Source organism: Aegilops tauschii, chromosome 3 (genome assembly GCF_002575655.3).
Source record: "Aegilops tauschii subsp. strangulata cultivar AL8/78 chromosome 3, Aet v6.0, whole genome shotgun sequence".
Lineage (NCBI taxonomy): Eukaryota > Viridiplantae > Streptophyta > Magnoliopsida > Poales > Poaceae > Aegilops > Aegilops tauschii.
In genome coordinates, this window is record NC_053037.3 from 142,276,961 (window position 1) to 142,349,049 (window position 72,089).

At 47.1% G+C, this 72,089-nt stretch overlaps 2 protein-coding genes and 2 long non-coding RNA genes across 5 annotated transcripts; all 4 read right to left on the reverse strand.

Moving 5' to 3' along the window:
• Positions 1-18,274: 18,274 nt before the first annotated feature.
• On the reverse strand, positions 18,275-19,333 carry LOC141042781 (uncharacterized). Its single transcript, XM_073511676.1, has one exon. It carries the CDS (start codon positions 19,331-19,333, stop codon positions 18,275-18,277), a length of 1,059 nt encoding a protein of 352 aa, XP_073367777.1.
• A 4,460-nt stretch (positions 19,334-23,793) lies between these two features.
• LOC109739535 (transcription factor MTB1) lies at positions 23,794-27,207 on the reverse strand. 2 transcript variants are annotated; one of them, XM_020298617.4, is made up of 2 exons: positions 26,672-27,207; positions 23,794-25,967 (listed from the first exon to the last, which is right to left on the reverse strand). In XM_020298617.4, the coding sequence occupies exon 2, from the start codon at positions 25,960-25,962 to the stop codon at positions 24,106-24,108; it is 1,857 nt and encodes a 618-aa protein (XP_020154206.1). In that variant the 5' UTR covers positions 25,963-25,967; positions 26,672-27,207; the 3' UTR covers positions 23,794-24,105. The 2 variants fall into 2 exon arrangements, with proteins under 2 accessions (XP_020154206.1, XP_020154207.1); XM_020298618.4 differs by having other exon boundaries at positions 26,821-27,202.
• Positions 27,208-46,633: 19,426 nt separating this feature from the next.
• On the reverse strand, positions 46,634-47,261 carry LOC141042310 (uncharacterized). The gene is made up of 2 exons (XR_012204481.1): positions 46,990-47,261; positions 46,634-46,871 (listed from the first exon to the last, which is right to left on the reverse strand). It is a non-coding gene; the product is annotated as an uncharacterized lncRNA (long non-coding RNA).
• Positions 47,262-47,339: 78 nt separating this feature from the next.
• On the reverse strand, positions 47,340-48,429 carry LOC109774474 (uncharacterized). Its single transcript, XR_012204480.1, has 5 exons — positions 48,179-48,429; positions 47,976-48,057; positions 47,689-47,875; positions 47,563-47,608; positions 47,340-47,475 (listed from the first exon to the last, which is right to left on the reverse strand). It is a non-coding gene; the product is annotated as an uncharacterized lncRNA (long non-coding RNA).
• Positions 48,430-72,089: the final 23,660 nt, after the last annotated feature.

Below are 72,089 nucleotides of genomic sequence, written 5' to 3' on the forward strand. Positions count from 1 at the left end.
GTTTCACTTAGATGACTAGAGGGATGTCTATCTGAGTGGGAGTTCATTGAGTAATTTGATTAGATGAACTTAATTATCATGAACTTAGTCTAAAATCTTTACACTATGTCTTGTAGATCAAATGGCCCACGTTGTCCTCAATTTCAACGCGTTCCTAGAGAAAACCAAGCGGAAAGATGATGGCAGCAACTATACGGACTGGGTCCGAAACCTGAGGATCATCCTCATAGCAGCCAAGAAAGATTATGTCCTAGAAGCACCGCTAGGTGATGCACCAATCCCAGAGAACCAAGATGTTATGAACGCTTGGCAGCAGCGTGCTGATGATTACTCCCTCGTTCAGTGCGGCATGCTTTACAGCTTAGAACCGGGTCTCCAAAAGCGTTTTGAGAAACATGGAGCATATGAGATGTTCGAGGAGCTGAAAATGGTTTTCCAAGCTCATGCCCGGGTCGAGAGATATGAAGTCTCCGACAAGTTATTCAGCTGTAAAATGGAGGAGAATAGTTTTGTTAGTGAGCACATACTCAGAATGTCTGGGTTGCACAACCGCTTGTCTCAGCTGGGAGTTAATCTCCCGGATGATGCGGTCATTGACAGAATCCTTCAGTCACTTCCACCAAGCTACAAGAGCTTTGTGATGAACTTCAATATGCAGGGGATGGAAAAGACCATTCCCGAGGTATATTCAATGCTGAAATCAGCGGAGGTGGAGATCAGAAAAGAACATCAAGTGTTGATGGTGAATAAAACCACTAAGTTCAAGAAGGGCAAGGGTAAGAAGAACTTCAAGAAGGACGGAAAGGGAGTTGCCGCGCCCGGTAAGCCAGTTACTGGGAAGAAGTCAAAGAATGGACCCAAGCCTGAAACTGAGTGCTTTTATTGCAAGGGAAGTGGTCACTGGAAGCGGAACTGCCCCAAATACTTAGCGGACAAGAAGGCCGGCAATGCCAAAGGTATATGTGATATACATGTAATTGATGTGTACCTTACCAGTACTCGTAGTAGCTCCTGGGTATTTGATACCGGTGTGGTTGCTCATATTTGTAACTCAAAACAGGAACTACGGAATAAACGGAGACTGGCGAAGGACGAGGTGACGATGCGCGTCGGGAATGGTTCCAAGGTCGATGTGATCGCCGTCGGCACACTACCTCTGCATCTACCTACGGGATTAGTTTTAAACCTCAATAATTGTTATTTAGTGCCAGCTTTGAGCATGAACATTGTATGTGGATCTCATTTAATTCGAGATGGCTACTCATTTAAATCCGAGAATAATGGTTGTTCTATTTATATGAGAGATATGTTTTATGGTCATGCCCCGCTGGTTAATGGTTTATTCTTGATGAATCTCGAACGTGATGTTACACATATTCATAGTGTGAATACGAAAAGATGTAAAGTTGATAACGATAGTCCCACATACTTGTGGCACTGCCGCCTTGGTCACATTGGTGTCAAGCGCATGAAGAAGCTCCATGCAGATGGACTTTTGGAGTCTCTTGATTACGAATCATTTGACACGTGCGAACCATGCCTCATGGGTAAGATGACCAAGACTCCGTTCTCCGGAACAATGGAGCGAGCAACCAACTTATTGGAAATCATACATACCGATGTGTGCGGTCCAATGAGTGTTGAGGCTCGCGGAGGATATCGTTATGTTCTCACTCTCACTGATGACTTAAGTAGATATGGGTATGTCTACCTAATGAAACACAAGTCTGAAACCTTTGAAAAGTTCAAGGAATTTCAGAGTGAGGTTGAGAATCAACGTCACAGGAAAATAAAATTCTTACGATCAGATCGTGGTGGAGAATATTTAAGTCACGAGTTTGGTACTCACTTAAGGAAATGTGGAATAGTTTCACAACTCACGCCGCCTGGAACACCTCAGAGAAACGGTGTGTCCGAACGTCGTAATCGCATTCTATTGGATATGGTGCGATCTATGATGTCTCTTACCGATTTACCGCTCTCATTTTGGGGCTATGCTTTAGAGACTGCCGCATTCACTTTAAATAGGGCTCCGTCGAAATCCATTGAGACAACACCGTATGAATTATGGTTTGGAAAGAAACCTAAGCTGTCATTTCTAAAAGTTTGGGGATGCGATGCTTATGTCAAGAAACTTCAACCTGAAAAGCTCGAACCCAAGTCGGAGAAATGCGTCTTCATAGGATACCCTAAGGAAACCATTGGGTATACCTTCTACCTCAGATCCGAAGGCAAGATCTTCGTTGCCAAGAACGGGTCCTTTCTGGAGAAGGAGTTTCTCTCGAAAGAATTGAGTGGGATAAAAGTGGAACTTGATGAGGTGATAGTCACCCCTTCCGTGTCGGAAAGTAGCGCAGCGCGGGAACATGTTCCCGTGGTGCCTGCAGCGACTGGGGAGGAAATTAATGATGATGATCATGAAGCTTTGGATCAAGTTACTACTGAACTTCGTAGGTCCACAAGGACACGTTCCGCACCAGAGTGGTACGGCAACCCTGTCCTGGAAATCATGTTGTTAGACAACGGTGAACCTTCGAACTATGAAGAAGCGATGGCGGGCCCGGATTCCGACAAATGGCTAGAAGCCATGAAATCCGAGATAGGATCCATGTATGAAAATGAAGTATGGACTTTGACTGACTTGCCCGACAGTGAGTGCTGACAGCGTGAGATTTTAGTCTCTCATCAATTTGTTCATCCCAACCATCGACAGCGTGCACGACATATGCTACACCCAACCTGAGAAACTTCCAGGTAAGACACCGATCGGCCGTCTACTTGCACAAACATATGTTGGAAATATGCCCTAGAGGCAATAATAAATGGTTATTATTATATTTCTTTGTTCATGATAATTGTCTATTGTTCATGCTATAATTGTGTTATCCGGAAATCGTAATACATGTGTGAATACATAGACCACAACGTGTCCCTAGTAAGCCTCTAGTTGACTAGCTCGTTGATCAACAGATAGTCATGGTTTCCTGACTATGGACATTGGATGTCGTTGATAACGGGATCACATCATTAGGAGAATGATGTGATGGACAAGACCCAATCCTAAGCATAGCATAAAAGATCGTGTAGTTTCGTTTGCTAGAGCTTTTCCAATGTCAAGTATCTTTTCCTTAGACCATGAGATCGTGCAACTCCCGGATACCGTAGGAGTGCTTTGGGTGTGCCAAACGTCACAACGTAACTGGGTGACTATAAAGGTGCACTACGGGTATCTCCGAAAGTGTGTGTTGGGTTGGCACAGATCGAGACTGGGATTTGTCACTCCGTGTGACGGAGAGGTATCTCTGGGCCCACTCGGTAATGCATCATCATAATGAGCTCAATGTGACTAAGGCGTTAGTCATGGGATCATGCATTGCGGTACGAGTAAAGAGACTTGCCGGTAACGAGATTGAACAAGGTATTGGGATACCGACGATCGAATCTCGGGCAAGTAACATACCGATTGACAAAGGGAATTGTATACGGGATTGATTGAATCCTCGACATCGTGGTTCATCCGATGAGATCATCGTGGAACATGTGGGAGCTAACATGGGTATCAAGATCCCGCTGTTGGTTATTGACCGGAGAGGCGTCTCGGTCATGTCTGCATGTCTCCCGAACCCGTAGGGTCTACACACTTAAGGTTCGGTGACGCTAGGGTTGTAGAGATATGAGTATGCGGAAACCTGAAAGTTGTTCGGAGTCCCGGATGAGATCCCGGACGTCACGAGGAGTTCCGGAATGGTCCGGAGGTGAAGAATTATACATAGGAAGTCAAGTTTCGGCCACCGGGAAAGTATCGGGGGTTATCGGTATTGTACCAGGACCACCGGAAGGGTCCCGGGGGTCCACCGGGTGGGGCCACCTATCCCGGAGGGCCCCATGGGCTGAAGTGGGAAGGGAACCAGCCCCTAGTGGGCTGGGGCGCCCCCCATGGGCTCCCCCCTGCGCCTGGGGTTGGAAACCCTAGGGTGGGGGGGCGCCCCACTTGCCTTGGGGGGCAAGTCTCCCCCCTTGGCCGCCGCCCCCTCCCTTGATGGGATCTTGGCCGCCCCCCCCCTCCCAGGGGGCCTATATAAAGGGGGGAGGGAGGGCAGCAACACAACAGCCTTGGGCGCCTCCCTCCTCCCCTGCTACACCTCTCCCTTTCGCAGAAGCTCGGCGAAGCCCTGCCGAGACCCGCTACATCCACCACCACGCCGTTGTGCTGCTGGATCTCCATCAACCTCTCCTTCCCCTTGCTGGATCAAGAAGGAGGATACGTCGCTGCACCGTACGTGTATTGAACGCGGAGGTGCCATCCGTTCGGCACTCGGTCATCGGTGATTTGAATCACGGCGAGTACGACTCCGTCATCCACGTTCATTGGAACGCTTCCGCTCGCGATCTACAAGGTTATGTAGATGCACTCCTTTCCCCTCGTTGCTAGTATACTCCATAGATGGATCTTGGTGAGCGTAGGAAATTTTTAAAATTATGCTACGATTCCCAACAACATATTCCTTTGTTTATAGCTCTATTTTTCTTTTTAGACGCAGACCTGGTGAAGCAATTACAATTTGACAGTTAATAAAAAGTGAAACAAGTGACTGCAACATGCCAAAGATGTTATGAAAATGCCAACTAGGTACACTAAAACCTGTATTCCACAATACTGCAGGTATCACACTGAGTGGCCTAAGGAAGCATTTCTTCTAGCGCAATTCCATGGCGTTCAAAAGGGGCACGTGGACGCGTCGCAAGATACAGTCGGAGTGCGGCATGCAAGCGATGTGGCACAAGACCGGCAATACCTTGCCGGTGATGGTCAACGGCCGGCAAACGGGCAGCAAAAAAGGTTCTGGTGCTGCACACCAACAAGAACTTCGACCAGCAGAGGACCAACTGGGTGATGCACCAGTACCACCTCGGGGACGTGGAGCAAGAGAAGGAGCGGGAGCTGGTCCTCTGCAAGATTTTCTACCAAACGAATACTAGGGCCAGGAGTAAAAAGATTATAAGTTAGTTTGGTATTGGTAGTTGTACTACCTTGTCGTCCGCAAGTTGGTATTGTTGTTAACAATCTTTTGGTATGAACTTGCATTTGCTTCCAACCATCATGCCAAGGGTTGACGTGGATATAAAGCTGAATCATTTGTTTCAAAACGAATTTTCAGGCACCTGATTTTTATTTGATGGGTAGCATAAGCACCCGCCGTTCGAATTCCCAGTTCTCCAATTTTTTCGAAACAAGTGCATGCACTTATTATCATAATAAAAAAAATATCCATGCTGCATCCCAGTTATCAGTCTGTACTTGCAGAATTCTCTCGTTTATTGAGCATGTATATTGTTTTTTCAGGTCGAGCAAGTTTCAACTGGGATGTAGACTGCCCAGGGTTGGTTTTGTTTTTAACAGGCCCAGCCCATGACGACAACGGGACACAAAGATCCAGCAGGTATCTACTGGCCTCTGGCCCGCCAGCGTTAGTTATATTTTGTCTTACAACATCTGCAGGCAGTTTTTTTTACTGAATCAAACACACAGCCCAGTTCTATTTTCCTCTTGAAACGCATGTCCCACATCCGTTTTCTAATCTCTACCTATAGTTTTACTAGTTCATATACACGTATCATTATATTGAAAACACATAAAATTCCCTTTTCATATTTACATCCTTATTTTTGTTGTTTTTTCCCACCCAGCGCTGGTTTTTTTACCACTGGTTTTCCCTTAAACCAACTCAATTGTCCCATGTCTTATTTGCTTACAAAAACAAAACGTTTTTTTGGCAAATCAATAAGTTCTTAAAAAAATGTTTATCATTTCGGGATTACAACAGTTCGGGCTCCACCGAAATATGCAAAATAAGGTTGAACTTTTTGACCGTGGTCCTGGGCAGAAAATGGGTTGTAATAAATTACTTAAGAATTAGCAAATGGGCTGCAAATTATAAAAAATACCAAATGGGCTTTATGTTGTCTGCCACAGATTTGGAGGCTGACTTGTGGGTCTACTAAGTTCATGCGTACACAAGGTTTCTCAAAAAAGAAACTTAGTCAACAATCGACTCTACCAGCGTCAGACCGTTAGATGTCAATCTAACGGCAATCGTGCTTCTTTAGTCTCTGATCTTCCTGCCTCAGCCGCCCAAACCAGTGCCGTCGGAACCGCTTGCTCCCGCCTCCCGTGGCCGGCAGTGCTGCCGGGCAGGCCTCACGGCCCCATCATACTCGCATCCCTGGCCTGTCTGTCCCTCTACTACCCACACCTCCTGTTATTTTCCGGCGACGGCAGCCAAACCAGTCAACCCTCGTACTCTCCACCACGTGGGCAGTGTCGTTCCCTTTGTAGGCCTCTCCGTCGTCCACTGCCCTGGTGCTCTCGGCGCGGCGTGGTCAACGATGTCCATCCAACGGCCGTAGTGCTTCTTCAACCTCTGGTCTTCTTGCCCCAGCCGCCCAAAGCAGCGCCGGTCGTGCCGCATGCTCCTGCCTCCCGTGGCTGGCTATGCCGCCGCGGAGGCCTCACCGTCCCCATACTACTCCCACCGCTGGCCAGGCCATCCCTCCACTCACCCACTCCCCCTGTTATTCTGCGGCGACGGCAGCCTCACACCGCAACCGAACCAGTGAACCCTCATACTCCTCTCCGCGTGGGCATCCACTGCCGCGTCTTCCCCGGCTCCGTGTCGTCCCCTTCCTAGGCCTCGCCGTCGTCCACTGCCGTGGTGCTCTCGGCGCGGCGTGGTCAATGTGGTCAACGACCGACTTCCATCGGAAGAGTACTGTACGTGGAGAGGCTGACAGCTGGGTCCACGGCAGCCGCAAGGAAGTGCCTCCTTATTACACGCAAAATAACTATTCCTCCACCTGACAGCAGGGACCCACCGGATGGGCCACCAGTATTTCACGGAAAAAACGTTTCCCCCCTGATTGCTGGGACCCACTGGACGGGCCACCGTATTTCGCGAAAAAAATGTTTGCCCCTGATTGCTGGGACCCACCGGACGGACCACCGTATTTCGCGAAAAAAATGTTCCCCCCGCTGTCAGCTCGGACCCACCGGAAGTGCCTCCTTATTACGCACAGAAAAATGAATACTCCCCCTGCTAGCTGGGACCCACCATGGTGGGAGGCTGACTTGTGGGCCTACTAAGTTGACGGGGACGGAGGGATTTGTCAACTTAGTCAATATGAACGATTCTAGCTCCAGTGACCGTACGATGTCCATCCAACGGCCGTCGTGCTTCTTCAATCTCTGCTCTTCCTGCTCCAGCCGCTCAAACAAGCGTCGGTGGGACTGCCTGCTCCCTCCTCCCCGCGGCCGGCTCTGCTGCCGCGCAGGCCTCACCGCCCCACCGTACTCCCATCGCTGGCCTAGCCATCCCTCTACTCACCCACACCTGTTGTTATTCTCCGGCGACGGCAGACGAACCAGTAAACCCTCGTACAGTCGTACTCCCCTTCGTGTGGGAAACAACTACCGAGTCTTCCCTGCCTCTGTGTCGATCCCTTCCTAGGCCTCACTGTCGTCCACCGCCCTGGTGCTCTCAGCGCGGCCTGGTCAACGTGGTCAACGGCCGACATGCATCTGAAGTGGACTGTACGTGGAGAGGCCGACAGCTGGGTCCACGGCCGCACGCATGGAAATGCCTCCTTATTACGCGCAAAATAATGATTCCTCCACCTGACATCAGGGACCCACCGAAAGGGCCTCTGTATTTCGTGAAAAATGTTACCGCCGCTGACAGCTCGGACCCACCAGCTATATCTTCGCACGCAAGGAAGTGCCTCCTTATTACGCACAAAAAAATGAATACTCCGCCTGTTAGCTGGGACCCAGTATAGTGGCAGGCTGACTTGTGGGCCTACTAAGTTGATGGGGACGGAGGGCTTTGTCAACTTAGTCAATATGCACGATTCTAGCTCTAGTGACCGTACGATGTCCATCCAACGGCCGTAGTTCTTCTTCAACCTCTGGTCTTCTTGCTCCAGCCGCCCAAACCAGCGCCGGTCGTGCCTCGTGCTCCTGCCTCCCGTGGCCGGCTGCGATGCGGCGGAGGCCTCACCGCCCCCTACTACTCCCACCGCTGGCCAGGCCATCCCTCTACTCACCCACACCCCCTGTTATTCTGCGGCGACGGCAGCCTCACACCGCAGCGAACCAGTGAACCCTCGTACTCCTCTACGTGTGGGCATCCACTACCGCGTCTTCCCCGGCTCCGCGTCGTCCCCTTCCTAGGCCTCGCTGTCGTCCACCGCCTTGGTGCTCTCGGCGCGGCGTGGTCAACGTGGTCAAGGAACAGCTTCCATCGGACGTGGACTGTACGTGGAGAGGCTGACAGCTGGGTCCACGGCCGCAGCAAGGAAGTGCCTCCTTATTACGTGCAAAATAATTATTCCTCCACCTGACAGCGGGGACCCACCGGACGGGCCACCGTATTTCACGAAAAAAACGTTTCCCCCCTGACTGCTGGGACCCACCAGCTACACCTTCGCACGCAAGGAAGTGCGTCCGGGCAAAAAAACAAAACGATTCGCCCCCTGACTGCTGGGACCCACCAGCTACATCTTCGCACGCAAGGAAGTGCCTGACAGTCGGGACCCACCTGGTCGAAGCGTACGTAGCGTTGTCATTCTGGTCGCGAACGTGTACGTATATATATACTGGTGGATGTAGAGGCGCGCACGTGTCGTAGTAGAAGCGCGTACGTGTCGTAGTAGAAGCGTGTACGTGTCGTAGTAGAGGCGCGCACGTAGCATGTACACGTACATACAGCGGCCAGGGTGCAAGAAAGAAAATACGGCCACGTATGTGTACATACGGGCGGGGTCTCGAATGCCTACTCGCGCATACGTACGGCCAGGGCTCGTGTACATGGCTGGGTCGGAACGGAGAAACAGCGTCGTCGTCATGTTCATGGGGAGGCAACGGAATGCGTCGTGTTCATGGGGAGGCAACGGAATGCGTCGTGTTCATGGGGAGGCAACGGAATGTGTCGTGTTCATCGGGAGGCAACGGAACGCATGGGAGCCAACCGGCTGGGTCGGAACGGAATGTGTGGTCGTGTTCATCGGGAGGGCTTGGAGGGAACATGCGATGGAAACGAGGCCTGGCGTACCGCAGAACGGAGGAAACGGACCTCCTACTGTCGAAACGGGGGTCCTGTTGATCGGGAGGGGTGTGGCGTACCGCAAAACGGAGGAAACGGACCTCCTACGGTCGAAACGGGGGTCCTGTTGATCGGGAGGGGTGTGGCGTACCACAAAACGGACGAAACGGACCTCCTACGGTCGAAACGGGGGTCCTGTTCATCGGGAGGGGTGTGGCGTACCGCAAAACGGGACTCCACGGGATACTGTTCATCTCCACCGTCGACCTCCTCCAGCCTCCACGGGCTACCGTCGACCTCCTACAGCCTCCACGGGCTCCTGTTCATCCAGCCTCCAACGTGCGCTACTCCACCGGCTACTGTTCAACCACCCCTCCACCGTCTACTGTTCATCCAGCCCTCCACACCACGGGGTCCTGTTCAACCACCCCTCCACGGGCACCCCTCCACCGTCTACTGTTCATCCAGCCCTCCACACCACGGGGTCCTGTTCATCCAGAGGCAACGCCACCGCTCACTGTTCATCCAACCCCCCCCCCCCCCCCCGGCAACGCTCACTGTTCATCCAATCAATCGGCTTCAGTTAGCAGCAGTAGCGAAGGAATCGCTCGATCGGGTTCAGTTAACAGCCATCGATCGATCGCTCGGGTTCAGTAACGCGTAGCCTGCAGTGTAATCGCTCGGGTTCAGTTAGAGCCCAACGCCTCGCTTGGGTTCAGTTAGAGCCAACGCCTCGCACACACGCGCGTACGTGTACTAGAGAAACGCGCATCGCTCGGCCCCCGACCTCCCACCGTAACCGGGAACTCCCCGAAATTTTCCTCGCCCTCGCTTCTACCACGGTTTTTTCCGTCATGGACGGCCCAAAGAATGTCATGCAGCTGCGTCTCCGGCCCGCCCAGGACGAAAAGCCCATTTTCTGTCATGATTTTTTGTCATAGAAGTAGGAGCCCACCACATCTATGATGATACCGGGTTTTGTCACAATTATCGTCATAGAAGTGTCATATGTATGACAGGAAAAAAATTCGTTCGGCCCAAAATGTCACGGATGTGTCTTTTTTTTGTAGTGTCTTCCTCTAGTGTTCTCTAACTTGTTGCAGGAATTCGAGGATGTCTTCCTCGATGAGCTACCTCCCGGTCTTCCTCCGCTACGTGGCATTGAACATAGAATCGACCTCATCCCGGAGCATCTCTTCCAAACAAGGCTCCCTACCGCGTCAACCCGAAAAAACTAAGGAGATCCAACGACAAGTACAACTACTCATCGACAACGGCCATGTACGTGAAAGCTTAAGCCCTTGTGCCGTTCCGGTTATCCTTGTGCCCAAGCAAGATGGTAGTTTTCGCATGTGCTCCGATTGTAGACCCATCAATGCTATCACCGTTAATTATAGGCATCCCATTCCTCGCCTTGATGATATGCTAGATGAGCTTAGCGGTGCCACAATTTTCTAAAAAATTGATCTTAGAAGTGGCTATTATCAAATCCGCATACAAGAAGGCGATGAACGGAAAACCGCTTTCAAAACTAAATTTGGCTTGTACGAGTGGTTGGTTATGCCTATGGGTTTATCGGAAGCTCCCGTACTTTCATGCGTCTTATGCATTTTGTGCTTCATCCTTACATTGGAGTGTTTGTTGTGGTCTACTTCGACGACATACTTGTTTTTAGCAAACCCATCAAAGATCATGTAAATCATGTTAGGTCCGTTTTGCAAAGTATTCGCAAGGAATGTCTTTATGCCAACATGAAAAAGTGCACTTTTGGAGTTGACAAGCTTGTTTTCTTGGGTTTCGTTGTTTCCTCAAAGGGTGTCCATGTTGATGAGTCTAAAATTGAAGCAATTAAAACTTGGCCACAACCCACTAATTTGCAACAAGAGCATAGTTTTCTTGGCCTTGCGGGTTTCTACCGTCGCTTTGTGAAAGATTTTAGCACTATTGCCGCACCATTGCATGCCTTGAGTAAGAAAATGCTCCTTTTGTTTGGGGACCTTTGCAATCTGCCGCTTTTGATGAGCTGAAATCTTTGCTTACTCATGCTCCGATTCTTGCTTTGCCCAACTTGGATAAAACTTTTGAGGTTCATTGCGATGCTAGTGGTAATGGAATTGAGTTCTGATGCAAGAAAAGCGAGCTATTGCATACTTTAGTGAAAAACTCCGGCGCTCAACTTAACTATCCCATCTATGACAAAGAATTGTTTGCTTTAGTGTGTGTGTTGCATGTTTGGGAGCATTATCTTAGACCGCATGAGTTTGTCATGCATACCGATCATGAGACACTTAAGTACCTTAAAGGCCAAACCAAGTTGAATAAATGACATGCTAAATGGAGTGAATTCATTGAATCTTTCCCCTATGTGATCAAGTACATTAAGGGCAAGGAGAATGTTGTGGCGGACGCTCTTTCCCGCAAATGCATGTTAATTACTCAACTTGAATTGAATGTTGTCGGATTTGATCATATCAAAGATTTGTATGAGCATGATGTGACTTTTGCTACTCCTTATGCTAAGTGTGTGACACATACATCTTGGGAACGATATTATATCAAAGATGGTTATCTAATGAGAGCTAACAAACAATGCATTCCCGAGTCTTCTCTTCGTTTGTTACTTTTGCAAGAGGCTCACGGAGGTGGACTCATGGGATACTTTGGACGCGACAAGACTTTCGCCACGCTCTCCAAGAACTACTTTTGGCCCAAGATGTTTCGCGATGTCGCACGCTTCACCACCCGGTGCTCTACATGTTGCAAAGCTAAGTCACAATTTCAATCCCATGGTTTACATATGCCTTTATCTATTCCACATCAACCTCGGAAAGATATTAGCATGGATTTTGTGCTTGGGTTACCTAGGACTCAAAATGGGAAGGATCCCGTATTTGTTGTCGTGGACCGATTCTCTAAAATGGCTCATTTTATCCCATGCAATAAGATAGACGATGCTTCACATGTTGCAACACGTTTTTGCAGGGAAATCTTGAGGTTACATGGGGTACCAAGGACCATAGTGTCGGATCGTGACGTCAAGTTCTTAAGCTACTTTTGGAAGACCTTATGCGCCAAGCTCATCATCAAGCTTCTATTCTCAACGGCCTACCATCCCCAAACCGACGGCCAAACGGAAGTCACCAACCGGACTCTATCCACTCTCCTACGTGTGTTGATCAAGAAGAACATCAAGGAGTGGGAGGAGTGCTTACCCATCGCCGAGTACGCCTACAATCGAGCTCGACACACTACTACCAGCAAGTCCCCCTTCGAGGTTGTCTACGGCTTCAACCCATTGTCCCCATTGGACATTCTCCCCCTTCCGCTCCAAGAATGCACAAACATGGATACAAGTGCAAGGGCAACTTTCCTCAAGAAGATGCATGAAGATACACGGGCAACAATCGAGCGTCAAGTACATCACATCGCCACCAAGCTCAACATCAACAAGACACCCATGGTGTCCCAACCGGGCGATCTTGTATGGCTTCACCTTCGCAAGGACCGCTTCCCCAACGAGCGCAAATCAAAGCTTCTACCACGAGCCGATGGACCCTTCAAGGTGCTAGCACGCTACAACAACAACGCTTACAAGATTGACATTCCACGCGACAAGTACAGCGTAAGCGACATCTTCAACGTCAAAGATTTGGCTAAGTACGATGTGGATGTTGATCACGATCCATGGACGGATCTCTCCCAAGGGGGGGAGATGATGCGGAGCATCCTTCCATCATCCCCATGGACTCTACACCAACACATCAAGCCCCACGTGGACCTATGATAAGAGTTAGAGCACGTGCATTGGAAACCGAGGTGAACTCCTTCCTACTTGACTTGCATATGGATACAAATGGAACTAGGGTGCTACCTCACCAAAATATGCTATGCCTCATTAGGTACGAAGAGGAACACCACCAAGAAGCTCAGGAGCATCACCAAGGAGAAGGAGGACCACCCCAAGGCCATGCGGATCAAGACAGAGCACTACAGCGGCTGGACAGGAAGTCCCAGGCGACCCCGTGCGCACGGGCCACCGAGACCCCGTGCCCACGGACTATCCAGGAAGTTGGCGCTGAGGCACCCCGTGCGCACGGGCGTGTACCGTGCCCACGGGACCCCCGTGCGCACGGGCTCTGCGGGATGGACGGATGTGATCGCCTGTTTGAGCCCCTCTTCTTTCACCTCGACCCCAAGCCTATATATTCCGTACCTAGAGTTATGTTTAGGGTTAGCAAAGTATTTAGAACACACACAGAGAGAGAGAGAGAGAGAGAGAGAGAGAGAGAGAGCTTTGCTCATCTTCCTCCTCTAGGAGATCTAGGCCTCCTCTTGGAGATCAAGCCCTCCTCTTGGAGAAGATCCTCTTGGATGCAATACCTCACCTAGTGGGAAGAACTTTTACCCTAGTGCTATTTTTCCTTGAATTGTTCATGTAATCTTGTGGATCTCATGTATGCTACTCTAGTGGATGTGATATTTGGGTTTGTTTGAGTGATTTGTGCCTTGTGTTCTTGAGTGTTCTTCCTCTTTTCCCCTTCCAAGTGTGAAAAGATCCCCTCTAGGGTTTCACCCTACAACAAACAACACATAATGAAGCATGTCCACTAAGCTATAGATGGCCTATTTGTCATGTCTATGGCAGGGAATTTTCTCAAGTCTACATCTCGCAATACGGGCCCTAGATCAGAAGTGGTGCAAATCGGACCCTATATTCATTAAAGTGATTGTGGATGCTGTATATCATGAAGATGTTGGTGTTGGAACTACAATTATGATCATCCGAGATGAAAAAGGTCAATTTCTTGATGCATAGTGTAAGTACATTTTAGTATGTTACATCTATGGAGGCAAGTGCAACACATGATGGATTGGCTTTAGCTAACCCCCTTGGCATCCATAATGTTGAAGCTGGACCTCTTTGATTCGCAGGATTCTAAAAATGTGGGAATAGGAAAAACATAGGATTAGAATGTCATGCTCATCTCAATCATACATGATTTTAGGTTGTTTGATTACATCATAGGAAGGATTCATTCAAAGAGGTTTGAGTGGATGCTAGAAATTCTATGAGAAGTAGTACCAAAAATATCCTTAGAAAACATTCCAATAGGATTCAATCCTATGAATCAAACAACCAACATGGGTAAATTCCTAAGGATTCTAATGCTCCAAAATTCCTATGTAAATCCTGTGAATCAAAGGAGCCCTGAATCAGATTTTTTGGATGTTATAACTTTTGTTCTGGGCAAACTCAATGGTGGGCCGCAACAGCTGCATTCCTCGCGGAATGTTTTGACATGGTGACATCGATTGGAAAAGTCAAGTTCAAACATTGTCTTCGCTAGGCTAATATTGTGGCACATGAGCTAGCTAAATATAGGCTTTTATAATAAATTTTCTAAGATTTGAGTAGACGAGCCTCCGAGGTTTGTCGTCAACAAACCTGTGGATGATGTAATTGTGCTTTGATTTAATAAAATTAGTCATGATGGCCTTCCCTAAAAAAAGTTATCAATTGGCCCTTGCAAAGGTCACTCCACCTTTTCTCTGGTGTTGACAATGTCGCAACCCGAGAGTTTTTTAGATTTATTTTTTCAAAATGTTTTATCTCTTGAACCGTGCGTTCAAATCGTGAACCGTTTCACTGTTGGATTTCTCACGTCGAGATTTTCGAAACTAAAACTCAGGTTAAAAGGTTTCGACGAACCTTTTTTCATGAAAAAACTGGAAAAATCATAAATAAGTACTCCCTCCGTCCCATAATATAAGAACGTTTTTTAAGCTATGTTAGCTTGAAAAACTTTCTTATATTATGGGATGGAGGAAGTAACAAATAACGTGGAAAAAATGAAAAAATAAAACCAAAAGAAAAACATAACTGGAAAAAGGTTCGAAACCCAGAAGAGAAAAACCACAGTAAAAAAAAGGAAAGCACAATTGCACTTTTTCATATACTCCCTCCGTTCCAAATTACTCGTCGTGGTTTTAGTTCAAATTTGAACTAAAACCACGACGAGTTCCAAATTGAACTAAAACCACGACGAGTAATTTGGAACGGAGGGAGTATATTTTTGGAAGCATAATCGTGTTTTTCCCTTTTTCGGAGAAGCACAGTTGTTCTTCTCGTGAAGCACAGTCTGTGTTTTTTTGTTTTCGGGAAAGACAAATGTACTTCTGGTGGAAGCACATGTTGTGTTTTCATTTTAGAAAGCACAACTATGCTTCTCGCAAAACCATATGTTGTGCCTCTTGAGAAAAAGCACTGCTTAAAAAAACTTCCAAAAAATAGGGAAAACCAGGCAAAGACTAAAAGACAAAAAACATCTTAGACCCGAAAAATCATACAGAAAAATAAAAAAGGAATCCAGAGTGAGCACCTAGCACGGGACATGTTTCGGCAGCTAGGCGCACCATTTGGCATGCTCATAGGGCAAAAAAATGACAGCTCCCCAAGGGGTAACCGTTAGTTGCTCCTCGTGGATCCGATTTTTCTTGTTTTCTGGAAAAAAAAAATTAGGATTTTTTTTCTCGAATACGCATGAGTGTGCGTATCATATATTATAGAAGGAAAGGGTAGAAACCCTCCACACATGTAATTACATTGTTATTTACAGGAAGCCCTTGGCCACCCCATCCGACTACTCAGCTTAAGGACTACTCGCTATTCTCCCACGATGCAAGGCCCAGCACAAACGCCTCGGCTTCCCCTCGTAGTAATCCTGCCTGCTTCCATGCCCTGACTTCGCGCTCAATGCTCTTGAGCACTTTGGGTGTGGATGGCGCCGCTCCGTCAAAGACCACTGCATTCCGGTGAATCCACATCTCCTAGAGGACTAAGATAGAGATTGTCCTAACGAGCTTCCGGTGTTGTCCAATTTCCTCCTGCCTGATGCACCACTCCGGAAGGGACTCCATCGCCGTTGGGGCACTTTCTGGCTGTTCCAAGGCTAGGCACACCTTGCTCCAAACCTCTCTAGCGAAGACACATCCAATCATGATGTGGGTGATGGTCTCCTCATGTTGGTCGCAAAATGGACACGAGCTTTGGTGAGGCAGTCCCCTTCTAGCAAGGCGGTCGGAGGTCCAACACCTATTCCTCATGGCCAGCCAAGCGAAAAATCGACGTTGTAGGGGCGCCCGTGACTTCCACGTGAACTCCGCCGTTGGTGCAACCTCGAGGCCCGCGAACTTGGCCGCGTATGCCGATCGTGCTGAAAACATGCCATCCTTCTCCCACGCCCAATGTATCTTGTCTTGTGCATCCTCATGCAGGGCCACGTCCTCCACTCGCTGCCATAAGCCCAAGAACTGGTGGAGCATGTCGGTCGTAAACTCAGGCCCAATGTCCGCCGCCCACGAGTGATTTGTAAGTGCCTCCGCGACCGTTCGTGTAGATCTCGTTTGCCTTGGTACCCTCGAGTATAGCATGGGTGCCAGGTCCAGGATTCTGTAGCCATCAATCCACTTGTCCTCCCAAAATAGTATGTCGTTTCCATGTCCCACCGTAGCTGTGGTCGCAGCCCGAAAGAGTGCTCTTGAATCCGCTGGGGTGGTGATTTGAAATTCTGCCCAAGGCCTTGTATGGTCAGTACGCTGTAGCCACGGCCATCTTGCCATCATCGCGGTGTTCAACCACCTCAAATTTGGTATGCCGAGGCCTCCGGCCCACCTAGGGCGGCACACCGAATCCCATGCCACGGCGCAATTGCCACCGCGCGCATCCATCTTCCCACACCAGAGGAAACCTCGACAAATCTTCGTCAGGGCGGTGAGGGTCTTCGGAGGTATATTCATGGCGAGCATGGCATGAACGGGGATTGCGCATAGGACGAAGAGAATGAGGGTGAGTCGTCCGCTTTTCGGTAGGGAAGCGGCCTTCCAGTTGGGCAGACGGTTAGCAAACTTCTCCACCAAGTATTGGAACTGCGCGGGTGTGGCCTTTATGATTGAGAGCGGTAGGCCAAGATACTTGCATGGGAAAGATGCACTTGTGCATGCCAAAGATGTGCACACTGCTTCCAACTCATTTGTTGAACATCGGATGGGTACTGCCGCACTCTTAGCAAGATTCACTTCCAGGCCCGAGGCAGCCCCAAACATTCCTAGGATCTCTCTGCAAGCTCGAATTTCCTGAGCCACGGGCTTGAAGAACAGCATGACGTCGTCGGCAAACATGGACAGCCGTTGGTGCACTCCATTTGTAGCCAGAGGGGCGAAGATGCCCTGATCCGTGGCTTTGCTGAACAAGGCTTGTAGTGGTTCCATGCAGAGGATGAAAAGCATGGGGGAAATCAGATCTCCTTGCCGTAGCCCACACGTATTGTAAATCGTCTCTCCTGGCACACCATTCACTGCAATCTTCGTCGTTGAGGTGGCAAGCAGTCCACAAATCCACTCGATCCATTTCCTCCCAAAGCCAAGCCGTGTCATTACTTCTAGGAGGAAGGGCCACTTCACCATATCAAAGGCCTTGGATATATCGAGTTTGAGTAGGACCGTTGGGTTTTTGAGCGCATGTAGTCTTCTTGCCGTGCACTGAACGAGCATGAAGTTGTCATGCAAAGTCCGGCCCCGCACAAAGGCACTTTGATGGTTACCCACCAAGAACGGCAGCTCGTCCGCAAGCCTTGTCGCCAGTATTTTGTCGAAGATCTTGATGGCCCCATGAACTAGACTGACTGGCCTGAAATCCTTAAGATCAACTGCACCCTCTTTCTTTGGTAAAAGAGTTACCACTGCCCGGTTTATGGCCGCCAAGCCTCGCATGTCTCCACGGAAAAACTGCTCCAAAGCACGCATGAAATCCACCTTGATGATCTGCCAACAAGTGGCGTAGAACCTCCCAGTGAAACCATCGGGGCCCGGTGCTTTGTCCAGCGGCATGGACTTGATGATTTTTCCACTTCTTCCGGCAAGAATGGCGTCTCCAAATTTGCCATGTCCCTGGATGGGAGGTTTAGCTGATCCAAGTCAATCGTATGTGTCCACTGATGGGGCGATCCAAAGGTGCTAGCATAGTGTGCGTCAACCACTCTCGCAATGTTGTCTTGGCCTGTGACGACCTCCTCATTATGCCGCAAAGTGAGGATGGCATTTTTGCGTTGCCTATGACATGCGTGCCGATGAAAGAACTTGGTGTTGTCGTCCCCCTCCTTGAGTTTGAGCATGCGGGATCACTGTCGGGCGATTGTTCTTTCCAGCGAGCTTAAACCTAGTAGCTTCCTCTTAAGCACTTTCTGTAGCCCATGCTCATGATCCGTAAGAATGCGGTTTTCCGCTGCCCCATCCAGTCTGAAAATGATCTCATGCGCGATGAGGATTTGCATCTTGATGTTTCCGATCCACCGCTCGCTCCACCGTTGCAACTTTTTGGCAGTGGCCCGGAGTTTACAGTCCAAAACTTTGAACGGATTTCCGGACGACGGGACCGAGTGCCAAGCCTCTGCCACAATGTCCAAAAACCCCTCAGCTTTCGGCCAGAATGCTTCGAACCGGAACCGCCTACCCATGTGGAACGCAGCATCCAAGTCGAGTAGGAGTGGGCAATGATCAGATATTGCAGATCCAAGCGCCATGAGCAGGCAGGAGTGGTGCAAGTCCTCCCATGATTTTGTAGTGAACACGTGGTCGATCTTCTCCATGGTTGGCAGCCTTCTTTCATTGCTCCACGTGTACCACCGCCCGAGCAAATACATCTCCTTTAGCTCAAGCCTGTTCAACCTTGCTCTGAATCGTGCGATCATCCGACAGTTGACTGCCTCATTGCTCTTATCTTCAGGATTTGTGAGTAGGTTGAAATCACCCACTATCGCCCACGGCCCAGCGTGTAGGTCTCTAACCTCCTCGAGCTCGGCTAGGAATTCCACCTTGGAGGCATCGCTTTGTGGCCCGTACACCCCTGTGAGCCACCACACCGGGGCCCCATGTGGTTGTACCAAGGCTGTCAGGGTGTTTGTAGTAGTGTGTGGGTTTGACAACTTGACAATCGTATGATCCCACACAATGAGGATGCCGCCCCGCGTGCCCACCGCTGGCAAGTAGTAGTAATTCTCAAATTTATTGCCAAGGCATTGCCTGATCAGGTCTAGGGATACATTCTCCACTTTTGTTTCTTGGAAGCACACAATGCTAGGGTTAGCCGACACGACAACTTGGAAGATGGCACTCCTCTGCGCCGGCGAGTTAAGTCCATGCACGTTCCACACCAACACCTTCGGCGGTTGTGTTGCCATAGACAAGGCCCACAGATCCGCACTTCCACCTCCGGTGCATCACTCCGCCTCGGCCACCTCCGCTGCCGGCAGGATGGAAGGGTCCCAACCAAACAGGGCAAGGATGGCTGCCACTTGGCCCTCCGTCAAAGGCCTGGAGAAGAGCTCTGCATAAGCCTCCAGTGACTCATAACTTATGACTTCCGCTTCATTGGCTTGGCACAATTTTCGGATTATCACTTGTTGTTGCTTGGAAGCCTTGGATCCCCCGGCCGGACCCCTAGCTAGGTGTGCGCTCCTGCGAGGCGTGATGCTAGGTATTGACCGTCTCTGCCTTGGCCTTCGTTTCGCTGGTGGTGGCATTCTGCTTTCGGGCTGTGGAAGAATAGGGGAGAGGGCGCGCCGAATGTCTGCACAAAGCAGGTCCAGTTGCGAGGCGTGTGGCTCGTTCACCGTTTCCTCCTGACCAGGCTGGGGCGCAGGATCCATCTGGGTTGGGTTGATGCGCGGGGAACCCGGCGAGAGACTTACGCAGACCCATTCCTGTGATTGCATGTGCACCCCCCCCCCCCCCCGCCTACGTGAGCAGTAACTCCCCGTTGCATGCTTTCCGGGGCCCGCCCGACCGAGCGAGCGGCGTGATTGGCGAGCCAAGGGAATCCCATGCAGCCTACCCACAATCTGTCTCCACGTGAGCCGGCGTATCAGCCTCCTCGGTCCCACCGCACTCTCTGTCCACTTGCGCCTGGTTGGCAAATTCGTTGGTCCCATCCTGACTGTTGTCCACTGGTGCCGGAGTTGTCTCCTCGCCCAGAGCAGGCACAGACGCCAGCCAATCACTGAAGCGGATCCTGTCGGCCCCACTTATCCCACTACCAACCCCGCCAGGAGCAGCGGACCGGTCCTCCCCTCGGTCAAAAAAGTGTCGCAGCTGGGCCACCGAGTGGGGGGCGCCAATCCCGAAGCCTCTGGACGCTCCTGCTGGCTAATCAGCTGTCGGGACGCGCAAGACGACGCGGGCGATGTCGGGATCACCTCTGGAAAAGCCTCGCTCTGCGCCAAGGCCAGCTGGCTGCCCCGCACAGAACTCTCCACGTGTCCCTCCACGTCCGGTCCAACGACCGAGCCACCATCCTCCGAAGCGCTGGGCCCTTTTCCTGCTGTGATGACAGCAACGCAGCTGGGCCCAGGGTCCACCCGCGCAAGGAGAGGCGGTCGGGGAGCATCCGTTTGAAAAACCCCGGCGACGGCCCTTGTCGCCGGCGGCGGCCGAGTCGAAGATGCACCGGCCGGGCCATGCGGGGCCGCAGCTGGACGACGGTGGCCACCGGACTCACCCCGCCTTGCAGCAACGCTCCGATCCACATCCCCATGCCGGGCCACATCCTGAATATCCTCATCATCATCCGCCGGCGAAGGCGGCGGCGACGGCTGCTTCAGCGATCCATCAGAGATCAGCACAGGGGCTTCTTCTTGCACGATGTCAATGGGGTACCAAAAGGCATCAACTCCTTCCTCCCTACGCCTTGGTTCTTCCAGCACAAGGATGCGACGCGGCGGGATGCGTGCCGGGTCGTCCGTGCGCAGCCAGACGCGAAAGCCCGCCATGTCGTCTCGCCTGACCGTACTCCGGCCACCTTGACCACCATGCCAAGGTCTCTCAGAACAGATTCCGCGGTGCGCATGCTCCAGGCATTGGCCGGGACGCCCACAAGCCGGAGCTGCACAAGGTACGGCATGACAATGCCCGTCGCCCGCTCCTGTCTGAGCCAGGGGCGCAGCGAAAGCGCGAAGCGAGGTGCGCCGGCGTGTCCTCTCGCCACCATCATGTCCCTGGTGGCCTTGGATTTGCAGAGCACGAGGAAGTCTTGCAGATGGAATGGCCGAATCGACATGTCTTCGGGGCCGAGGTTGAACTCCACATGCAAGGCGCGAGCAGCGTCCGCCAGATCCACCGGAGGCCGTGGCTCCGCCACAGTGACCACGACCGCCCGCGCGAGCTCTGCTTCGAGCATGTCAATGTCCTCTCCACGCCGCATGAAGCAGCAGTCCACCACCTGGTCCACACCATGGCGCGGCGAGACGGCCGGGTCGAACGGCACCGAGAAGCAAGGTCCTGCAACGCTCCCCACCGAGAGCTGGCTGGACGTGGCCCGGGCAGAAGGCGCACGCGCCACTTGCGCCCATGAGCGGTCGAAGCGGACGGCACCAGCTGGCGGGGGACCGGGCGGCGGGGGCACGGCGACGGGGCGAGGTGCAACCGCAGCCGATGGCGGCGCCGGAGGGCCAGCCGGCGGACCCGGGCGCAGGGCCGGAGGCGGACGGCGCTGGTCAAGCGAGGAGGAGCTGCGCGGGCGCACGCATCCACGCGCGATGTGTCCATCCCCACCGCACCTCAGGCACCGGGTCGGGTTAGTGCAGTCGGCGGAGATGTGTCGCGTGTCTCCACAGTTGTAGCAGCACCCATACAGGGCCGGTGGGATGCGCGACCGCGGCGGCGGCCTGGAGGAGGGCAGGACGGCAGGTCCCCTCCCAGGCGGAGAGCGGCGCGGCGGGGGACGGCGCGGGTCGCCCGCAGCGCACGGAGGGCTCGGGAGGCGGGGGCGTCGGCCAAGCTTCGACCTTGGCGGGACTGCCACCCAGATCCAGACGCCGGAGGGCTCGGCAGGCGGGGCGCGCCTCCCTAGATGATGGGCCCGAAGGCAGTGCCCGGCACGTCAGGAACGACGACGATGGACCGCAACGCCGGCCGCGGGGCCGGAGGAGGGGAAGGAGAGGCAGAGTTCGAAGAGGCCGCCGAAAGGGAAACGCGCGAGGCCATGGAGGCACCCCGGGGGAGAGGGGCCACCTGAGAGACGGAGGGTGGGCGCCGGGGCCGGAGTGGCCGCCGGCGCTGAGCGGGGAGGGTGGGCGCCGGGGCCGGAGTAGCCGTCGGCGCGGAGCGGAGGCTAGAGCGGGGAGGGTAAGCGGGGCAAAGATTCCGTTCTTTTTTTTACAATCCTAGCTGTTTAGGCCCTAACTAGTTGGATTGTAAAAAATAATATGGATTCAAGATTCTTGAGAGAATATGAGGGGAGATCCAATTCTCAAAATTCTGGAGCAATCGGCCGAAAGAACTGGGCCTGAGCCAGGCATCAGGTTCGGGAAGTCAAGAATTCACCGGAACAAGGACCTGGACGAGAGCTTCTCTTTTTTTCTTTTGGACCCCGAAACCATAGAACAATTGGCTGAGCGTATTCATGCGCTTGATCCAGGCACTTCTTCATACTGCATCCTTCTCTCTAATGTTTATTCTGCAGCTAGAAGCTGGGGGAGTGCGTGAATGATCAGGAGACAGATTAAGGAGAAGGGGCTGAAGAGGAGGCTCACTGGCTGCAGCTGGGTTGAGGTCCAGGACAAGGCCCATCCACGTCTTGTTCTATGGAGACTCTAGACATCCTGAGTGATGAAATTTACAAGATCCTCGAAGCTCGCCTGGAGTTATACTAATGATGATGAACATTGCCTTCTATGATTGTGGAAACGCGTGTGAAGGACCGGTGCTTCTTTGGTGACTGGTGGAATGTTTACAGGACAGCCAGACCGACCGACGGAGTTAGTAAGAATTTCGTGTTCATCAGGTTAAACAATAAGAAATTAAGAATGATATGGGTGGACTTGAACTTGCAGGATAGCAAGAGACCAGGACACCAGGACTAACAGCAAACGGGAACTGCAGCGCGGCCGGATATTAGAAGAAAGATGGCCTCATAAGGGATGAACAAAGATGATGGCCAGATGAATGAATTATCTTTCAACCAGAGGATGATGTTGCAATCATGGAAGAACTGTAACTCGAAGTTTCCAGGGTGATGATTGGTTTCAAGCTGCCACAGAATTATTTTTATTTTTATTTTATTTTTTGTCTAGCTGTTGAAGAACTGTTGGACCGGAGAACAAGAAATTTTCTCAGCAAACTGGCATCAGGAGTTAATGTGGATAAGAAAATCGTTCAAACCAGAACTCATTTGCCGAGTAGGACATTAAGCTACTGGGGATACACTGATCAAGCTATTCTCCATACTCTGAAATAGACATTTCGGATATTGGTTAGACTGTACAGAATTACTAGCGTACTGCTGGCGTTTTGAGTTCTTAGAATCAGTGGATGACTTGTCTAAATTTTGCCCCTAGAAACAAAAGGCAGTATAAAGTTACAAAATCTGGCCAAATAAAACACTTTCAGCCGTACAACACCATCTGTAGTTTGTAAATCTCCCGACTTCAGTTGGCAGCTAATCATCTCATCGAAAGAATTTCTACAGAACAAGCGTAATACAGCATGTTGATAGAATTAGACCAAGACCAACGTCATCAGTTTACCCAAACATGGATGTTTGTTTCAACGAGATCATCCAAGTCAGAAGCAGAAGGTTCAGGACAGAAATTGCTCAGAGTTATTAATCCACCGGCCCACTCAAGGATTTGAACAAAGAAAAGGCTACAAAAAAGTAATTTTCTAACTCATGCATGCGAAATGTACTTTTTATGGTTCCGCACTAATTAAGCAATACACTAAAAGCATGGTATTCTTCCCAAAAAAACATCAAAACTACAAGGAGCACAAGAACCTACCGTTACAACAATGGCGGTTTAGCTTGTGCTTTTCTTGCATTGCTAAGTCAGAAATCTCAGCCTGCTGTCTCGACCTACAACTTCTATCAACAGAATGGAAGGTTTCAGGGGCTGCCTGCTGCTTGGATGCCACCAGCAGAGTAACCAACCTCTACTGCACCGACTCCCCTCAACCGACTCTACACTGAGCTCATGGCGCGAGACATTGCAGCGATCACTTTCTCTCTCGTTTGCTGTTCGGAGCCAGGGCACTTGATGATGAAGGAATGCACTACCGTTCCATTGTTGCCTGTGAGTTTCGACTCCCCTACCCGGACGTCCGCCTCTTCAAACGCTTCAAAGACCTTCTTTACCGGATGGTTCTCCAATGGAGACATAACTCGAACCAGAACCTCGTCTTGCACCACCTGGATGTCAACCTCTGGTCTAGGGGCTCGCTCCCTAGGATCAACCATACCAGACTCAAGAAATCGTTCTCTCTCCGTCTCCATATCTTTGAGCTTCTTTTGAAGGTCAGTGATGTATGCTATTGCATCGCCCAACAGAGAGGCCTTGTCCATTTTCGAGATGTTGGGCACAACGGCTCTCAAAGCATAGAACCGCTGGTTGAGCTTCTCCCTCCTTTGACGCTCAGCCTCAACATGATTCAGCGGCTCCTCTCTCCCATTCGCAGGCTTTCTTCCCCTCTTCCTTGGCCGTCGGTCCTCTATGACAGGTGTTGTCCCTTCCTCTTTACACAAGCCATTCACCTCTGAACTATCTCCATCAAGAACAGCTGCTCTTGTAACCAGAACACCAGACTTGGAACTGGTCCCTGCACTAAAATCTATTTGCCTAGGCGCCTGTGGCTGCAGCTGTTGCTGGTTGACCATCTGCAGTGGCTTCACTAGCTGTGGTGGTTTCTGAAGAAGTGGTAGTTTCTGGAGCTGAGGTGCTTTCTGTAGCTGAAACTGTGTTGTAGTGGAGCTGTCTGTGGCTCTATTGTTGCCGTGTGTAGCTTCATTACTCACTATCAGTATACCATTGCCAAACTTCTGCTGGTGAGAATTCAGGCCCCGGGCCTGACTCCAAGTGAAACTCTGCAATCCTTTCTGGACATTGGGAAGCACTGAGCTCCCTCCACCAGCAGTCCTCTGTTCCCATGACCTTTCATCTACTTTCGATACCCCAATCACTGGCCCTGCTGAAGACCGACCAAGGTTCAAATCCTTGCCAAAAATCTTTGCCAGACCTGGTGACCTCTCAATGTGACCATTTCCTTCACGACTCGGAATTATATCCTTATTGCCACCTGTCCCCGCAAAGACAGACTTTATGGTCTGGAGAGTGTCAGAACTCTCAGCCACCTGCTGCATCGAACCCAGCTCAAGCACACCAGTCTCAAATGGCACTAACAGGATAGTTCTAAATCCTGCTGTGCTTGCAAGGTATCCCCGGTAACAGTAATTGGCTGGGAATACATTGCGCTCAGAATTGGGAACCCAGAGAGGGAGGCCAGCTGCAAAAACTTGACCAGGAGCACCGGCACGACGCGGAAACGCGAAGTACATAGATGCTAGGAAGAACATTTCTGTATCTGTCACCTGACCAATAGTGGGAGCATAATCCTCCTCATCAGCAGCACCAAATGCTCTGTGCAACCGCTGCAGTACACGCTTCCGCATCCGCTGTTTGGCATCATCATTGCCTGCAGAAGCAGCAGCTGCCAACTCAGCATCATTGGGTTCACGGCAAGAGCCATCACCCCACCCAAGGACAAGATCACCAGACTTTGTGCGTGAAAGCTGCCAGAAGATGGCGTAGTTCCAACCAGCACCAGGATGCTCTGATTCAATAAGCTCCTGCAGTTTATTTTGCAAGTCCACAGGTGACGATGCAGCAACAAGACCCTCAGATATGGTACCGCCCCCTTTTGTCAAGTATGCAAATGCATCTCTACCTAGCACAGTGGTGCTGAGGTCTCGGTCCTCCTCAGTCCATGCTCCACCATTTCCTCCATTGGCACCGTCCTCCTCAACCTCCATCTTCATCACCATAAGACCTACTCAAAAAAGTATAGGTCAGGTCAAAAGGCACTAAATACATAAATGTTTTGCTGCGTCTATTGGCTACCAAACTCATCAGGGTGAAGTCTATTTAGATTACAGGGCAATAAAATTTTACCACACTTATGGCTACAGGGATGAACTTAAAACAAAACAGAACTAAGCTCTGAACCACCATTCCAGGTAAACACACAGTGACATGCATCCCAAACTGTAAGCAAAAATTCGTAAAGACCTGGTAGTTGGTACTTAGTGGCGGTATCCTTCTGATTCACCGCTTACCAAATTAACCAGCCACTTTTGACAGACATGTGTATTTATGACAGATCAGTCTTAACTTATCAGGGAGTGAGGGAGACGCTCTACATCATCAATACTAATAGGAAACTAAGACAGTGTGTAATAAATACACATGTAAATGAGGCAAAGCATGGAATCATGTGACAGAAAACGTTTATCATGTGAGAAACAAATTACTAGTACTACCTGTATAACTTGGCATTCCTATGGCATGGCATCCGATTATTTTAGTTGCCCGAGTACGCACGACTGAATTCTAATCCGAAATCGTGCCTAACGACAAGCTGTGGACATCGTGTGCACAAGGACATAGCCATATGCTCGCACCGATCGCAGACACTAGATTCCAGCCTAAACAAACAGGCCTTCTTCTCGGCCACGGCACGGCAAATCACCTCACCTTTCCGCCTAACTCAGCTCATCCGCGGGACGCGACGGGCCATGAAATCGCAATCACTCCAACATTTCACGACGCGCCAGGGCAGTACGGGGGGGAGCTACTACTGTTAGTGAGGGAATTCGGGAGCAGGGCGGGCGGGGGAATCTCACCGGACCGGGGATCCCGAGCCCGAATCGGCAGAGGGGAAGCGAAATCCAGCGCGGGCAGGCCGGCAACACCTAGACCCGACCTCTGCCGCCGAAGCCGCGACGGCGAGAAGCCCGGATCTTCCCGCGCGCGGACCCGAGCTCCGAGGGGGGGGGGGGGGGGGGGGGCTCCGCTCGCTCGCCCTCTCCTTCCTCGCGGAGAGGATGGGGCCCGCGGGTCTCGGGGCGCGGGGCGCGGCGCGGCGTGCGCGTAGGGGAGGGAGGGAGGGAGGGAGGGAAGGCGGGTGGTGGGATTCGACGGTGGTGGTGTGTATGTAGTTTTCTCTGGTGCGCGAGGGGATTTCGGGGGAGGGGAGGCGACCCGCTGCTGCTGCTGCGGCTTGGGATTGTGGGGGTGGACGAGGGCTGCCTCCTTTCCTTTTCTACTGGGATCTCGAGCCGAGCCCAGTGTGCTGAGTTCGCTTTTGCGTGTGTGCTCGCGTCGCTCGGCTCGAGTGTAGCCGACGGACGGGTTTATGCGCGCTTTCGTTCTGTTTATTTTTTAACACGAGAGAATTAATTATAATGATTAGCGAAATAATTATGTTCTGTTATCATTTACTATATAAACCGATCGTACTAAGCTATCCTCAGTGGATCAAACATTCTTTTTATAGAACCTTCACCAGCATGATGGGTTTTTCTTGGCAAAAAAGGCATGTATTAAGTAGCACATGCTTCCTTATAGAAATTAAAAAGTATATCTGGGGCGTTGAAATATTCTTCCTCCCACATCCGCCGGCGACGTGCCATGAGCAAAGCTTGTTGTCGCCTATAAAGTAGCTTGTATAGGCGGTGGTCTGGGTGCAGGGCGGCGGCCCTCGCGGTGGGAGGCGCGATGGTCGTGGGCGGATCGCGCGGCTCTGCTGCGGGCGGGCTGACGAAGGGTGAGCGCTGGGGTACATCACTTTCCCAGTCCTTGTACTGGCTGGCGGCGGTAGTGTCCGCGGACGTCGTTTCCTTCCTGGAGGCTCCATCGTAGTGTCCCCGCTCCTTTTGTGGTGCTCCGGGTGAAAACTTGATCTGCGAGATCGGGCGATGGGGTCTATCCATGGTCATGCCCTTCTTGGAGGCTTCGTCTTGGAGCCATCGCACTTCGTTATCCGTCTCACCTCTCTTTGGTGGATTGCTCATGGTGGTCGTCTCGTCAGCTCCAAGCGGTTCTTCTTCGTGCATCTGTAGTTTGCTTAATAGTCGTTTTGGATGGTGTGGCGGTGCCCGACACCTTTGCATCTTGCCTTGGGTATGTGTGTTGTGTACTGTACCGGAGTGTGTTTGTATCGATATTGCTTGGTGGTCGATGCTTTATATATAAATCAGGGTGGAAGCCTTTTTCGATGAAGACCTTGATGTAGACCAAAAGACGCCCACATTTACGATCTACTCCCTCCATTCGAAAATAATCAAAGTTCTAGTTTTATCATAAGTCAAACTTTTTAACGTTTGACCAAGTGGATAGAAAAATCTGCTGAGATTTACAATATCAAAATATATGTCGAACAAAATGAATCTAATGAAGTATTGATGTTTATAATGTTGTTATGTTTTTATATAAGCTTGATCAAACTTAGTGAAGTTTGACTTAGGACAAAACTATAATTTCAAATATTTCAGAAGGGGGGAGTAAGCAAATCTTCATTTCGAAAAAAAGAAACTGCTAGAGAGGCCGGTAGAATGCCACAGGTCAGGTAGACGGAGTTGGGGAACACAAATCTCACACGATCTTCAACAAGGTCTAGACTGACCAACCATCGTCAGTCAGAACTGGAGGTGAGGGACTAATACACATAACCACGTTGTCTGCTCCACAAGGCAATGTCGCCGAAGCAAACCTACAGAAGAAAAAAATTAGACTTGAAAGAACATATATGGTGACACTGAAGGAAATATGCCCTAGAGGCAATAATAAAGTATTATATATATTTCCTTATATCATGATAAATGTTTATTATTCATGCTAGAATTGTATTAACCGGAAACATAATACATGTGTGAATACATAGACAAACAAAGTGTCACTAGTATGCCTCTACTTGACTAGTTCGTTAATCAAAGATGGTTATGTTTCCTAGCCATAGACATGAGTTGTCATTTGATTAACGGGATCACCTCATTAGGAGAATGACGTGATTGACATGACCCATTACATTAGCTTAGCACCCGATCGTTTAGTATGTTGCTATTGCTTTCTTCATGACTTATACATGTTCCTATGACTATGAGATTATGCAACTCCCGTTTACCGGAGGAACACTTTGTGTGCTACCAAACGTCACAACGTAACTGGGTGATTATAAAGGTGCTCTACAGGTGTCTCCAAAGGTACTTGTTGGGTTGGCGTATTTCGAGATTAGGATTTGTCACTCCGATTGTCGGAGAGGTATCTCAGGGCCCACTCGGTAATGCACATCACTATAAGCCTTGCAAGCATTGTAACTAATGAGTTAGTTGCGGGATGATGTATTACGGAACGAGTAAAGAGACTTGCCGGTAACGAGATTGAACTAGGTATCGAGATACCGACGATCGAATCTCGGGCAAGTAACATACCGATGACAAAGGGAACAACGTATGTTGTTATGCGGTCTGACCGATAAAGATCTTCGTAGAATATGTAGGAGCCAATATGGGCATCCAGGTCCCGCTATTGGTTATTGACCGGAGAGGTGTCTCGGTCATGTCTACATAGTTCTCGAACCCAAAGGGTCCGCACGCTTAAAGTTACGATGACAGTTTTATTATGAGTTTATATGATTTGATGTACCAAAGGTTATTCGGAGTCCCGGATGTGATCACGGACATGACGAGGAGTCTAGAAATGGTCGAGACGTAAAGATTGATATATTGGACGACTATATTCGGACACCGGAAGTGTTCCGGAGAAGTTTCGGATTAAACCGGAGTGCCGGAGGGTTACCGGAACCCCCCGGGGAAGTATTGGGCCTTAGTGGGCCTTGAGGGGAGAGAGAGGGCAGCAGCCAGGAGGTGGTGCGCTCCCTCCCAGAGGAGTCCTAGTTGGACTAGGAGAGGGGGGCGCAGCCCCCTTTCCCTCTCCCTCTCCCTCTCTTTCCTTCCCCCCTTCTTTTCCTAGTAGGACTAGGAAAGGGGAGTCCTACTCCTACTAGGAGGAGGACTCCCCCCCTCTCCTTGGTGCGCCCCATAGGCAGCCGGCCTCCCCCTTGCTCCTTTATATACGGGGGCAGGGGAGCACCTAAGAATACACTTGACATACGATATTTTAGCCGTGTGCGGTGCCCCCCTCCACCAGATTACACCTCGATAATACCGTCGCGAAGCTTAGGCGAAGCCCTGCGTCGGTGGAACATCATCATCGTCACCACGCCGTCGTGCTGACGAAACTCTCCCTCAACACTCGGCTGGATCGGAGTTCGAGGGACGTCATCGAGCTGAACGTGTGTAGAACTTCGGAGGTGCCGTGCGTTCGGTACTTGATCGGTCGGATCGTGAAGACGTTCGACTACATCAACCGCGTTGTGATAACGCTTCCGCTATCGGTCTACGAGGGTACGTGGACAACACTCTCCCCTCTCGTTGCTATGCATCACCATGATCTTGCGTGTGCGTAGGAAAAATTTTGAAATTACTACGTTACCCAACAGTGGTATCAGAGCCTGGTTTTATGCGTTGATGCTATGCACGAGTAGAACACAAGTGAGTTGTGGGCGATATAAGTCATACTGCTTACCAGCATGTCATACTTTGGTTCAGCGGTATTGTGAGATGAAGCGGCCCGGACCGACATTACGCGTACGCTTACGCGAGACTGGTTTCACCGTTCGGAGCACTCGTTGCTTAAAGGTGACTGGCGGGTGTCTGTCTCTCTCACTTTAGTTGAACCGAGTGTGGCTACGCCCGGTCCTTGCGAAGGTTAAAACAGCACCAACTTGACAAACTATCGTTGTGGTTTTGATGCGTAGGTAAGAACAGTTCTTGCTAAGCCCGTAGCAGCCACGTAAAACTTGCAACAACAAAGTAGAGGACGTCTAACTTGTTTTTGCAGGGCATACTGTGATGTGATATGGTCAAGACATGATGTGATATAATGTGTTGTATGAGATGATCATGTTTTGTAACCGAGTTATCGGCAACTGGCAGGAGCCATATGGTTGTCGCTTTATTGTATGAGATGCAATCGCCATGTAATAGTTTTACTTTATCACTAAGCGGTAGCGATAGTCGTAAAAGCAATAAGTTGGCGAGACGACAATGATGCTATGATGGAGATCAAGGTGTCGCGCCGGTGACGATGGTGATCATGACGGTGCTTCGGAGATGGAGATCACAAGCACGGTGCTTCGGAGATGGAGATCACAAGCACAAGATGATGATGGCCATATCATATCACTTATATTGATTGCATGTGATGTTAATCCTTTATGCATCTTATCTTGCTTTGTTTGACGGTAGCATTATAAGATGATCTCTCACTAAAATTTCAAGATAAAAGTGTTCTCCCTGAGTATGCACCGTTGCAAAAGTTCTTCGTGCTGAGACACCACGTGTTAATCGGGTGTGATAGGCTCTACGTTCAAATACAATGGGTGCAAAACAGTTGCACACGCGGAGTACTCAGGTTAAACTTGACGAGCCTAGCATATGTACAGATATGGCCTCGGAACACAGAGACCGAAAGGTCGAGCGTGAATCATATAGTAGATATGATCAACATAGTGATGTTCACCATTGAAACTACTCCATCTCACGTGTTAATCGGTCATGGTTTAGTTGCTTTGGATCACGTAATCACTTAGATGATTAGAGAGATGTCTATCTAAGTGGGAGTTCTTAAGTAATATGATTAATTAAACTTAAATTTATCATGAACTTAGTACCTGATAGTATCTTGCTTGTCTATGTTAATTGTAGATATATGGCCCGTGCTGTTGTTCCGTTGAATTTTAATGCGTTCCTTGAGAAAGCTAAGTTGAAAGATGATGGTAGCAATTACACGGACTGGGTCCGTAACTTGAGGATTATCCTCATTGCTGCACAGAAGAATTACGTCCTGGAAGCACCGCTAGGTGCCAGGCCTCCTGCAAGAGCTACACCAGAAGTTATGAACGTCTGGCAAAGCAAAGCTGATGACTACTCAATAGTTCAGTGTGCCATGCTTTACGGCTTAGAACCGGGACTTCAACGACGTTTTGAACGTCATGGAGCATATGAGATGTTCCAGGAGTTGAAGTTAATATTTCAAGCAAATGCCCAGATTGAGAGATATGAAGTCTCCAATAAGTTCTATAGCTGCAAGATGGAAGAGAATAGTTCTGTCAGTGAGCATATACTCAGAATGTCTGGGTATAATAATCACTTGATTCAACTGGGAGTTCAATTTCCGGATGATTGCGTCATTGACAGAATTCTTCAATCACTGCCACCAAGCTACAAGAGCTTCGTGATGAACTATAACATGCAAGGGATGGATAAGACGATTCCCGAGCTCTTCGCAATGCTAAAGGCAGCGGAGGTAGAAATCAAAAAGGAGCATCAAGTGTTGATGGTCAGTAAAACCACTAGTTTCAAGAAAAAGGGCAAAGGGAAGAAGAAAGGGAACTTCAAGAAGAATAGCAAGCAAGTTGCTGTTCAGGAGAAGAAATCCAAGTCTGGACCTAAGCCTGAAACTGAGTGCTTCTACTGTAAGCAGACTGGCCACTGGAAGCGGAACTGCCCCAAGTATTTGGCGGATAAGAAGGATGGCAAGGTTAACAAAGGTATATGTGATATACATGTTATTGATGTGTACCTTACTAATACTCGCAGTAGCACCTGGGTATTTGATACTGGTTCTGTTGCTAATATTTGCAACTCAAAACAGGGGCTACGGATTAAGCGAAGTTTAGCTAAGGACGAGGTGGCGATGCGCGTGGGAAATGGTTCCAAAGTCGATGTGATCGCCGTCGGCACGCTACCTCTACATCTACCTTCGGGATTAGTTTTAGACCTAAATAATTGTTATTTGGTGCCAGCGTTGAGCATGAACATTATATCTGGATCTTGTTTAATGCGAGACGGTTATTCATTTAAATCAGAGAATAATGGTTGTTCTATTTATATGAATAATATCTTTTATGGTCATGCACCCTTGAAGAGTGGTCTATTTTTAGTGAATCTCGATAGTAGTGATACACATATTCATAATATTGAAGCCAAAAGATGCAGAGTTAATAATGACAGTGCAACTTATTTGTGGCACTGCCGTTTGGGTCATATCGGTGTAAAGCGCATGAAGAAACTCCATACTGATGGAATTTTGGAATCACTTGATTTTGAATCAGTTGGTACTTGCGAACCGTGCCTTATGGGCAAGATGACCAAAACACCGTTCTCCGGAACTATGGAGAGAGCAACAGATTTGTTGGAAATCATACATACAGATGTATGTGGTCCGATGAATATTGAAGCTCGTGGCGGATATCGTTATTTTCTCACCTTCACAGATGATTTGGGCAGATATGGGTATATCTACTTAATGAAACATAAGTCTGAAACATTTGAAAAGTTCAAAGAATTTCAGAGTGAAGTTGAAAATCATCGTAACAAGAAAATAAAATTCCTACGATCTGATCGTGGAGGAGAATATTTGAGTTACGAGTTTGGTCTACATTTGAAACAATGCGGAATAGTTTCGCAACTCACGCCACCCGGAACACCACAGCGTAATGGTGTGTCTGAACGTCGTAATCGCACTTTACTAGATATGGTGCGATCTATGATGTCTCTTACTGATTTACCGCTATCGTTTTGGGGTTATGCTTTAGAGACGGCTGCATTCACTCTAAATAGGACACCATCGAAATCCGTTGAGACGACGCCTTTTGAACTATGGTTTGGCAAGAAACCAAAGTTGTCGTATCTTAAAGTTTGGGGTTGCGATGCTTATGTGAAGAAACTTCAACCTGATAAGCTCGAGCCTAAATCGGAGAAATGTGTCTTCATAGGATACCCAAAGAAGACCGTTGGGTACACCTTCTATCACAGATCCGAAGGCAAGATATTTGTTGCTAGAAATGGATCCTTTCTGGAGAAGGAGTTTCTCTCGAAAGATGTGAGTGGGAGGAAAGTAGAACTTGATGAGGTAACTGTACCTGCTCCCTTATTGGAAAGTAGATCATCGCAGAGATCAGTTTCTGCGATACCTACACCAAGTAGTGAGGAAGTTAATGATAATGATCATGAAACTTCAGATCAAGTTATTACTGAACTTCGTAGGTCAACTAGATCAAGATCCGCACCAGAGTGGTACGGTAATCCTGTTCTGGAGGTCATGTTACTAGACCATGGCGAACCTACGAACTATGAAGAAGCGATGGTGAGCCCAGATTCCGAAAAATGGCTTGAAGCCATGAAATCCGAGATGGGGTCCATGTATGAGAACAAAGTATGGACTTTGGTTGACTTGCCCGATGGTCGGCAAGCCATTGAAAATAAATGGATCTTCAAGAAAAAGACTGACGCTGATGGTAATGTTACTATCTATAAAGCTCGACTTGTTGCGAAAGGTTTTCGACAAGTTCAAGGAATTGACTACGATGAGACCTTCTCACCCGTAGCGATGCTTAAGTCTGTCCGAATCATGTTAGCAATTGCCGCATTTTATGATTATGAAATTTGGCAAATGGATGTCAAAACTGCGTTCCTGAATGGATTTCTGGAAGAAGAGTTGTATATGATACAACCGGAAGGTTTTGTCGATCCAAAGGGAGCTAACAAAGTGTGCAAGCTCCAGCGATCCATTTATGGACTGGTGCAAGCCTCTCGGAGTTGGAATAAACGCTTTGATAGTGTGATCAAAGCATTTGGTTTTATACAGACTTTTGGAGAAGCCTGTATTTACAAGAAAGTGAGTGGGAGCTCGATAGCATTTCTGATATTATATGTGGATGACATATTACTGATTGGAAATGATATTGAATTTCTGGATAGCATAAAGGGATACTTGAATAAGAGTTTTTCAATGAAAGACCTCGGTGAAGCTGCATATATATTAGGCATTAAGATCTATAGAGATAGATCAAGGCGCTTAATTGGACTTTCACAAAGCACATACCTTGACAAAGTTTTGAAGAAGTTCAAAATAGATCAAGGTTCTTGCCTGTACTACAAGGTGTGAGATTGAGTAAGACTCAATGCCCGACCACTGCAGAAGATAGAGAGAAGATGAAAGATGTTCCCTATGCTTCAGCCATAGGCTCTATCATGTATGCAATGCTGTGTACCAGACCTGATGTGTCCCTGGCTATAAGTTTAGCAGGGAGGTACCAAAGTAATCCAGGAGTGGATCACTGGACAGCGGTCAAGAACATCCTGAAATACCTGAAAAGGACTAAGGATATGTTTCTCGTATATGGAGGTGACAAAGAGCTCATCGTAAATGGTTACGTTGATGCAAGCTTTGACACTGATCTGGACGATTCGAAATCGCAAACCGGATACGTATTTACATTGAACGGTGGAGCTGTCAGTTGGTGCAGTTCCAAGCAAAGTATCGTGGCGGGATCTACGTGTGAAGCGGAATACATAGCTGCTTCGGAAGCAGCGAATGAAGGAGTCTGGATGAAGGAGTTCATAACCGATCTAGGTGTCGTACCTAGTACATCGGGACCAATGAAAATCTTTTGTGATAATACTGGTGCAATTGCCTTAGCAAAGGAATCCAGATTTCACAAGAGAACCAAGCACATCAGAAGACGCTTCAATTCCATCCGGGATTTAGTCCAGGTGGGAGACATAGAAATTTGCAAGATACATACGGATCTGAATGTAGCAGATCCGTTGACTAAGCCTCTTCCACGAGCAAAACATGATCAGCACCAAGACTCCATGGGTGTAAGAATCATTACTATGTAATCTAGATTATTGACTCTAGTGCAAGTGGGAGACTGAAGGAAATATGCCCTAGAGGCAATAATAAAGTATTATATATTTCCTTATATCATGATAAATGTTTATTATTCATGCTAGAATTGTATTAACCGGAAACATAATACATGTGTGAATACATAGACAAACAAAGTGTCACTAGTATGCCTCTACTTGACTAGTTCGTTAATCAAAGATGGTTATGTTTCCTAGCCATAGACATGAGTTGTCATTTGATTAACGGGATCACCTCATTAGGAGAATGACGTGATTGACATGACCCATTACATTAGCTTAGCACCCGATCGTTTAGTATGTTGCTATTGCTTTCTTCATGACTTATACATGTTCCTATGACTATGAGATTATGCAACTCCCGTTTACCGGAGGAACACTTTATGTGCTACCAAACGTCACAACGTAACTGGGTGATTATAAAGGTGCTCTACAGGTGTCTCCAAAGGTACTTGTTGGGTTGGCGTATTTCGAGATTAGGATTTGTCACTCCGATTGTCGGAGAGGTATCTCAGGGCCCACTCGGTAATGCACGTCACTATAAGCCTTGCAAGCATTGTGACTAATGAGTTAGTTGCGGGATGATGTATTACGGAACGAGTAAAGAGACTTGCCGGTAACGAGATTGAACTAGGTATCGAGATACCGACGATCGAATCTCGGGCAAGTAACATACCGATGACAAAGGGAACAACGTATGTTGTTATGCGGTCTGACCGATAAAGATCTTCGTAGAATATGTAGGAGCCAATACGGGCATCCAGGTCCCGCTATTGGTTATTGACCGGAGAGGTGTCTCGGTCATGTCTACATAGTTCTCGAACCCAAAGGGTCCGCACGCTTAAAGTTATGATGACAGTTTTATTATGAGTTTATATGATTTGATGTACCGAAGGTTGTTCGGAGTCCCGGATGTGATCACGGACATGACGAGGAGTCTCGAAATGGTCGAGACGTAAAGATTGATATATTGGACGACTATATTCGGACACCGGAAGTGTTCCGGAGAAGTTTCGGATTAAACCGGAGTGCCGGAGGGTTACCGGAACCCCCCGGGGAAGTATTGGGCCTTAGTGGGCCTTGAGGGGAGAGAGAGGGCAGCAGCCAGGAGGTGGTGCGCCCCCTCCCAGAGGAGTCCTAGTTGGACTAGGAGAGGGGGGCGCAGCCCCCTTTCCCTGTCCCTCTCCCTCTCTTTCCTTCCCCCCTTCTTTTCCTAGTAGGACTAGGAAAGGGGAGTCCTACTCCTACTAGGAGGAGGACTCCCCCCCTCTCCTTGGCGCGCCCCATAGGCAGCCGGCCTCCCCCTTGCTCCTTTATATACGGGGGCAGGGGAGCACCTAAGAACACACTTGACATACGATATTTTAGCCGTGTGCGGTGCCCCCCTCCACCAGATTACACCTCGATAATACCGTCGCGAAGCTTAGGCGAAGCCCTGCGTCGGTGGAACATCATCATCGTCACCACGCCGTCGTGCTGACGAAACTCTCCCTCAACACTCGGCTGGATCGGAGTTCGAGGACGTCATCGAGCTGAACGTGTGTAGAACTTCGGAGGTGCCGTGCGTTCGGTACTTGATCGGTCGGATCGTGAAGACGTTCGACTACATCAACCGCGTTGTGATAACGCTTCCGCTGTCGGTCTACGAGGGTACGTGGACAACACTCTCCCCTCTCGTTGCTATGCATCACCATGATCTTGCGTGTGCGTAGGAATTTTTTTGAAATTACTACGTTACCCAACAGACACACCATCCTCCACCTGCCGGTGATATTAGGAAGCATCAACAAAACAAGGACAAGTCAGGGTGAACTTATTCCACGCCCATGGCGACGCCATTGTCTCACCATCGTCGATTGAAGATGAAATCTAAATGTATCTCTAACTCTACCACAAGTGGACAAAAACCCTGGGGCCCTCCTCCTCCCGTCGCCGGAGCAACAGACGAAGGGAGAGGGGACCTGCAATCTCGCAGGGGAAGAAGGTAGATTGGTCATCACCCCGGTCACTAGGTCATAGGAGAAGGGAAAAAGGATTTAGAAGATTTCACCATCATGCGGGTTTCAATTCCATCTATATCAATATGGCGTCTCCAAGTTCGTACAACAAGATGGTTATGCAAGTTTCACATACACCGCAACCCGGTCAAAAGAAAGTTTGCTAGAATGAGAAATTGGAGGGCAATCCGTAAATTGAAAACACTTAAAAATCGATTCTTTTATAAACTAAAATGGAGAGGCTGCTTTCTTATCTCACTAATCCATGTTAATAAAAAGCATAATATTCGCATAGATATGGTAATTTTGACCCTGGGGGAGAGGTTGCAAACAAGGCTTGCAGCAAAACTAATAGAAAGGTCTTGTTGTTTGAAAAATTGTATTGGAATTTAGGAGTTTTACCCTTACTCAACTGGATGTTGGTTAGCTCATGTGGATGTGGTTAAGTTAATTTATTGCAAACGATCTTCCACTTGTCATACTTTTGAAGGGTGAAAAAAATAGACACAAGGTGTGGAGAGTGGCGGAGGCAAGAATTAGTAATTTTGCATGCGCGGAGTGCTATTAGAGGAGGAAAATCATGCAATGTTCATCTCCAAATTAGGAGTGAATGATTGATGTTAGGGGGTATCATCATCTTGCTACCATGTCTCCTCCACTCGGTGTGGATGAACCACACGAGACATATGGAAGGTGTGGATGAACCATGACCTCCCATCTCCCACTTGAAGATTAGTGAAGACTTTGTTTGCCCAATCATTTATTAACTTTCTTGTATGTTTAATTACTAATTCCTTTTAAAAACTTTGCACAAAATTATAAGGTTAAAGTCAACAGATCAAGGATGGTAAGAGAATATGCACATACAAATACTCGTTATGCAATGAATGTTCAAAATAAAAGCTCTTACTCGCTCGTATTGCCAAATGCATCCTTGTGCTAGCACCACCTTTTCTCCATGTTGAGAGGCGGACAACAAGCACGTTTATCTTCACCTGGGCGAGAACGCTCTTCTTCATTATTGGTTGTAGAGCCAGGATTCATCAAGTCAATAAAGGTTCACCACCAATTGACGACGACATGTGGCAAAGTCGCGAGATGTGGGTTTCCTGGAGAGCGGTGAGTGATGATGGTGGGAGATAGGATGAGGATGATGAAAGAAGGTGTGATAATGGAGACTGTGGCTAGTTTCATGAGGCAACGACAAGCGGCAGAGAATAGGTGACAGTAGGTGGTGAAGGTGATGGGGCTACCAAAAGCAGTAGAGGGAGGGGGGTACCGAATGAGTTCATGAATGCTCGAGAGCTAACGGGTGAGATATCATGTGAGTCATATATATCACATTTTTTGACATCCCTATTTAAAGTGTAGCTACTCGGTTCTTCTTCTACCACTTAGATATTTTCTATGGAGTTGCATCAAGCGGTAGCCACTAGGTGGGCAGGATGCAGCTTTCCTGAAATATAATATTTTTCGTAAAAACTAGTTTTACAATCCAAAATATTAACATCTTGAAATCTTAGGAGAAATGAAAAGTACGGGTAATTGGGTTGTGTTGTGTCATAAGGTGTGATAGTGGCGATTTATGGGTGGTTCAATAAAGCGGCAACAAACGATAAGGAAAGGGGTTGTAATATGCGGCGAAGGAATTAAGGGTGTCGTTAGCCATAGAGGAAGGTAGGGTTGAGGATGAGGGAGTTCACAAATGCTCTCAGAACTATCCGGAGAGATATCATGCGCTTGTTATATATCTCATCTTTCAACATTGCTATTGAGAATGTAGCTAGTTGGCTCTCCGTTTTTACCCGTTAGAAGGTTTTACGGAGTAGCATGTTTTTGCGGCCACTAGGTGGGAGCCTATACATTTTTCCTAAAACACTATGTTTTTCCTTAAAACATTTTTTGCAATCCAAAGTATTGTCGTCTAAAATGCTTAGGCAAAATGAGAAGTGCAAACAATTGGGTCGTGTTGTGTTCCATGTAGTACGGGTCCTGTATAGGTGCTAAACCGTTGTGAATTACACTACATTGTAGGTAGAATAGAAGAATTCAGTCGGCTGAAATCAATGTTAGTGAGCGTGAAATATATTCCTTTGAGATGCTAGGTAGTTAATTCCTTGATATTCTTGTTTTCGATAATCATGTGAGCTAAATATGATCAACATTTTGACCAAACAAGCTTAAAAGCATACGATAAAATCTCCTGACCATGTGAGCATTGATTTGGCTCTAGGCACCTGAATGGGTGAGCAACCTATAAACTAATGCAGCTTTAAGTTAAGATATTATATGATTTTTTTAGGGAATCCATAAAAGGGTCATTGGTGACATATAAACTAAGTGATTTTCTTAGTGAAGGTATTAAAGGGTTATTGGTGAATAACCTAAAGCAGCCTAGATAACTAAGTATGATCCTGCTTTAATATGATCCTGCTTTAATTTGCATAACTTGCATATACACAATTAATATAGCCTCATGTGTGAGGTATGTATTCATTGAATAATGTATCATCTCACTTGGCTCACCACATAAAAATAGAAAATTATATGCACTCATAAGTCCTAGCACACACCTCGCTATCAAGGGGAATGTTGGCTCCCACTAAAAACATTTTACCTTCATGGAACATCAAAGCATCAAACCTGAGCTTTGATCCCTGATGGGTTGGGAGTACCACTGCTCTCCTAACCATAAACACATGTTGGTTCTCAAGTATTTTTTTAAGGGTGTTGGTAGGGGTGATTTTCTTGTGATTGAATGCCTACATCCAATACAAGTATCTTGTAAATTGTTCTCCATCTTCTATAAAAATACGACAATTTTATCAAATTAGGACCCAAATAACGCGTTGACACTCCCTCAGCAAAGTCACCCGAGCGAACTATCATTTCCCCCAGCCAAGTAGGAACAAACGAGCCGTTTCGTTTGCTAAAAAAAACAACTCCACGTGAACGCTCCACAATTGTCATGCGAAAACAGATAAATGTGGCATGCTGTTGTACAACGACGTGTCGTGTTCTAAAGTAAAATTTGTCATGGTGTATAAAAAGATTGTCAGAAAATTGTCATGCTACGGCAGAGTAACTGCCATGCGTTTTCACATATCTCCCATGATTGCAGCATAGAGAATTGCCAGCCTAAAAAGAGAAACATTGTGAAAATTGTCATGATCGGGGTTTGCCATGCTGGCTGAAGGGAATTTTCATGCTACATCAATGGAAAAAGGTGGAAATTGTCATGCTATAAAAATACAAATAGTCATCCGGTATTTGTTAGTTCAGATTGCCATACCAAGCGAACCCTTTATGCCATCAGCCCGCAATTCGCTTGGAGGGTTGCGTGGAAGCGAACACTTTAGGATTCGCTGTGGGATCATGCGTGCCTGAGGGTGTTCACTTGAAATAGCTAAAAAAATCTGACTTTAAATCATTGGCATTTAGCTAAAATTATGCACACTTTTGGCATGCTCAATGAAAAATGATATAACCAGTAGTAGTATAAGGTAAGTGCGATTGGAAATCATGTGCACCTATGGTGGAAAGTTGCAGCGGATAATTCGAAATATCTGATATTCATATTTGCATTTCAACTATGATGGAAATGGAAATGAAAGATATCCAGGTTTATTTTACGGATACAAAAACAAATATGGTACGTGATTTTAACACAAATATGGATATGGAAGTGGATTTATCTGCATTCGAATATAATTTCGTGAGCTAATTTAAGCAACTCTAGCCCAAATATGTTAATTATCCAACATAAAAGCCTAATAAGTTATCAAGTTTACTTTGTGTATGGTTAACCTTTGGACTTATTATGTATTATAGTAATATTTATGTATAAACATGCCTATCATTGTAAGTTGATTATTTTGTGTCATATAGCTATTGACTTATTTCTGTTAACTACTAATATATGTCGTTGTTACTTGCATCATCCTATATGTATCCGTATTCTAGTAACATCTGATCCGTATTCATATTCACTGACATTTATATTGACATTTTATTTTTAAAAGGTGAACGATTCTAATCGGCCAAGTGGCTGAAAGCTCGGCTCGTCACCTCGCGCTAGCCATGGCCCTTCCCGTTTCACGCCGCAATCAATCCCGTCGCGGGGCACGTCCCCCTAGTGAACCCCACTCGACCGCTTTCCTTCCCTCGCCCTTAGAGCATCTCTAGCAGACCCCGTATAAATGGGCAAACCCGCAAAATAACCGTTTTTTGCAGTTCCAGTCGAAAAAACAAGCCCGAACAGACCCCGCAAAATCGTTCGACCCTTAAAAATTTTTAAGGGGCCCTGCAAACGCGAAACCCTCATATATACAGTTTTGAGGGCAACTTTATCATGGCCCTGCATACCGGTCAACGTTGGCGGTTAAGGAATCTTTGCTCCAGCCAACGCCATGAAGCTCGCCCGTCCGCCCCAGCCACCGCGCTCGCCCGCCGGCCGTCCGATAGCCGGCCGGCCCTCCGTCCCGGCCGCCGCGCTCGCCCGTGGCTCCGCGGCCCTTGAATGGAGCTAGCTAGCTAGCTCAATCCATTCGAACGGAGCTAGCTAGCAGCTCAATCCATTCGAACAGAGCTAGCTAGCTAGCTCGATGCGCCGGCCGTTGGATCCCGCCGCGGCTCGCGCCGCCCCGGCAGCCCTAGCCTCTGCGCGCGCCGCGCTCGCCCCGGCCTCCGCCCGCGCCGCGCTCGCCTCTTGTTTTTCCTCGTCCGCCTGTTCGCCGGATTGACACGAGGAAGAGGACGACTAAAAAAAAGAGCTAGCTCTGAGTTTGTTCGGTATATTTGGAGAATATTCCTTTTTACGGGTTGATTATACGGGGTCTGAGTCTCTCCTCGCCCGCGCCGGCCTGCATATACCTTTTTCGCGAACTGCAAAAGACTTATGCGGGTCGGGATTTTGCGGGGTCTGCTAGAGATGCTCTTATGTCTTCTCTCATGCCTCGACCACACGTCGTCTTTTCCTTCCCCATCGCCTCCCTCCTACAACACCAGCGACGCCTCCCCAAATACCACCGTTGCCTTTGCCGCGAACTCATCAGATGATGCGTCCACCTAGCCTGAAAGCTGCAACCGCCCTTTTGCAAGGAGCCACAACCTCAAAGTCCGGGAGCTGCAAAGATTCTGGGCATTTGTGAGCCCTTTGTTGTGCGGAGATGCTGCGATCAGTGATGGCCGGAGCTACATGGAGGCGACCACCGTGCTACAGCCACCACAACAACGACCGACTAGCGACTGGATGTCGAGAGCCGTTGCTGGAGACGCGCGACATCCTCCGTTGGGATGGCAATCACGGGGTTGAGGTGATTCAACCGGCCATCATGGTGCTACGACAGGCACCCCCGAGAGCTGGAACCAGCGATTTTTTGCGATTTTTTGGTGTTGGACCCAGTGTGCGTCCGTGCTGGAACCGGTGCTATGTCTATGCTAGAATCAACGTATGTTTTTTTGAAACTGGCTTTTTTGTTGCTACAATCAACTACTAGAGTTTTGCCGATGAAGTTTTTTTCTGGAACCATCATTAATTTTTGCTCGAACTGGCTTTTTTTTGTTACAATCTGACGACTAGCGTGCGATCAGTTTAAAATTTGGGCCAGCTGACCGCCGTCTAGGGTCACTCTTTTAATAAAAAGTATAAAAACAAAATAAAGAGCACTATCCAATCGGGCTCCGATCCGTTTGTCATCCCGGCTCGGCTCTGCGTCGGAGCGCCAGTCCGAAGCCGACCGTAGGCCGTACTCCTACTTCACCCGCGCCGCGTGAGCACGTGCGCGCCACGTGTCCTGGTGATCGGACGGGAAGGGAAGGGAGGGAGGGGATTCAGGGGGGGCTCGTGACGCCACGTGATCCGTGCGCCCACCCGAGGAAGAAAACCCCACGAAGCGTTCACGCACCCGCTTCTCGGCCCCCACACGACACCGACCCGCGGGTCCCACGCGGCCGCGGCCCCGCGCGTGCTGTCACCGTGCCCCGCGGGTAAAAGGGAAACGGTTAAGCCAGAGCAGCACCGCGCGAGGGCGCGGGGGCGTGGCGGGGTGGTGGGAAACGTGAAGCCTATTTAAGCAAAACGAGCGCGCGAGCCCCCGACACGTTGTGCGCTAACTAACGGAACCCGCCCGGCGTCGCGCGCCCGACCCGCCTGGCGTCGCTGGCGCTGACGCGGTGGCCCCGCCCTCTTCGGTGTGTCTGGGCGGGTAGGCTCGTCGGTGCGCGGAGCGGCCGCCCGGGCGATTAGCATGCGTTAACTGGCGCCATCCGGGCCCGAGGAGCGTAAAACAAAACGGAAACGCAGCACGGAAAGACGTGCGGGCGGGGGGTTGGATGGGGGTCCAACGTGATGGGCGTGCGTGCGTGCGTGCTCCTCATGAACGGCCCGGGACAAAGGGGAGAGGGAGGGAGCGAGCTCACGGCATCGCCGTGCACGAATGGACGGACCGGCATGCATGCCGATGCTTCCCGGCCATCGAAAGCGTTGCAGTCGCAACGCCGGTGCGTTTGCGTCGGGGCAACCTCTGTTTGTGTGTAGGGCCCGTTCGCTGTTGTGTGTGCGGGCGAGCTGGAAAAGGAGTTTTTTCCATCATCGGTCGCTTGCTTCCGGTACAGTGGTTCGCATGACTGGGCTGCCTGTTGTTAGACTACCCACAGTGGGAGTAATATAGATAGTAACATCACATATATCTAGATAAAATAGATGATGTGGCAAGTAATAAATAAAGAAAGAGAGGCATGTAGTAGCATAGCTAGTTACTACTAGTATGAGTAACATCACGCATATCAAGACAAGATGAGTTTATAGCCTAATAAATGAAGTATTGCATGTTACCACACATATGTTACTCCCCACTATAGAGGTAGTAACATGGGCATGTTACTACTCTATGTTACTATCCATTGTGGCTAGTCTTATACATGGGTTGTTTGCGTGGGGCAAAATAAAAGGGCATTCATCTCATGTCATGCTGTGTCGTCGCCGACTCACTGGATGATAACTTTGCTCTTGGGAGCGGCAACTCTTTTGTTGGCATGCGAGTTAAAGTAGCGGACACGATAAAAAAGTTTTAAGTACACATTATATCAGTGTTAAAGTAGCGGACCGGATAAAAAATAGTTTAAGTACACATTATATCAGTGAGTCATTACATGCTTAGCTGGTTGTGAGGATCTCTTGTTATGTGAATTACTACATCAAGTATTTGCGGTACAATTTTTTATTGCGTTAACGGACAGTAGTATCATAGCACTTCTAGCAAAACCCGTAAATCTTTCCTTCCACTAAAATAACCGTTATTTTATGGGATCGAGATGAAAAACCGTCCCGCAAAGGTCCCGTAAAACGGCCTGCCGTGCGTACGACCATCTATGAGATCATGGCGATCCCTTTGCGGTTCGACTGGAGGGATCAACAGGCACAAAGAGCAGGGTCAGCAGAAGACGCTCGGTGTTTATCAAGGTTCGGGCCGCTGCGAAGCGTAAAACCCTACTCCTGCTTTGTGTATTGATTGTGTATGTGAGTCCAACTACAAGGAGCGCACGTCCGGCAAGGTGCACAGGAGATGCAGCTACGTGCGTTGAATGGACAGGGTTTTGACATTTGTTAAGGTAGCCATGGTCCTCCTTTTATAGACTACTAGCAAAAGGGCCCGTGCGTTGCAACGGGAGAAAAAAAAATCATAATCTTCAAAGTCCATGAAAACATTTTGCTGCATCACCCATAACATTTTGGCGAACATTTTGTTCAATTTTCTTAACATTTTTCTATACACCAACTTTTAAAAAATCATGCACATTTTGTGATTTCCCAAACATTTGTTTTAAAAATTGCGAATATTTTTTTGAATATGCGAACATTTTAAAAAAATATGAACTTTTTTGAATCCACAAACATTTATGATTTATTGAAAACTTTATTTAAAAATTATCTTTGGGACTTTTTGAAGTACCAAACTTTTTAAAGGAGGAAAAACGAAAAAGTAAAAAAATGAAAATTAAAAACAGGCCGCCTGCATGTGGGCTGGCCCAAAAGGCGCGCTACATCTTCTCCGAGCGTGCAGAGTATGGGAGGTCCCTACTTTGTGACCCGGCCCAGGCAATTTATGTGACAGGCCGTCAGAAGCACTAATGACTTTATTATTAATATTAGTATATATAGATATAGATATAGGTATAGGTATATAAGTAGAGATAGCACATATGCTCGTGCGTTGCAACGGGAGAAATATATTTATGTACTCAATTTATTAATTTGATGAGAATAGTATGTGCAAGCATAACACTCTGTGTTTCGCTAAAAAAAACCCGCTAGTTTATGTTTTTCTCGTCCACCAAAACGCCCACCAGTACCGCATAGTAGCATCCGGACCCTACAACGTTATGATCTATTCAAAAGTACCGAGGGTCGTTCTTGAAAAAAAATACTATTCTCACATAGAAAGTGTCTCTCCTATCTCTACCTGATATTAATATATACTTTCCCTCAAAAAATATTAATATATACTTGTACAATAGTTAAAAGGAGTAAGTTTTCTTCCATCGTTTTTCATAACACACGCCGATTTTTTAACTTGTTTACTGCAAATATAAGCACGGCAATGGGCTGCGTACATTATAAAGTACTAACTTCATTACATAATTTCTCCTCATAGCCAAGGCAAGCAAGTGCAACACCACCATGCTTGGTCACCCATTTTGTCTGCTAAATCCGATTGTACCAGCTACATTTAATGTTGAACCATCAAACGAAATCTATCCTTCAAATGAAAGAACAACTTTTATCCGGTGGTTCCAGTACACACATCAAAGATGATTATTATATAGCACAATGTCTGTGCTCCCTACAGAGCATTAAACTATAAATTTGAACTGAAATTTAAACGGAGTTTAGAATGAAAAAATAGCATTATCAATAAACCTGGAGTAGGAACTGCAAGCAGACCACCCTGGTGGTGCAAAGCGACGTTCGTGTCCGCCAAGAGCCACGACAGCCGCTCGCGTTTCTCTTCCTTGGCCATGCCGCGCGTGTTATTCTCTCCGTAGGCCACGCGCGTGTCTTCTGTTGCTAAATTCTGCAGCTAATTGTTTTCCACCAGCGAGAAGCAGTGTCCACATGTGAGCCTGCTTCATCTTGGATTACATCAGCAGCTACAAACCACCCAATTGCTACACGCGAAAGCAGCAAACAGTGGAAGCAGAGCATCTACAACAAGCAAATACACAGCGCCAAAGCACCTACAGTGGAAGCGGTCTCCATATATGTGTAGCTTGGCTGCAGAATCAATCAATTCCAAATTTGGTTGGAGAACATGTCCATGAAAAGTCCCTTCAATCTTGATGTTAGTCGAATTCATCAGATAGGCGAACAATCCATTAGAAGAAAATGATTTGATAACGGGACATGTGGACAACAAAAGTTAAAATTTAATCACACAACCAAAACATAAAGAAATTTTTCTTAGATCAGAAAACTAAGAATGCTAGAAGCAAATTAATTTAGGAGATGATTTCATGAGTAATTGATGCTATTCTGCAGCAGGGAATGAGGAAAAAATAGAATGAACATATCACATACTTGAACAAACCAAATTAGCTGCAAGCAAGGTATCTATAGAGAACTTATCTGCCCAGAATAGAAATGTGATACATCCACGCGTATTTTAGACTGAACGCCTCGTCCTCATAGCCAATATGTATAATAATAGCATTCTTCCACATGCTCTCCCTAAACCATACAAAAAGCATTGAAGATCTTCAATGCAGTGAGAAGAGGAAGATCGTATTTGCCTTTCCATACAAAAGATTGTATTACCCTGCTCCAATCATCCTTTTGCTTCCGGGATCCTTACTTCTGGCTACTGCATTAGAAGATGGAAAATTGCAAAGGACTGTGTTTGTAGGTTCTCAGATTAAGGGGAGGTTGAGAACGACTAACCACAGTAGCGCAAAATTGGAGATTAAATCCGGGTCGTGCCATGCATTGCTAGTGATCGAGGAGCATCAGGCCTGTGGAAGTCTTGCAGTTTCGTGTTGATCTTGAAGATGGCCGGGCGGAGATGTCATGAACACGTCAGGGAAAACCGGAAAACTTTATGAGTGTAAAACAACCATCATGACCCTGGAACCTGAACATCCCAAAATCAAAACAGAGAAAACCATAGAACCTGATCACCTCTTGATGCACTGCTTGCGGCTCAATTGGCAAGATAAAAAATTACCCCTCACCATGTTCGCCATCTATGTATCTCCACGTTAGAGAACGGAGGTCACCACATAACATGCTCCTCGTCAGTGTTCGCAGAACGACCTGAATCAATCCAGGACCCAGTAGCATTGGCGCGGCACGAGCTTGGTGATGACTGTGGACAGAAACTGGAGAACGACCCAAGCACCGCAACGACGACAGAGAGACGAATGCCTGCGCTTACCTGACGAAGATAGATGGTGACCCCTGCGCTGGTGCGTCAACAGCTCCCGCCTTGGGTCGATCCCCTCCTCCTTCCCTCGTGCGCCGCGCCTCATCTCCTCGTCATCGAGCCGCTCCTCCAATGGACCCCAGCCGCAGCTCGCCGGAGCCAGCAGATGAGCGCCGGCCCTTCTCTCTGCTCTTTTCTTCTCTTGCTCTCCCCTTCCTATCCCCCTCCTCCTTCTGTTTTTCCTCTCTCTGCTCATGTCCCTCCCTCGTTTCTTCTCTATGGGAGCCCCAACGCCATGGACGCCCGAGCTCTGAACCACCTCTCCGACCGCCGCCGCAGCCGCTTCCTTCTACAGGGAGACGCCAAGCTCCGCCGGGAGCCTCCTGGCTGGCGAGTTCCCGCGCCGTCCCCGTCGCCAAGTCCGCCGTCCTGTGAATATAGAATATACCAAACGACTATTTTCTGGGGTGTTTTTTTTACTGGAGGCTAGCGGCGTGTGGCCCGGAGCGCCGCACATCGCCGGCGGCACAGCCGCAAGGAGGTGCGCGGTGGGGCGATTGGCTGGGAGCGGCTGGTGGGCAGGAAGACGATGGGGTAGGTGGGGGTGGATGTGTTTTTGGGTTGGCCTTTTCTTATTCCACAACGAAACGTTTTTTCACTTATCAATGGCATTGGTGGGTAATTGTTTACAACTTTTAGAGCTAATTTAATGACGGTGAGGGCAGAAACGATAAGTGCTTTATTAGTGGTAAAGATAAAGATAAAGATAAAGAAGGGGTCACCATAATGGTAAAATAGTAAATATACATTGTACATAGTGGCTACAGTGCCAAATTCCTAACTCTGACGGGTTAGGACAAATGCATTTAATGCACCGTGGGGTGTCTTGTGGATGGCGCTCTCCGGCAAGGTTGGTCTCTTCTTTTGTGTCGTTCGTCCATCTGCCTTCAATTCCTTTGACACATCACTTGGATGGGTGTCATTAAAGCTGTATCTTCAAAGGCGAGCTGCCACGTGACCAGACAAGTTTCACCTAACTACCTGCCCGCTCGACACATAATCGACAAGTGACAACCTGATCGATGAGGTGGAGCGGTGGCAAGGTAGTGGGATATTTGCCGGACTCGGAGCTTGCTGGTCTTGGATCTTGGCGATTTCCCCCGGCAAGGATCTTCCCGGGCTTTTGAGCTGTATCTTCAATATTTGTAATCTCAATCTTCTCAGATCTTCTTTGTTTCTTCATTAATCTGGACTTAGATTTGTCTTTGATTATCCTCCGGCAAGCCCTTGCCGCCGGGAAGGCTGCTACTGCCTGTGCATAAGTCTGGGGTATTAAGAACCCCATTCTTAATACACCAACAGGAGCCCCCGGGCCTGGGCCACACACGCATCCGAGGCGTCGTTGGGCTAGGCCCAAACAATGCACAGGCATGCGTGACAGAAGATAATTGTCAATTCTGCCATAATTTTCTCTTTAACTGCGCCCTTCTGCCGCGTGTATTCACGTGCGAGACAATGGATTGGTGAAGAGGGGCGGTCGCTGGAGTGGTGCGCCTGGCAAAGAATGCGAGGCCCGGGATTGGCGAAACTGGGTGGTCGCCTCACAATAGTTGAAGAGCCACCCCCTCGCGCCTTCCCCATAAAGAGGGGGCCACGGAGAGCGATGCTCATTCACCTCTTCCCATTCCAATCTCCCAGCCACCGTCGCATCCTTCTTCTATCTTCTCCCCTAAATCTGCCGCCATTATGGCGAGGGGAAAGGGTCGAGCTCGTGCATCCATCTTCGCTGCAAGAGCTTCTCCTCGGCACCATGCTCGCGTCCTGCGGAGGCCGGCTCCAGTGCCCGAGGAAGGGCTGTGGTCCGTGGTCGTAGAAAACGCGGCGTCCGGGGCCGGGGCGGCCATGGTAGAGCGCTCGTCATTTCGTCCCCAACCACTCCACCACAGGCGGAGGGCCATACGGAGGATACAGCGCACGAGTTCGTCGTGGAACTATGTCATCGGCTGAGTAGCTGGTTGCGTCTTCCCCGTCCTTTCGCCAGGGCAATGGAGGACAGCCATCTGCGCGGCCTGTGGCTGCGGGTTGACGACTGCGGCAACGGCCTCGTCTGGGTGGCTGATACGGGGCTGACCCGATGTAGGCCAATCTTTCACGATTGGAGTGGATTCCCTCGAAGAACACGATGAACACGGGGAAGAACGGTGAGAAATCACAAGGGGAAACACTCAAGAACAAGTCCAATCACACATCCACTAGACAATCAAACACACAAGATCCACAAAAGGTACATGAAGAATAAAGGGAAAGATACAAGGTAAAGTTCATCTCCATGAGGAGGTCTTGATGATATCCTAGACGAATCTTCCCGTGAGGGGTCTTGAATCCAAGATGGATCTTCTCCGTAGAGGCCGTGGTCTCTCTCGGTGGAGTAGATCCGGATGGATGAGCAAAGCTCTATCTCAAATGAGCTAATCCTTTGCTAACCCTAACTAGAAGGAGGTGGAGGAGTATATATAGTCTAGGGCCACGAAGGGGTAAGTGAGGAGGGGATACATGAGCCTTTGGCCCAGTTAGGCACGCGCAGGTGTCGGACGTCCGGGCTGGGGGCGAGATGTCCGGGGCTTCGGGACGAGCCGGATGTTCGGGGTCTCGGCCGGATGTCCGGGCTGAAGTGGCACTCCGGTTGCTCTCTGGATATGTCGCTGCCGGATTTTCGGGGATGATGCCGGATGTCCGGGGGTTGCCGAGGCGCCGGATGTCCCGGCACACGGGCCGGATGTCCGGCCGCTGATGCTTCGGCCGTTTGTTGGTGCAGCTCCTTGGAGGCTGCACAGGCGTCGGATGTCAGGCCGCTGTAGTGTCAGCAGCTCCGTCTTCTTCCGTCATCGCTTCCAGGCTTCCCTAGCGGATGGTGTAGTTGTTCCTTGGCGCTTGCACTCCTCCTCAACATCCGTGAAGCTCCGACAATACCTATGCATGCACACGGGAGAAGTGTCAAGTAGTATACCATCCTCGAAGGGGTCAAGTGAGCACGTGTAAAGGAGATGATTCACCTTTGGGTATGTGAAGTAGATGTCGCACGTGTCACTTGCCAAACGGACTCTTGACATGGTGATGTCCGTAGGATGCTCCGCATCATCTCCCCCCCTGGGAAAGATCCGACCTCGGATCAAAAACCAAATCACCATGGGAAAGAGATGGCTTCGCCGTGTAGAAGTGGACGTTCACCAAGTACTCATCATCTTGAAGCTCGAAATGGGCACTCTCCAATGTCGCACCATCTTGTGATTCCTTGAAAAGGAGTAAGGACAACAAACACTTAGAAAAACAAATGTGGTTAGCGTTAGTGCAAAACCAAGCATTCAAGAGGTGATTCACCAAACAAGTGTCGTCATCAAGCATAGCATAGGGTGTGACAAAGGATTGTGACATGGCATGAAAGCATATCAATCGAGCACAAGCAAAGATATCGTGGAGACAAGTATGCAATTGCGAGGTAGCAATGCAAATATGAGTGTCAAGATAATGAGCATCTACCTCAAGTTCATATCAAGCATTCACAAAGCGCTCAATGAAAGGTCTATGATAGGCATAAGAAGCATTCACAACACCAAATAAGATGAGATGTCTAAACACATGGGTCAAGTGCAAGACAAACCAAGCATAACATGCATAGGGTGTAGTGAAAATCGTGTGGCACTCAACACAATAGAAAGAGCAATTGTTCATCATGTGTGAGGCAATCAAGTCAATCATGTGACAAGCAATGGGACATGGCATATGTGAAGTGATGACATTGTTGCAACCAATCATATGATAGTAACAAGTAATCCAAGAATTGGATGCCACACACAAGGTATATATGTCATGAGGCATGGAAATGTGAAAATGGCAAGTCGAAGCAAGATCTCTAACATGTGTGCAATCAAGTGGTCCAAGATGAACAATAAGTCTCATGGTGCAAGCAACACAAGTAGTATGATCCATAATATCCATGCTCATGGTTTTGGGGTTCTCAAAAGAGAAGGATATCACCTTGAAAGCATGTACTTGTGCGTCCTTCACAATGCCGAAACACAAGTAAGTGCGATGTAGAATCATCGTGGTAGAAGGTGGTTCACTCTCAAGAGCTCGGATAGTCAACTCACGTGACATGGAAGTTGACACGAAGTCGAAGTATCCTACACATGCACAAAAGAAAGCAAAGAATGTATGCGCATGGTAGATAAACACATCATCCATCATGATGGTTCTCTTCTCTTGCACATAACCATTAGAAGCACAAGTGCATTAATAATATGATGCAACAAATGGCAAGATTCATGGCACTAGGTATATGGTGCAAAGAGGTAAGACAAGCATGCTTCACAAGGAATATGTCAAAATCTCCAAATATATGTGAGAATGCTATGGGGGCAAACTCATTATCAAGACTAAGGGCATAATTGCACTCAATACATGGCAAATCATCTAGCATGAGGGAGGCAACATAAGATATATGACAAGAAGCAATAATAATCATGTGCAAGCATGTAGATGGTTGTCATCAACCGCATGAAGCGAGCAAGTATGAATCATCGGTGATGCAACAAGGCAAGCAATCATAGTAATCAAGTCGTGCAACCTAATAGTGCGAAGATGCAACATACTAGAGGAAATCATGGCAATCATGTCATGTGAGCAAATAATGGATATAGGAAATGCACATGACATATCGCAAGCACGAACACAAAGCAAGATCATAGTATCATCATAGGAATGGGTCATAAGTGGAACATGGGAATAACAAGCAATATCTCCACCAAGCTTGCAAATACACATACAAGTAGTAAAATCAATCATCATGCGTAATGCAAAGCATGGGTCACAAATGCATGGCAAAGGCATAGGAATGGGCATATCATGCAAAGTGAACATGGCAAGATGGACATAGAATATGTATTGGACAATAACCCATAGCCAAGTGAGGGCCATGTAGAAGAAATGTGCGAAGTCTTTGCGTGAAGAGAGCGGTGGGAAAGACAATCCATGGGATCCCAAGTCATCATTGCTCTCTAGAGCTTGTTTTGTCAACTCATGGGATTGTGAGGTTGACAAGTATTCATGGTACCTACACAAAAGAGACACAAACCAAAGAAATTGTGTGCGTGGTAAATGTACACATCATCCATCATGATGTGTATGTGCACGTGAGAGTTAACACAAGATAAGAATCGCTCATAGAAATTTGATGCATGGTATAAGAACATGTCATCCATCATGAAAGAATAGTTGTTATGTATAACACGATGAGGACACAAATTGAGCATACAATTATATGGCACATCAATAGCATTATCATTCATGGGGAGCATATTGTGCACATAATTATTGGGATTACACAATCGATAGGATGAATCAAAATCTCCTAACATGTATGAGGAAACTATGGGGGTCTCCTCATGAGCAATATTGGAAACATCACATGGAGAAAATGGAAAACATCCAAAACAATGCATATCCGAAGCTAGGTGGTCATGGCATGGCATGTGAGATAAATGATGCAAAGGGAGCATATCAATATCATCACAAGAAAAACAAATGCCAATAACCATGGGCATGTCATCTATGCCATATGTGCAAATTTGGTTCATTTTAATGGCATATGCATAGTCACTACGATGAGATTGCAAATATGACATATGATTGATCTCATGCATAGCATATGACAAGTCAAGCAAATTGTCAAACATGATGTGACCTAGAGAATTGTCACAAGAAATCCTATGTAACATGGCATCACAACTAATAGACTCCACATGGAAATCATCAAACTCATCATAAATGGGTAAATCATCGCATGGAGAAGTCGCACTAGCATGAAGGATGGTAATAGGTTGATCAACATCATGCAAGCAATCAATGTCAAGAATGTCCACTAGTGGGACAAGAGCATCACCTTCACCTATGTTACCTTGTTCATTCCACTCAAGTGGTGTAGGCGAGGTGGCAATGACCAAATGGTGGTCATCTTCATCTTGATGGAACCATGTGGGGGGTGCATCATATTCCACCATGGCCATCGTCTTGTCCAAAGGAAGGACGAAGTCATCGAGTATCAGCGCGTCATCATATATGGGACCTAGCACCAAATGAGAAGACACAATAGAGGTAGAGGTTAAGTTGTTAGAAATCGAATTGGCCTCACATACCCTATCAACTGCCTCACTCTCTCTACGTGGTGGTTCACTCACTCCCTCAAAATAGGTGCACTCGAACTCACATATGGTGGAGTCACTCGTCTCACTCAAGTGGTGGGGGTTGTGGCTCTCCTCACATGGGAATTGGGGCAACACATCATATATGGGGCTAGTGGTGAAGTCACTCTCACTCTCAATATGGTGGCTAAAGTCACTCAAGTCATCATACGTCACCGTGGTCGAAGGGAAAATCCCATGCTCAACCATCTTGTTGTCGTCGCCGTGGATGAAGGCCGAAGATGGCACATCATCACTCTCCTCCATGACCGAAGGGAAAATCCCATGCTCGATCATCTCGTCACCATCGCCGTGGATGAAGGCCGAAGATGGCGCATCATCACTCTCACCTCCAAAGATGGAAGCATCATCCTTGCTCGTCACCATGTCGTTCGCCTTCAAATCTTGTTCCTTGATTGGCTCCATAGTCGTAGTCCTCGCCGCACCGTCTCGAAAAAAGAGTCAAAGTAGACTCGACATCATCAATGCCACAAAGAGGGATGGCGGTGAAGTCGAACTTGGGAGCATCGTCTTGGAGCTCGTCAGGCTTGGACATCGTGGTGGTACTAGCCTCATGCTCGCCGTCTTGGAGCTTGGACTTTGAGAAGTGTGCTTTGGGTGGAGAAGCCTTAGCCTTCATGAGTTCTTGTTCTGCCTTGAGAGCACCAATGTAGTAGTCGTCAAGGGACTTGTAGTTCTCGAGGAAGATAGTCTTGGAGATGTCATCGTGTAATCCCATCATGACATGTAACTTCATAGAAATGGGGTCGTCCACGCCGGCTCATCGCAAGGCAATCTTCATCTCCTTGAAGTACGCGTCGATGGACTTGGATCCTTGGGTGGTGTTCTCCAATTGGCGTAGAAGTTGTTCTGTGTAGGTTGGAGGCACGAACTCTCAACACAAAGCTCTCTTCGTCTTGGGCCAACTCATGTCGTAGCTTTCCGAAGGTGTGTGAAGCCACCATGCCGATGAGTAGTCGTGGAAGTTCGTTGTGGCGCACTTCACTTGATCTTCGGGAGGAACTTGATGTAGCTTGAGGTAGTCGTCCATTAGGCGCTCCCACTCGAGATACTCCTCGGGTTCTTGAGTCCCATAGAAAGGAATCTTGTGGTCGGTGTCGAGGTCGTAGTAGCTCATGGAAGTCGTGGACTTGAGCTTGGGGGGCTTCTCTTGAGCGTAGTCTTGAGGTGCTTGTTGGCGAATATGCCGTATGTCCGTAGGCGAAGATGCCTTGAAGTCGCTTGGCGAAGATGCCAAGGGAGATGGTGAAGTCGTTGAGCGGTGGTTGGTGTTGAGCTCTTGACCTTCATGTTTTTGTTGGTGATGGTGTCTATGCCGATGTGACCTTGCCGGAGATGGTAGCTCGGAAGCATGTGTAATTGAGCGTCTTCTCGAAGATGAGGAAGATCTCTTGTAGGACTTGATGAGGGCTTTGATCTCCTCCATTTGAGCATCCATTTTGGCGTTCAAGTCATTCGTGGCATCAAACTCGTCGTTGTTGTTGTAGACCGGAGGGGGTGTGCTTTGCCTATCCATCACAAGACTCGTGTAGAGGTGAGTAGGAAATGAGATAAATAATACCAAGTTACCTTCTCCCAAAGTTGAGGGTGTATCCCGTTTCACTCAATGTGAAATGAAAGAATAGTGGAATTGGTACTGGACTTGTTCACTCACACCTATCAAGTAAAGCTTATGGAGTAGCTTGGTGAGGATAGTGGCACAAAAATTTGATGCAAAATGTTAGCAAGAGTCAATAATGTTGAAAGAGATTCACAAATTCGCAAGTGAAACAAGTAGACCAATAGCAATGAATGGCACACGGAAACACACACACGGATAGATAAATGGGGTCGTGCAACCAAGGAATGAGCACAAAATGTGGAGTCCACGGAAAACGCTCGTGTTGCACAACTCAAGAGAGACGCTAGCACGATTGCTCAATAGGCGGATACGACACTTGTGCACAACCTATAAGATGCAAAATGGATAAACTTTCTATCCCAAGTATGCTATGTATGTATGGTTCCCAGTGTTCTTCTCAAGATGATCCAAGATGATCGAGTATGATACCATATGACATATAGTGATGCACTATGATACGATGCTATGGCTCTTGCTTACAAGCTTCTTTGCTCTTTCTTTTTGCTTAAAAGCTTATTCTTTTTTCTTTTTTTTGGATGGCCACAATGCAAAATGCACAAACCAAGATAGCAATTGTGTATATGCAGGAACAAAATTTTGGCACACGAGATGATATGATACCAAGATACCAATATGATATGGTATGTATGCAATGGAAGGTGTAGATCGATAATCACTAATGTGCACAAGTAACGTGGCCCGGCAATACTCAAATGGCTAGTATCGATAGGCAAGTGACGCAAAATGGGCTAGGGGTTAACAATGTAATGGCAAGGGAGAATGTACAATGATGTCGTCGAGGTTACCATCCTTTTGTACAATGACAACCTCGTGGTGATGATGAGTGGTGGTGTTCTCGATGTCGAACCGTTCCTAGTTAGCCGAAACACCTTAGGAAATGGAAAAACCGTGAACTCAAAATCTCAAACGTCAAATGTCAAAATGGTGGTAGCGGAAAAGCGGTGGTGGTTGCGGAATTATTGGTGGAAACTCGGTCAAAATGGGTTATGGGGGCGGAAGGGTATGATGGGCTATACACGGTGTTGGAGTTGAAAGCACGGTCCCTAAGTAGCCGAAACACCTTAGGAGACACAACTCACAACACAAACAAAATTTGGTTAAGTTGGGGTGGTGGAAGTGTATGGTGGGCAAGCCTATACGGTAGTTATGGTGGTGGTTGATGAAGAAGCAACCCTCCCTAAGTAGCCGAAACACCTTAGGAGACTCGAATCACTACTCAAGCAACCACAAATGCTATAAGGAACAAAATGAGTTAGGTTGTGGAAGTCGGTGGTGGTTATGCGGATGATATGGTGGGAGCCCTAGGCAAAGATGCCAAAGTGCCAAAAATTTGATGGAGTCAAATGGTGTTTAAACCAATATAGAGGGATAGAGGATGTAAATAGCTACTCAATGAGCTAAAGAACGCGAAAATCGGACTCCGGATGTGAAAGTTATGGGCAAAACGGTGAAACACGGGACGCTGAATTCCCAAGGGTCAGAAATCCGGGGGTGGGGGCCGGATCCGGGGGTCAGTGTCCAGAACCTTGCAGATTTGGCGCTTGATAACCCACAAATATAGGGGATCGCAACAGTTTTCGAGGGTAGAGTATTCAACCCAAATTTATTGATTCGACACAAGGGGAGCCAAAGAATATTCTTAAGTATTAGCAGTTGAGTTGTCAATTCGACCACACCTAGATAACTTAATATCTGCAGCAAAGTATTTAGTAGCAAAGTAGTATGGAAGTAATGGTAACGGTGGCAAAAGTAACAGTAGCAGTTTTGTAGTAATTGTAACAGTGGCAACGGAAAAGTAACTAAGCGAAGATCAATATGTGAAAAGCTCGTAGGCATTGGATCAGTGATGGATAATTATGTCAGATGCGATTATTCATGCAACAGTTATAACATAGGGTGGCACAGAACTAGCTCCAATTCATCAATGTAATGTAGGCATGTATTCCGAATATAGTCATACGTGCTTATGGAAAAGAACTTGCATGACATCTTTTGTCCTACCCTCCCGTGGCAGTGGGGTCCTATTGGAAACTAAGGGATATTAAGGCCTCCTTTTAATAGAGTACCGTACCAAAGCATTAACACATAGTGAATACATGAATTCCTCAAACTACGGTCATCACCGGGAGTGGTCCTGATTATTGTCACTTCGGGGTTGCCGGATCATAACACATAGTAGGTGACTATTGACTTGCAAGATAGGATCAAGAACTCACATATATTCATAAAAACATAATAGGTTCAGATCTGAAATCATGGCACTCGGGCCCTAGTGACAAGCATTAAGCATAGCAAAGTCATAGCAACATCAATCTCAGAACATAATGGATACTACGGATTCCCCTCTTCGGAGCCCCGAACGGACTCCAGATCAGCCCTCCCGAGAGAATTTAGGGCTTGGCGGCGGCTCCGTATCGTAAAACGCGATGAATCCTTCTCTCTGATTTTTTTCTCCCTGAACGTGAATATATAGAGTTGGAGTTGAGGTCGGTGGAGCTCCAAGGGGCCCACGAGGCAGGGGCGCGCCCAGGGGGTAGGCGCGCCCCACCCTCGTGGACAGGGTGTGGGCCCCCTGGCCTTGATTCATTCGCCAGTATTTTTTATTATTTCCAAAAATATTCTCCGTGAAGTTTCAGGTCATTCCGAGAACCTTTATTTCTGCACAAAAATAACACCATGGCAATTCTGCTGAAAACAACGTCAGTCCGGGTTAGTTCCATTCAAATCATACAAGTTAGAGTCCAAAACAAGGGCAAAAGTGTTTGGAAAAGTAGATACGATGGAGACATATCAACTCCCCTAAGCTTAAACCTTTGCTTGTCCTCAAGCAATTCAGTTGACAAACTGAAAGTGATAAAGAAAAACTTTTACAAACTCTGTTTGCTCTTGTTGTTGCAAATATGTAAAGCCAGCATTCAAGTTTTCAGCAAAGATTATGAACTAACCATATTCACAATAACACTTAGGTCTCAAGTTTACTCATATCAATGGCATAATCAACTAGCGAGCAATAATAATAAATCTCGGATGACAACACTTTCTCAAAACATCATAATATGATATAACAAGATGGTATCTCGCTAGCCCTTTCTGAGACCGCAAAACATAAATGCAGAGCACCTCTGAAGATCAAGGACTGACTAAACATTGTAATTCATGGTAAAAGAGATCCAGTCATAGTCATACTCAATATAAATTAATACTAATGGATGCAAATGATAGCGGTGCTCTCCAACTGGTGCTTTTTAATAAGAGGATGATGACTCAGCATAAAAGTAAATAGATAGTCCCTTCGTAGAGGGAAGCAGGGATTTGTAGAGGTGTCAGAGCTTGATTTTGAAATAGAGATAAATAATATTTTGAGCGGCATACTTTCATTGTCAATATAACAACCGAGAGATCTCGATATCTTCCATGCTACACACATTATAGGCGGTTCCCAAACAGAATGGTAAAGTTTATACTCCCCCTCCACCAACAAACATCAATCCATGGCTTGTCCGAAACAACGGGTGCCTCCAACTAACAACAGTCCCGGGGGAGTTTTGTTTGCAATTATTTCGATTTGATTTTCTTAGAGCATGGGACTGGGCATCCCGGTGACCAGCCACTTTCTCGTGAGTGAGGAGCGGAGTCCACTCCTCTTGAGAATAACCCGCCTAGCATGGAAGATACAGACATCCCTAGTTGATACATGAGCTATTCAAGCATACAAAACAGAATTTCATTTGAAGGTTTAGAGTTTGGCACATACAAATTTACTTGGAACGGCAGGTAGATACCGCATATAGGAAGGTATGGTGGACTCATATGGAATAACTTTGGGGTTTATGGAAGTGGATGCACAAGCAGTATTCCCGCTTAGTATAAGTGAAGGCTAGAAAAAGACTGGGAAGCGACCAACTAGAGAGCGACAACAGTCATGAACATGCATTAAAATTAATAAACATTGAGTGCAAGCATGAGTTGGATATAATCCACCATGAACATAAATATCGTGAAGGCTATGTTGATCTTGTTTCAACTACATGTGTGAACATGTGCCAAGTCAAGCCACTTGAATCATTCAAAGGAGGATACCACCCTATCATACCACATCACAACCATTTTAATAGCATGTTGGCACGCAAGGTAAACCATTATAAACTCCTAGCAAATTAAGCATGGCATGAGCAAATATAATCTCTAATTGTCATTGCAAACATGTTTCATTCATAATAGGCTGAATCAGGAACGATGAACTAATCATATTTACAAAAACAAGAGATGTCGAGTTCATACCAGCTTCTCTCATCTCAATCAGTCTATCATATATCGTCATTATTGCCTTTCACTTGCACGACCGAACGGTGTGGATAATAATAATAGTGCATGTGCATTGGACTAAGCTAGAATCTGCAAGCATTTAATTCAAGGGAGAAGACAAGGTAACATGGGCTCTTGGTTAAATAAACAATAATGCATATAAGAGCCACTTCAATAATTTCATCATGGTCTTCTCCTCTCGACCCTCAAAGAAAAGAAAAAGAAATAAAACCATTTACACGGGAAAGCTCCCAACAAGCAAAAGAAGAACAGGAAATATTTTTGGGTTTTCTTTTAATTATTACTACTACAAGCAAGGAAAGTAAACTAGCTAAAAGCTACAACTATTTTTTTGGTTTTTCTTAAGGTTTTTCAAACACACAAGAAGAAGGCTAGAAAAGAAAATAAACTAGCATGGATATTACAATGAAAAAGTATGAGCACCGACAACTAGAATGAGTGTGTGAACATGAATGTAATGTCGGTGAGAAATACGTACTCCCCCAAGCTTAGGCTTTTGGCCTAAATTGGTCTATGCCCATGGATCAAAGTTGTAGTTGGGGTCGTACTGAGAAGCAACAACTATTGCCTCATGAGCTGCCGCTTGGAGGCGAGCTGCCTTCGTCCTCCTCTTATACTCGTTCGCCTCCTCCCTGGTTATAATATATCTCCCTTTTGCCAGAAAGTCAAAGAAAGTAGGAGCAGGGAGAGCAACATGGAAAGTGCGGCGCCTGTCAAACATTAGTCGGTACTGGAGAGGCTGTTCATTCCTCTCAATAAACTTATGGCGAACCATAGCATCATAGTCTAGATAAGCTGGAGGCAATTCCATATCATTTTCATGTATGGGTATCTCAAGAAAATTAGCCACACGAGTTGCATAAATCCCACCAAACAAGTCTCCACTTAAACCATTATTATGCAACCTTCGTGCGACAATGGCCCCCAAGTTATATTGCTTATCTCGTAAAACAGCACTCTTGAGAACACTAAGATCAGGAACACACATGTGACATGCCTCATCCTTACCGTTTATGCATCTACCTATAAAGAGAGCAAAATAATGTATAGCAGGAAAATGAATGCTCCCTATGGTAGCTTGTGTTATCTCTCTAGATTCCCCCACAGTAATACTAGCAAGAAAATCTTTAAACTCAGATTTGCGAGGTTCACTAGCACTACCCCATTGTGGAAGTTTACAAGTAGTATTAGAATCTTCTAAGTCCATAGTATAAGATTTAGCATAGATATCAAATAGGACAGTGTGAGAATTGCGTGAAGATGAAAATTTGAACATCCTCACAAAGGAATCAGTTAGGTGATAATACTGAGGGCACTTATCTAGCATGAAGCCCTCGAGTTCAGCATTACGCACATATGCGTCAAATTCCTCCTTAATTCCTGCTCGAACCATGAAATCTTCTGACGGCCATTCACAAGGCCGCACTTGAGCTTCTCTTGGTGGTTCATGGTCCGGCTCACGTATTGCGGGCCTGGGTCCTTGCTTCCTTGAAGAACCACCTTGATACATTTTTCTAAACATATTTCTTCCTCTGAAAAATTTCTGAAAATTTTAGTAACTCAAAATAAAAGTGAACCAAACTCAACAAAATTGATAGCAACTACTCCCACAAGTGCCTAGAGACTATATCATGCATTAGAACTACTTGGGACCATATAAATTTGACATGCAAGCTCAAGAACAGGGTCACCTAGGCAGCAAAAATTTGCAATGAATAAAGCACTAGAACAAAAACTAATTGGACCATTGGAGAGTCACATACCGAAGAGCAATCCCCCAAAGCAGTTTTGTGAGTGGAGCTTTGAGCAAGGAGATCAAAATCGCAGCAAGATGAGCTAGAACTCGTGCTTGAGCTGGTTGGTGATTTTTTTGGGAGGAAGAAGGAGTGTGTGGGTGCAGGAATAAGTGGAGGGGGGCCACCAGGGGCCCACGAGGCACGGGGGCGCGCCCAGCGGGTGGGCGCGCCCTGGACCCTCGTGGCCAGGTGCTTGCTCCCCCTGATGTGTTCTCAGTGCCAGATATTCTCAAATATTCAAGAAAAAATCATAATTCATTTTCAGGGCATTTGGAGAACTTTTATTTTCGGGGTATTTTTTATTGCACGGATAATTCAGAAAACTGATAGAATAAACTATTTTTGCTTTATTTAATCTAAATAACAGAAAGTAAAAGGAGGGTACAGAGAGTTGTGCTTTCTACCTTCATCCATCTCATGCTCATCAAAAGGAATCCACTAAAGGTTGATCAAGTCTTGTTAACAAACTCATTCCAAATCGCATGAAACTAGAGAAATTTCGAATAACACTAAGTTACCTCAACGGGGATATGCACGTCCCCAACAATAAGAATATCATATTTCTTCTTGACAGTAGGAAGAGGAAATTCAAAACCTCCAATAGTAGTAGTTGGAATTTTTTGTAGCGACCAGACCTCAAACAGTCTGATCTACCGTGCACCAGTGTCATCCCTAGATCAGTAATGCTGACACGCACAGTACAAATGGAGGATTTATAACAGAGTATCAATCACACACTTATTATATCAAGTATCTCAAGAGAGAAAATAAGTATGACAAATATGGCTTAAGGCCATCTAAAACGATAACAGCAGAAGACTTGGAAGATAAGTGAGTCCATCAACTCCAATGGCATCACCGAGTTTAAGACCACGACCTAAGGCACCATACTCGTCGTCTGAAAAGTCTGCAACATGAAACGTTGCAGCCCGAAAATGGGTCAGCACATGGAATATGCTGGCAATGTAACACATAGAGAGAAATGAACATAATAATGCTATACTACATGCATATATGGCTGGTAGAAGGCTCTATGGTTACAGTTTTGCAAAAAGCCAATTTTTCCCTACTGCAAAGGAATAAATTTTATTTAACTATCATGGTGGTTGATAAACATTGAGAATGGTTGACAGCATCCTCAATCCCAATTAAGTATCATCATTAACCCAACAAAATTAATTAAAGTAACATGATGAGATTCACATGATAATCCAAGTACTAGATACTCAAGATGTCCATAACCGGGGACACGGCTAACCATGATTAGTTTATACACTCTGCAGAGGTTTGTGCACTTTTCCCCACAAGACTCGATCTCCTCTGTTGGGATTCTCGCACTTCATGGTGTTTGAGAAACGGATGACTGAGACACAGTCTTTCAGAAGTGTTTGCACCTTACGATGTGATAGACCGTACCAACCTACATCCCCTACATTTGCTAGTCTACCACGTAAGAGTTCACACAACTTAGTCAACTATGCTAGAGCCCATAATAGCTTGCGGCTGCACACGGAAGTTTCTAGCATGAATAATCTCATGATCCCTTTGAACCTGGGTGGCAGTCCAACAGAAAACAGACAATCCTGGAATACCCAGGTACCTCAATCCACCCAGATGTGAGTTTTAGTTGCCACCTTAAGGTTAACCATTAATTAACAATCTCACATCTGTCATGGTAACACTCAAACCCAATCCACGTCTACTAGCATAGCATAGCAATATGAGCAAACGTAGAAGTAACTCCCAAAGTTTGATAATAAACAGGTGATAGGTACTACCTCAACTACTTCCCAATACCCACAATTTAATTAGATCCTAATCATGCAATGTTTGAGGATTGGTCTAATGCAATAAAACTGGGTAGTAAAAGAGGTATGATCAAAGTGTTACTTGCCTTGCTGATGATCCGTGAAACTTAGAGATTCGAAGTAGCAAGCGGCGCACTCCGGGTACTCTATCGTAAACAAACAAGCATACAATAAGCACTCATCTAATGCACAGGTAAAACCCAAATAAAGATCTAACTAGAAAGTTCAACTTAAGAACTCCGGTTTGCAAAAAGAATCGAATCAAACGAAGCAACGAAAGTCAAACGGCGAAAGAAACAAGCTTCGTTTACTAATATGGATCTAAGTCAAATTTTATAGTAGCAAAAACTTGTTTGAATAGGTTAGACGGAAAGAGAATTTCGAGACGAAACTCTAGGTGCTTGAATCGCCTGATTCCGATAAACGAGCTAAAAGATATACCAGAACGAAAATCTGATCAGAAATCACGATCTGGAATAAACGCGGAAAATCCGACGAAAAAGAAAACTGACGAATAGTTAAACGAACGGACGTTCGTTAGCTGCGACTAACCGACGAACACGTTCGTTAAAACGAACGGATCGGTGAACGCTCACTAAGTAACTAAACCAAAAAAATAAACCGATCTATTAAAAAAATCTAGGGTTTCAAAAAAAATAAACCGAATGGTTTTAAAAAAAAACCGGCACGAGGCGGCGGCTGCGGTTACCTCGGCGAGGTACTCCGACGGGGCTCTGGCGGGGTCTCCGGGGTGCGGCGAGGGGCGGCGGGGTGGGGGCGTCGTCGGGGAGGCGAGAGGGCGACGAGGCGGCGGCGTACGGGCTCCGGGGCGGCGGCTCCTTCGGGCGGCGGGGTCGGCTCCGGCGTCGGGCTCCTCCGGCGTCGGCGGGTCGGGTGTGGGGCGGGGACGGGGTGAGGGAGAGGGGCGGCGGCGGGCGGTACTTAAGGAGGGGGGTGCCGTGGGGGAGGGGGCAAGGCGGCGGGCGGCGGGGTCAGGCGGTACTCGGGCGGCGGCGCTGCCGTGCTCGGGAGGGAGACGGAGGCGCGGCTGGGCTGGGCCGTCGGCTGGGCTTCGGCCCAGTCGGCGCAGGCGCGATTTTTTTTAATAATTTCGCCGAACCTAAAAAAATCGTAGAAAAATAAATAAAAATCCAAAAATGCCAAAAGAAAATTTCACCGTCTAATTAAAATAATTAGAACGAGATGAAAATTTTCTTGGCCCAAAAATACAGTTTTGAAAACGTACAATTTTTTTAATGCAATTAAATTTGCAAATAAAATCCGAATAAAATCCAATATTTGATTTTTTATATTTTTCCTCCAATATTTCAATTATTTTGGAGAAGTCATATTTTCTCCTCTCATTTATTTTAATACGAAATATTTTGCGGAGAGAAAAATAATTAAAACCAAAAATCCTCGTTTTATTATTTGATAAAAATCAAATATGAAAATCGCGAAAAATCCCCAACTCTCTCCTAGGGTCCTTGAGTTGCTTAGGATTTTCGAGGATTTGCCAAAATGCAATAAAATATGCTATGCAACGATGATCTAATGTATAACATTCCAAATTGAAAATTTGGGATGTTACAAACCTACCCCCTTAAGAGGAATCTCGCCCTCGAGATTCGGGTTGGCTAGAAAATAGGTGAGAGTGGTCCTTCCGTAGATCTTCCTCTCTCTCCCAGGTGGCTTCGTCCTCGGTATGGTGACTCCACTGAACTTTGCAAAACTTGATAACCTTGTTGCGGGTGACTCAGGTGGCATACTCCAGAATCTTAACTGGTTTCTCCTCATAGGTCAAATCACTATCCAACTGAATCGCTTCCAAAGGCACCGTATCTCTCAGTGGTATATCAGCCATATCTGCGTGGCACTTCTTCAACTGGGAAACGTGAAATACATCATGAACTCCTGACAATCCTTCAGGCAATTCCAGCTTGTAGGCAACTTCTCCCATACGCTACAAAACTTTGTATGGTCCTACAAAACGTGGCGCTAACTTTCCCTTAACTCCAAAGCGCTTCACTCCTCGAAGTGGTGATACTCGTAGGTAAACTTTGTCTCCGACTTCGTAAACTGTCTCCTTGCATTTAGAATCCGCATAACTCTTCTGCCTGGACTGGGCTACCTTGAGCCTATCGCGAATCAATTTCACCTTCTGTTCGGACTCTTTAATCAAATCTGGTCCAAACAACTGGCGGTCTCCAACTTCGTCCCATAACAATGGTGTTCTACACCTCCTTCCGTATAAAGCTTCGAAAGGGGCCATCTTCAAACTGGTTTGATAACTGTTGTTGTAAGAGAATTCTGCATACGGCAAATTGTCGTCCCAACTAGATCCATAATCTAGCGCACAAGCTCTCAGCATATCTTCCAAAATCAGATTGACTCTCTCGGTCTGTCTGTCTGTCTGTGGGTGAAAGGCTGTACTGAACTCTAGCCTGGTACCTAAAGTTTCATGTAACTGATTCCAAAACTTCGAAGTAAACTGGGTTCCTCTATCTGATACAATGGTCCTCAGAACTCCATGCAGACATACGATCCTAGTCATGTATATCTTTGCCAACTTAGCACTGGTGTAAGTGGTCTTCACTAGGATGAAATGAGCTACTTTCGTCAAACGATCGTTTGACGAAAGTAGCTCATTTCTTTATTTCTGCAGTCTCCTTGTCTGTCTTCTGAGCTTCCCTGATCTTTTCCATCAAGGTAGACTGAATCTCCAACGTTGCTAAATAGCCTCTTGGAACTATCTCCAAACATAGCCCGCGAAGATCCTCGGCTAATAATTTCGGTAACTCTCCGGTCATGCGGGTGTTAACATGGCTCTTGCGGCTCAACGCATCAGGTACTACGTTAGCCTTCCCTGGGTGATAATGCAATCTCATATCATAATCCTTAATGAGCTCCAACCATCTCCTTTGCCTGAGATTCAACTCCTTCTGCGTGAAAATGTACTTCAAACTCTTGTGATCCGTGTACACCTCACAGTGATTTCCGATGAGAAAATGTCTCCATGTCTTCAACGCATGTACTACGGCTGCTAACTCCAAATCATGGGTGGCATAATTCTTCTCATGGGGTTTAAGTTGTCATGAAGCATATGAAACAACTCTTCCCTCCTGCATTAGCACTGCTCCAAGTCCTTGACGTGAAGCGTCGCAATATACTTCATAATCCTTGCGTTGATCTGGCAGAATCAGTACTGGTGATGTAACCAAACGTTTCTTCAACTCTTGGAAACTAGCTTCACATTCCTCATTCCAATTGAATTTGGTGTCCTTCTTTAACAGCTCTGTCATGGGCTTAGCAATCCTTGAGAAATTCTCAATGAACCTCCGGTAGTATCCTGCAAGTCCAAGAAAACTCCGGATCTCTCCAACTGATGCGGGTGATTCCCAGTTTGTCACAGTGTCGACTTTGGAGGGGTCTACTGCTATTCCTTCTCCGGATATAACATGTCCGAGGAATCCAACTTCCTTCAACCAAAACTCACATTTGCTGAACTTGGCGTATAACTAATGTTCTCTGAGCTTCTCAAGTACCAAACGCAAATGTTCCTTATGCTCCTCTTCATTCTTGGAATTAACCAAAATGTCATCAATGAACACTACGACGAACTTATCCAAAAACTCCATAAACACTTTGTTCATCAGGTTCATGAAATAGGCAGGTGCGTTAGTCAGACCAAATGACATAACGGTATACTCGTACAACCCATACCTGGTGGTAAAAGCCGTCTTAGGTATATCCTGCTCTCGAATCTTCAACTGATGGTATCCTGATCGTAGATCGATCTTGGAAAATACCTTAGCTCCTTGTAGTCGGTCAAACAGATCATTGATCATCGGCAGTGGGTACTTATTTTTGATGGTCACTTCATTCAATGCACGATAATCAACAACCATCCTCAACGATCCATCTTTCTTCTCCACTAGAAGTACGGGTGATCCCCAAGGTGAATAACTTGGGCGAATATAGCCTTTATCCAGTAACTCCTTAATCTGCTTCTTAATTTCCTCCAAATCTTTTGCGGGCATTCTGTACGGTCTCTTAGATATTGGCCCTGTGCCTGGCAAAAGCTCAATGAAAAACTCAATGTCTCTATCCGGTGGCATGCCTGGCAACTCTTCTGGAAATACATCCGGGTAATCCTTCACCACTGGTACTTCCTCCTGTACAACTCCTGATAAGGAATTCACCTGAGTCCTCTTCGGCATATGCCGGGATGCATACTTAATCCTTCTTCCTTCTGGGGTGGTAAGCAAAATTGACTTACTGGCGCAATCAATGTTCCCTCCATACTTCGATAACCAATCCATGCCTAATATCACATCCAATCCTTGCGATTCCAGTACTATTAGGTCCGAGGGAAACACGTAGTTACCAATCCTTAATGGTAACCGATCACACCATAGACTAGCCATATACTCTGCTCCTGGCGAGGTTACTAACATGGGTGACCTAAGGGCTTGGGTTGGCAGTTTATACTTGTCCACAAATCCCCTTGATATGTATGAATGCGATGCACCAGTATCAAAAAGAGCGAGTGCAGTAAATGACTTAACCAAAAACTTACCTATTACTGCATCTGGCTGAGCTTCTACCTCCTCCACGCTAATGTGGTTCACATGTCCTTTGTTGAAAGGGTTCGGCTTCTTCCTAGAGCTTCCATTGCCATTTCCATTCTGGGCTTCAGGACATTCATTGGCATAATGTCCAGTCTTCTGGCACTTAAAGCAAGTGACTTGGCTCAGGTCTCTCTTAGCTGGGGTTGAAGGGTTGGTACGGTTCTGGCCATTGCTTCCTCCATTCCCATTACCATTCTTGGGGCCATTATGGTTGTGCGAACTTCCTCCATGGGTATGCTGAAATGGTCCTCCCGATTTCGAGGTAAAACGTGGCTTCTGCTGAGCTCCAGAATTGTACTTCCCTTGTCCATATTTCCTTTTACGATTTTCAATCTGCTGCTGCTTCCCTTCAATCATGAGAGCTCTATCTACCAACTCCTGGTAGTTGTTGAAGGTTGCTACCATCAACTGCATGCTCAGCTCATCATTCAGTCCTTCGAGAAACTTCTCCTGCTTGGCTGCATCTGTAGCAACGTCATCTGGAGCATAACGTGCTAACTTACTAAAGTCCTCCACATACTGGCCTACAGTGCGTCCTCCTTGGCGTAGGTTGCGAAACTCATGCTTCTTCATAGCCATAGCTCCTGCTGAAACATGGGCAGTACGGAAAGCTTGCTGAAACTGGTCCCATGTGACAGTGTCAATAGGGTGTGTGGCTGTGTAATTCTCCCACCATGATGCTGCGGGTCCATCAAGCTGATGTGCGGCAAAACGCACTCTCTCCGCATCTGTGCATCCTGCAGTGGTCAACTCCCTTCCAACTTTGCGGAGCCAATCATCTGCAACAATCGGCTCGGTGCTGCTGGAAAACACTGGCGGATTTAGCCTCAAGAAACGGGCTAAGTGATCAACAGGTGGTGGTGGTGGGTTGTTGTTGTTGTTGCCTTGGTTCTGTACTAACACTTGCATCAGGGCATTCTGCTGCTGAATCAACTGAGTGATCTCCGGTGGGAAAACAAATCCGGTGTCGCGTCTCGGAGGCATCTGATAGGTTTAGAAAAGATGAGAATTTAGAATAGAATGAGGTCTAGAGAGAAAACACTACCCATATGCTCATGATACAAACACAATCAATATCACTCAATCAAACAAACAAGGCATACAATCGATCTAACTATCGTTACAAAGTGCTCGGACTATACTATATACATGGGGTATACTACTACTGATTATGGTGGTCTACTAGAAATTTTGATCGGTCGAAGACTCCATGATATCTGCTCCAGCTTCATCAACAAAGTCATCTTCACTGGGGTCTGAGTCGGTGTCGTTGATGATGATGTAGTTATCCGGGCAAGTAGAATCGTCATCTTCTCCTCCTGGAGCTGGGTCTCCCATGAATACTCCGATCTTCTTTATCAGGTCGTCATTCTTCTCCAACAACATGGCGATCTCCTCCTCATATCCATCGCGCGTAGACTTGAGTTCTTCCTCCAACTCCGTGATCTTGGTCAATGCCTTCTTCAGATCTAACATGTCTGCGCACATCTGGTTCTCCTGGCGACGAATGTGTTGGTTTTGCTCCTGGATGAAAGCTGCAATTGATCCATCCTTCTTGGTGCTGATCATCTCCCATTGCTCCTCTCGGCGTCCACAAATCTGATAAATAGTATCCTTAAGCTCTCTATGGTAGACTTCTCCAATGCGTCCCATAGAGATGTGGGCTGCCATGCTCTTCCCTAAACTCCAGGTTGGTGCATCAAAGGAAAACTCTATAGGCTCAGTGACTGGCGTAAACGTCCTTCCTGGAACTTGAACTTGAATCTTCCAGCGCTCCTCTTCTCGTAGTGTGGCTTTGTAAGTCCCGGTGAAGCTTGGTATTCCGATGTTCAGGTACTTAGTGACTTCCTTCAAGTGTCGTCCAAAAGGTGTATCTTCATCCGGTTGCATGAACTTGTTCCTTGCATCCGCCATTCCTAAAAGAGTAGAAAGTGGAGAGGAGTCAGAAATGAGAAGAGAGTAGTGTTCTAGGGTTTAAGCTTAGTGGTCGTGTCCTACAGTCAGCGTGTGCTCTGATACCACCTTTTTAGCGACCAGACCTCAAACAGTCTAATCTACCGTGCACCAGTGTCATCCCTGGATCAGTAATGCTGACACGCATAGTACAAATGGAGGATTTATAACAGAGTAGCAATCACACACTTATTACATCAAGTATCTCAAGAGAGAAAATAAGTATGACAAATATGGCTTAAGGCCATCTAAAAGGATAACAGCGGAAGAATTGGAAGATAAGTGAGTCCATCAACTCCAACGGCATCACTGAGTATAAGACCACGACCTAAGGCACCTTACTCGTCGTCTGAAAAGTCTGCAACATGAAATGTTGCAGCCCGAAAACGGGTCAGCACATGGAATATGCTGGCAATGTAACACATAGAGAGTAATGAACATAATAATGCTATACTACATGCATATATGGCTGGTAGAAGGCTCTATGGTTACAGTTTTGCAAAAAGCCAATTTTTCCCTACTGCAAAGGAATAAATTTTATGTAACTATCATGGTGGTTGTTAAACATTGAGAATGGTTGACAGCATCCTCAATCCCAATTAAGTATCATCATTAACCCAACAAAATTAATTAAAGTAACATGATGAGATTCACATGATAATCCAAGTACTAGATACTCAAGATGTCCATAACTGGGGACACGACTAACCATGATTAGTTTATACACTCTGCAGAGGTTTGTGCACTTTTCCCCACAAGACTCGGTCTCCTCCGTTGGGATTCTCGCACTTCATGGTGTTTGAGAAACGGATGACCGAGACACAGTCTTTCAAAAGTGTTTGCACCTTACGATGTGATAGACCGTACCAACCTACATCCCCTACATCTGCTAGTCTACCACGTAAGAGTTCACACAACTTAGTCAACTATGCTAGAGCCCATAATAGCTTGCGGCTGCACACGGAAGTTTCTAGCATGAATAATCTCATGATCCCTTTGAACCTGGTGGCGGTCCAACAGAAAACAGGCAATCGTGGAATACCCAGGTACCTCAATCCACCCAGATGTGAGTTTTAGTTGCCACCTTAAGGTTAACCATTAATTAACAATCTCACATCTGTCATGGTAACACTCAAACCCAATCCACGTCTACTAGCATAGCATAGCAATATGAGCAAACGTAGAAGTAACTCCCAAAGTTTGATAATAAACAGGTGATAGGTACTACCTCAACTACTTCCCAATACCCACAATTTAATTAGATCCTAATCATGCAATGTTTGAGGATTGGTCTAATGCAATAAAACTGGGTAGTAAAAGAGGTATGATCAAAGTGTTACTTGCCTTGCTGATGATCCGTGAAACTTAGAGATTCGAAGTAGCAAGCGGCGCACTCCGGGTACTCTATCGCAAACAAACAAGCATACAATAAGCACTCATCTAATGCACAGGTAAAACCCAAATAAAGATCTAACCAGAAAGTTCAACTTAAGAACTCTGGTTTGCAAAA

Excerpts from the sequence above, each read along its gene's own strand:
- LOC141042781 (XM_073511676.1), bottom strand. The coding sequence starts at position 19,333 with ATGGCAACACAACCGCCGAAGGTGTTGGTGTGGAACGTGCATGGACTT.
- LOC109739535 (XM_020298617.4), bottom strand. The coding sequence starts at position 25,962 with ATGGTGATGAAGATGGAGGTTGAGGAGGACGGTGCCAATGGAGGAAAT.